The sequence below is a fragment of the Papio anubis genome, chromosome 3, assembly GCF_008728515.1.
Source record: "Papio anubis isolate 15944 chromosome 3, Panubis1.0, whole genome shotgun sequence".
In the NCBI taxonomy this organism is placed as follows: Eukaryota; Metazoa; Chordata; class Mammalia; order Primates; family Cercopithecidae; genus Papio; species Papio anubis.
This window is the reverse complement of record NC_044978.1, coordinates 77,856,407-77,928,495: the sequence shown is the minus strand read 5'-3', so window position 1 is coordinate 77,928,495 and position 72,089 is coordinate 77,856,407.

The following is a 72,089-nucleotide window of genomic DNA, read 5'->3' as shown; positions in this document are numbered from 1 at the left end:
GCTACACACACAGACTCTGGCAAGTTCTCCTGAACTACAGAACCGGCCTCTCGCTTTTGTTCAATTCTGCGTGTCATAAAGTATAGTGGCAATACTTGACTCCCTCGCAGCTGGTGCTCAATAAATAGTTGTTTAAATTGTAAAATAAATGAGACTGTTACAGCAGAGTGACTAGAGTTGATAATAATATATAAGAACTTAGAGTCTTGTGTCTCAAGGTAACAGTTACATATTAGTTGCCTAGGAGGGTTGTCATTTCAACCCACAAACCCTGAAGTTCTTCAGGAAGAACAGATTTTATATGGTTAGAACCTCAGCTTTTGACCAAAGTATTCATTGATGTGACTTTCCAGCGTAGTCACATAAAGGATCCTAAAATATCCTTCAAAACAATAAATGGCAAATAATTTGTATACTGAACAAATTACAAAACAAAAACAAAAACAAAGCCAGAAAGCCCTAGAGAGTTAGGCTGAAAGACAGTAAGCATCTTCTGTATCAGAGCTGAAATTTTGTTGAAAGAAGAGACCGCATGGGGTGTAATTCTCGTTTTCGATTTTTAGCTTAGAAGTGAAATTAGTATAACCAATTTAGGTGACTAAACTCCTAATGAAACCCTAATCTTTTTATGACCTAAAGAATATGAGGACAGTGTTTGGGGAATGAGAGTCACTAGAAAGTGAGAATGGACTTCCTCTCTTCCTATTTGAATACCCTATATTTTTTTCTTCTGCTTGATTGCCCTAGCCAGAACTTCCAATATGATGTTGAATAGGAGTAGGTGAGAGAGAGGGGCATCCCTAGTCTTGCTGGAGCCAAAGGAATGCTTTTATAAATCATTCTGCTATAAAGACACATGCACATATATGTTTATTGCAGCACTATTATTCACAATGTTATTCTAAAACCAACTCCAAAGTCGCCCATCAACAGAGACTGAATAAAGAAAATGCAACATATATACCATGGAATACCATGCACACATGTAAAAAAGATGACTTCAGGTCCTTTTGTAGGGACATGGATGAGAAGCTGAAATTACCACCTTTCTACAAAACTAATGCAGGCAGGAACAGAAAACGGAATTACACAAGCCCTCACCATAGTGTGTGGAGCTGAACGGCGATGAGAACACATGGACACAAGGAGGGGAATATCACACACCAGGGCCTATTGGGAGGTAGGGGGTTAGGGGAGGGATAGCATTAGGAAAAATATCTAATGTACATGATGTGGGCTGTTGGCAGTGCCACCAAGGTCTGCAGTATACCTTATATGTAACAACCCCTACCTCTGCACACATGTGTCCCAAAACTTAAAGTATAATTAAAAAGAAGAAAGAAGCCAGTATGAAAAGCTATCATATTTATCTTAGCTATATGACATTCTAGAAAAGGCAAGACAAAGAAAACAAATAGATCAGTTGTTACCAATGATTCAGGGGAAGAGAAAGATTGATAGGAAGGGGAAGACTGATGAGTAGGTGAGTAGCTTGAGGGATTTTAGGGCTGAAGCAGGCATTTGGCAGTCCCACATAACTGTATGAGACAAAGAATGAACCCTAATGTAAACTATGAACTTTAGTTATACTAAAGTATCACTATTGTTCATAGATTGTAACAAATGTTCCCCACAAATGCAAGATGTTAATAATAAGGGAACCTGTAGTATATGTTTCAGGACACAAAAGTCATGAAAGTGTGGGGAGTGGGGGGAGAGATATAGCATTCAGACTTTTGTTCAGTTTTTCTGTAAAATTAAAACTGTTCTAAGAAAAAAAAAGAAAGTGAGAGTGGAACCCTGGAAAGGAGAGATGTTCTATATACTGTATGTAAACTCTCCCTAAGTCTCTGGCTGACTCCTGAACCATGTATACTCAGAGCAGATTCCAAGGAGTCCAGCTAAAGTCTGAACTTAGTAATGGAAGGGACCTAGCCAGAGCTGTCAAGCAAAAGAAAGAAATAAAAGACATCCCAGTTGGAAAAGGGTAAGTCAAATTATCTGTGGAGGCTGAAAACATGACTGTTACACCTAGAAAACCCTAAAGACTCCTCTAGAAGACTCCCAGACTGATCAGTAAGTTCAGTAAAGTCTCAGGAGACAAAATCAGCACATGAAAATCAGTAGATCAGTAGCATTTCTATAATCCAATAGCTTTCAGGCTTAGAACCAAATTAAGAATTGTATCCCATTTACAATAGCCAAACAAACAAAGAAACCTAGGAATACTTTTAACCAAAAGGTGAAAGGGTTTTATAAGGAGAACTCTAAAACACTGCTGAAAGAAACTGTATCACAAATAAATGGCAAAACATCTGATAAGGTTTGGCTCTGTGTGCCCACCCAAATCTCACCTTGAATTGTAGTCTGAATAGTAATCCCCATGGTTGAGCGCTGGACCAGGTGGGAGGTAATTATATCATGGAAGCGGTTTCTCCCAGGTTGCACTTGTGATAGTGAGTTCTAATGATATCTGATGATTTTAAAAAGTGGTAGTTTTCCCTTCTTTCTCTCTCCACTGCCACCATGTAAGATGTGCCTGCTCCGCCCACCTCGCAATTTCATGCTTTAAAGCCTCTGAGGCCTCCCAGCCATGCAGAACTGTGAGTCAATTAAACCTCTTTCTTTATAAATTGCCCACTTAGGTATTCTTTATAGTAATGTAAAAATGGGCTAAATACAACATTCTATGCTCATAGATTGGAAAAATCAGTATTGTTAAAATGACCATATTACCCAAATCAATCTATGGGTTCAATGCAACGCCTATCAAATTAACATCATTTCTTCACTGAATTAGAGAAAACAATCCTAAAGTCCATATGGAACCCCAAAAAGCCCAAATAGGTAGAGGGCTCCTAAGCCAAAAGAATGAAGCTGGAAGCATCACATTGCCTGATTTCAAACTACACCATAAGGCTAAAGTAACTAAAACAGCATGGTACTGGCTCAAAAATAGACCCATAAATCAATGGTATGGAACAGAGAACCCAGAAATAAAGCCACATACCTACGGTCAACAGATCTTCAACAAAGTGAACAAAAATACACAATGTGGTAAAGGCACCTTATTTAATAAATAGTGCTGGGAAAATTGGCTAGCCATATGTGGAAGAATAATGCCTGGCCCCCTTTCTCTCATCATATACAAAAATTAACTCAAGATGGACTAAAGACCTAAACGTAAGACCTGAAATTATAAAAATCCTAGAAGAAAACCTAGAAAAACCTCTTCTGGACATCAGCCTAGGAAAAGAATTTGTGATGAAGACAGTGAAAGAAAATGCAACAAAACCCAAAATAGACAAATGAGACTTAACTAAACTAAAAAGTTTTTGCACAGCAAAAGAAATAATCAACAGGATAAACAGAAAACCTGCAGAAAGGGAAAAACTATTGACAAATTATACTTCTAACAATGGATTAATATCCAGAAGCTACAAGAAACTCAAACAACTCAACAGGAAAAATAATTAAAACTTTGACAAAGGACATGAATAGATATTTCTCAAAAGAACACATATAAGTGGCCAACAAACAAATGAAAAAATGCTCAACTAATCATCAGAGAAATGCAACAAAGTCCACTTCACACCAGCCACAGAGTGGCTTTTATTAAAAAGCCATGTTCACCAGACAGTAGTAGTAGATGTAGAGAAAAGGGAATACTCATACACTGTTGGTGGGAATGTAAATTAGCTTAACATCTATGGAAAACAGTATGGAGATATCTCAAAGAACTAAAAATATAACTACCATGTGACCCAGCAGTTCCACTACAATTCCACTACTGACTGTCTACCCAATATGGTGGATATGACTATCCACCATATTTGTATTTACAAAATACAAATACAAAAAAAATCTCTCTCTATATATATGTGTGTATATATATATTACTATGGAGCTATACTATATATTATAATATAAAATACTATATATACTTATAATTGTACCATACTATAATGATACCATACAATACCATAATTATACCATACTATACTTATACCATACCTATACTATAATTATACTATACTCATAAAAAAGAATGAAATTGTGTCCTTTGCAGCAACATGGATGGAGATAGAGTCTATCTTAAGTTAACTAACACAGAAGCAGAAAATAAAATATCACATGTTCTCACTTATCAGTGGGAGTTAAACAAATAGTACACATGGACATAAAGATGGAGAGCATAGACTCTGGAGACTGCAAATGTGGTGGCTGGGGGCATTGAAAAATTACCTACTTTGTACAATGTTCAATATTTGGGTGATGGGTACACAACATGCTCAACCCCTACTATTATGCTTGTAATACTCATGTAAAAATCAGTACTCTTAAATTTAAAATGAAATTTTAAAAGTAAAGTCTGAACTTAAATGAGATTTGAGCTGCTGCCTGAGATGGAATTTGCAGTAGGAGTTCAATCAGATTAATTGCTTGCTAAAAGAAAAACATCAATGCTCTTTGGAGGAATACAATAAAATCTATAGATTTCATAACTTAACTTTTACAACATTTGAAATACAACCCGAATTGCCCAACCGATGAAGAAACAAAAAAAATGTGACCCAGTCTCTAACAACCAAGATCGCTAAGATTGCTGAGTTGTTAATATTAGAATATAGATGGTAGGTAAATGGATATACAACTTATTTCACCTTTGCCATATATTTGTGAATAATCACACAAAAGTATGAAAAAAAGAGTCAGTGATGTTAGATCATATTTCTTACCTTCCTCTCCTTTTCATTCTCCCATTCCACTTTCTTCATAAGTAATAGCTTCATTTCTTCATAGGTTCTACTTTAAATATCTTTCTGGACATCACATTTTATAATCTTTAGCACCATATATAGAGCTTAGCATATAATAGACACTCAAAATATGTTTTTACTTAAATACTGAGTATTAAATTTAAGTTCCATTAGACTTTCCTATAGAACAACACAGTTATTTTCTGTCAGTGTCTTATGAATAAATATGGTTTAATGATTTTTTTTTTTTTTACCTCCATGAATGATTTGTAAACATGACTAGTGGCACCAAACACCCTGATTTTAACAAAAGCCTGTTTGTAGATGACCCATTCCTCTTTGGCTAAAACACTGACTCAGCTTTGAAAGCTAAGTCCCAACTTATGTACTTAAGTTCCTTTTATTAGCTCCACATACTACTACAGAAGCAAAGAGCACACGTGCTGTACATTTAATTTTGTGTCATTTAATGCACATTTTCTTACAAGTATAAGCTTGATCCTATGTCGAGAAAGGTACAACCTGAATTGATAACACTGATAAGATGCCACTACAGGTATTTGTTTTTATAAAATAGCCTTTTTTTAAATTAAATATTCAGCTAAATAATACATACGATGATTCTTTCATGTTGGAAGGTCTAGTTTATTCTTAACCCAAAATATTTTTAAATGGTGGCGTATTAGTCTGCTTTCATATTGCTGTGAATAACTGCCTGAGACTAGGTAATTTATAAAGGGAAGAGGTTTAATTGACTCACACAGTTCAGCATGCTTAGGGAGGCCTCAGGAAACTTACAATCGTGGCAGAAGGCAAAGGGGAAGCAAGGTACCTTCATCATAAGACAGCAGGAAGAAGTGTTGAGTGAAGGGGGCAGAGTCCCTTATAAAAGCATTAGATCTCATGAGAACTCACTCACTATCCTGAGAACAGCAAATGGGAGACTGCCCCCATGATTCAGTTACCTCCACCTGGTCTCTCCCTTGACATGTGGGGATTATTGGGATTGTAACTAAAGATGAGATTTTGGTGGAGAGACAAAGCCTCACCATATCAGGTGGGGAGGAGCTTATGAAAAATTTTAAAAAATCATTCACACACTGAGACTAATAATAAAATTAAAATTAATTTTGTAATATTCTTAATGAACTAATTCAATGACTAATACTCCCAATAATATTAGATAGGGGTGATCTTTGTCATCAGACTTTCAAAAGAGCAAATTCATTAGGAATTAAACCATGGCACGAAATTAATTTTAAATACCCTACATCCTGTCTAGAAAATTCACCTCACCAGTAGTAATTTAAATAAAATCCTGTTGTTTATTATAATTCCTTTCAGCAGTAGAGCAACCTTGACATACCCAATTTTGTAACTGACAATTTACTCTGGTTAGTAATTAGGTGAGTGGTTAGAACATTGTTTCCATATAATAGGATATTTTTCTTTAAGTGACCCCAGTATTATTGTTTTGGTCTAGTTTATAAATTAGCCTTTGTAATGTCCATAGGCAGAACTTTTTAAGAGATTATCTAGCCTCAGTAGATGTTTAATATGGTTTGAACGTTTGTTCTCTTCAAATCTCATGTTGAGACATAATCCTCAGTTTTGGAGGTGGGACTGGGTGAGAGGTGTTTGGATCATGGTGGAGATTGTTCATTAATGGCTTAGCACCATCCCCTTGGTGATGAGTGAATTCACATGAGATTTGGTTAAAAAGAGTGGCACCTGCCTCACTCTCTCTGGCTCCCTTTCATGCCATATGATTTGCCGGCTTCCCCTTTGCCTTCCGCCATGAATGTAAGCTTCCTGAGGCCCTTGTCGGAAGCAGATATTGGCACTATACTTTGTGTATAGGCTGCAGAATCATGAGCCAATTAAACCTCTTTTCTTTATAAGTTACCCAGCCTCAGGTGTTTCTTTATTGTAACACAAACACAAACCCATACAATATTCTAAGATTTTACAAAATAGCATTTTAAATTTCACTTTAATACTCACATCATTCATTACTCACCTGAAAGCAGGGTAGAGTGTTAATGGAGATTTGTATCACAGCTCCACTGTGGACCAGCTGACCAAGACCTTCAGCAATCACTTAACCTCTCGGCTTCTCTCTCTCCAGAGATATAAAATGGCAATAACTACCACATTGTGTCATTAATGATGAAATGACTGATGTAAAGCACTTAGAATGAAATCTGGCTTCCGATAAGTATTACATGTTAGTTAATGTAACTCTTGTTCATATACTCATAGCCTGGTATTTAACTTCTTCTTTCCTCTGCCAACCCCCATCCCCACACCCACTACCTGCAAAAAAAATCACCTTAGTCAACTTATTGAGTGGTAGACCTTATTAATAAACTAAAACTTTCAGTAAGGAATATATTAACATCTTTTTTTTCTGTAAAATTATAGTGGAATATAAGTTTTCCCATAGGATAAGATTTAGATACATATAATAACTTATGAGATATTCAGCAAATAAATTTAATTTTTTTCTCATGCCTTTACATTATATATAAAATAATTTACTTAGGACATATTTCAGACAGTATTTCAAATATTTACTTTGATTCAATATGTAAGATGGTAGAGGTATTTCTGAAAGGCAGTAGAAAATTGAAAAGCATTTAAATGCTCAGTTTTAGAGAGGAATTGCTAAAAATGTAAATGCAAGTTTCTTTCTGTATCTCCTAATCAGCGAATAAACTTAGCTAGAGGTTCAGTATGGTTTTACTTAGATCAAATCTATAACATCTATGTAGATTGAAATGTAGAATGCCAAACTTCTGGAAATAAGAGACATATTAGTTAAAAGTCCTGAACTTCAATTCAACAGTCAACAAACACTTTTAGGACTTTTCAGAGAGTATTGGTTTTCCCTACTGTGCTTACAGTTTCTGCGTGCACTGTGGTACTAAGCCCTGAGTAAAGATGACAGTCAACTAATGTAAGCTGTATTTTCTTTGCTTCTAATTTTCCTCGATATCTGCCTAAGAGTTAATGTTACATGGCACAAAGACTGCTGATATATTTTACAGGCAAACATGAGTTCCAGTCAAATTTAGGTAACTTTCTAGTTTTGGGTAAGTCATCATTTTCAAGTCTCAGTTTTCTCATTGGTGAAATAGAGATGCCTGTTTATGATTTTTTCCTCCTAGGACATTTGGGATAATGAAATTATGTGGTATATGTGAATGTTCTTGGTGAACAGTGTTGTTATTTGAACTATCTTGACAATGACAGAATCATCAAAACGAAGACAATGAAGGATTCATAGAGATAGTACTCAATCTTTTCTCCAATTGATCACTTTGCCACTGCCTCTTTACAGATACAATTATTTCTAGAGAAATAACATATAGTAGTTAAGTAATGATAAATATACAGGATGTTCAACGGGGTGACAAAACGACTATGAGTTCAGACCTTTCTCACATCTAAGCAAAATTGCTAACGGAAGTCAAAATGATCTTTGGAAAACTGCGCTGTCTAAGCTTTTGGATCCATCTCTTGCTGCCCTCCCACAAGTGCTCTGCCTCATGTTTATACCCAAATGAGCTGTGCTCTTTTTTACCTCCTATGCTTACACATACTGTTTGCTCTGCCCAAAACATTATTATTTTTTCTCTCATGTACCTGCTGATCTTCTACTCATCCTTCAAAACTGTGCATATTTACTTCATCCATCAAGCCATTCTGAACTTCTCCAGGTAGTTTTACACTTTTTATGTGTGTATCATAAGCCTATCATAGCTGGTACTTTTCACTCAGTTGGAATTGTAGCTTTGCATTCTTGTCCTTTACACTGGATTGTGAAGCTCTAGATGGCAGGGACAACATAGAAGTTAAAGTACGGGTTCTAACTTCACAGTGCATGAGTTAAAATTGTAGCCCTGCACCTACTAGCCTTATGAGCATGGGCAAGCAAAGAAATCACTCATATGTAAATTAGGGTAACAATAATATGTACTTAGATAACCAGTGTATTCAGTAGACTAGATGAGTAAAACTCTTAGAACAATGTCTGGCACACATCTCAAACTCAATTAATGTTAGATATTAAAATGAGACATATGTCTTTTTACTGAGACATAGAGCATTTCTAATAACAACTTGAGTGAATAAATACGTGTTTTATTCTTATGAGAGAATAAGAATATATCTCATAAGATATGTATCTTATGAGAGAAAATTCAGTTACTTTAAAAATATGACATCTTATTGTCATACTTGAAAAAATATTAAAATATATATTAAAATATAAAATTCAATGCATAGAAAACAATGTGATTTTTGTGAAAAAAGGCATATATTAGGAAAAATAAGTTCTGCCTAGATGCATAAATTCTTTGATTTGAGCAATAAACAAATAAAGTGGAACAGAAAATATAATTTATTTAGCTTTTCAACAGATTTAAAGATTCACACCAAAACCATAAAAAATAAACAAGGAAAAATAACTGAGTTCTGAGTTGCCATGTCATCAAGGTCAACATTTGGTCATGGGAATGATACTGTTCTTGGAATTAATTCATAAACCTAATGTAAATTTCTTTCCAAATCTCCAGTGTTTTTCTAACATTTTACAAATATTTATGAAGTTTATATAGAAAAATAGGTGCATTATAGGCAAAGCATTTTAAAAATAGATGAATGGATGACTTTCTCTGTTGTATCTTATCAATTAATTAAAAAGTGATGCCAAAACATGTAAAGTCACTAATATTGATAAATCGTCATTCCCAAGCACCAATGAAAAATATGGATTTTTAGATAAATGATCCTAGATTAATTGGTTAAAAGCATAGTGAGAAAAAGAAACATGTCTTGTAACATACCATAAAATAAATTGCAAGTTGATATAGAAGAAAATGTGAAGAAGAAATTTTTTTTAAGTAGGAGAATAATGGGCATGACTTTGTTTTGGATCACAGGGTGAGGAAGGTCTTTCTAGGCATAAAAGTGAAAGGAAAAAAACAATCTATAAGATTGATAGATTAAATACATGAAAATTAAAAACACCTGTAATGATAATATACCCAGTGGCCAAGAGCACTGATTTTGAGATAGGCACATCCGGGTTTAAAAAACCACTCTGCCATTTATTAGGTGTGACCTTGGACAAGGTACTTAACCCAAAATGCTCAATTTTCTTATTTGTAAAATAGTCATAGTGATCATAGTAACAACTATTATCATTGTTATTATAATAATACAGCAACTATCACATAAGGCTTTTTGTGAATAATAAATAAAATAATGTTCATTAAGCACTTAGCATAAACAGTGATAATACAAATGGAAAAACTATTTATAATATATATAATATACAAAGATTTAACATCATTAATATAAAAAGATTTCTTACACATTTACATTCAAAAGATGCATCAATAGAGGAAAGATGTGAACATGTAATTCACACAATAAACAATAGATGCCAGAACTAGAGCCAGAGATCAAGGTTGTCTTTAACTCTTAGGATCAAGAGGGATTCCTGGGTTTTGTATTTTTCAAATTGTCTACAATAAACAATTTACTTTTATATTGAGACAAAAAACCTACAGAATTATGTATTTTTTTTTTTTGTAATTTACAGCACAAGAAAAGTCTAAATGAATATGTTGACAAGTTTTTTTTTTAGTTTTGAGGATCTACTTTTTCTTTACGATGTATATTCCAGGGCTTGATCCCAGGTCTTGCATGCCTTCAGGAAATTAAGATGCCTTCAGAGAATTTCTACAGATTCCTAGAATGTTCTTACATGTCCTGGTTTTTGCTTATTACCTTTTGTCCCGAGACATTGCCTTTCTTGCAATATCTCTCACTACCTTGTAACTGCTCATCCTTGTCCTGCTTCAACCAACCCTGAGAACATTAAGAGAGAAAGAAATAGAAGGAAGGGTAGAGGAGGTGTTAAAATAATTAGGTGTCTAGTTGTTGATGAAGATATCAGCATACTATTCTCATTAGAGTATTAAAACAGACTCCTGCATGAAATACACATTATATTACAATGTACGAGTTTCATGTCCTAAAGCTCTATAGTGGGATATTTGTCATCAATGTAGTTTACTGACGTGAATCTGAGGAAGATTTTACAGACATATTTTAAAGGCAGACAGAATCAGATTAGGATATGATAATTGAAACTACTATTTGAAATAGATTGCTATCCCTTATTTGTCTGTGCCTCTGCCTTTTTTATTGCTGTCTTCCTATGACCTTTAACTGGGAGACATATATAAAGATTGCACGCTAATGTCTCAACTGATTTCTTTCATTGTTATTGGTAACTTTTATACATAAGGTTCTTATTGTCCCTGTTGAAGGGAGAGGTAAAATCAATTTCCTCTTCAACATATTGATAAACAACTCCAGATATAAGAGGTAGGGAGGAGAAACTAGATTTACCTTTGTGTGACCTACAAAGGAATGCTGGAAAAAATTAATTCCAGAATATTATGTCAACATTCCTTGAAGTTGTGGATATGATTTACATAGTAGGTCTTCTCCATCTACCCAGCTACTTTCATCTCGATACTGTAAATTGCTTTCATTTTCCCCCTCCGATCTGTGTGCTTGAGGTATTGTTGTGATAAATTATGGAGGTACAGAACTGAAAACGGTGTGTAGATTGTCTAAGAAATTGAGTGCAGTCAGCCTTAAAAGTGGTGGATGATGTGCTAAAGGAGCTACCTCACCCTGACCATGTCCCATATGTCGTCAATGAACAGCTGCTTTTAACTTTGCCTTTTGCCCAGAGCACAAGAGCTGCTGGATTTATTGAATTAATAACCACTCCATTATGTGTGTTTTGTTTTCCTGTGACCGTGAAATCTGGCTATAATATGAGGAAAGTGTAAGACAGGTCTCCTTAACAAACAAGGCAGTATCTATTTTGGGGGTCATTATTTAATACTTAATCTTTTGGGTAGAAAATAATAGGGAAATCCTTTCAAATCTGGAATAGAATGCTGCTAACAATATTGAGTTAAAAAGGCATTTTATGGGTTACACAGATAGATAGAAGCTGGCTTTCACTATGATTTGTAGTCTGAAGCACAGCTACTGACTGCAATGTGTTTGTGATTGAATAGGGTTTTTTTTTTTTTTTGAAACCTGTATTTTCTTTTTTAAAGTAGAATGTTATATATATATATATATATATTTACTGTAACAAACATCTAAATACTTTCTGCATGAAACGAGGGCAAAATCGAAGACTGTCTTCCTTTTACACCCTGGATCATTTCCTGAAGAGTTTTGAATTCAACACGAAACACAGGATTTTAGCAGGGGTGAAATGCAGCACATGTGGAAAAGGTTGTACCAACGACCCTTAAATTTTTTGAGCAAGAAGGTGAGAGATAAGTCTTCTATCAAGAAGTTTTAGTCTGGGCCATTTTGACTAACCTGGTTTCTTTTCTTCCTTTCTTTTCTCTCTCTCCTTTTGTTTCTTTCTTTCTTCCTCTTTCTCTCTCTCTCTCTCTCTCTCTTTCTTTCTTTCTTTCTTTCTTTCTTTCTTTCTTTCTTTCTTTCTTTCTTTCTTTCTTTCTTTCTTTCTTTTTCTTTCTTTCTTTCTTTCTTTCTTCTTTCTTTCTCTTTCTTTCCTTTCTTTCTTTTCTTTCTTTCTTTCTTTCTTTCTTTCTTTCTTTCTTTCTTTCTTTCTTTCTTTCTTTCTTTCTTTCTTTCTTTCTTTCTTTCTTTCTTTCTCCTTTTCTCTCTCCCTTTCTCTTTCTTTCTCTTTTTTCTTTCTTGCCAACTCACTATTCATTGCTCATGTTTCTGCCCTAAATTCTAACCCTCCCATCATGATTTCCTAGAAAAAAATGCAGAAGGTAAATGAATACCCTTTTATCAGTTGTGTTTTAAGCTGTTGGTTATTTCCCTGTTGCTCCCAGCAAGTGGCAGAAATAGTTGTCTTTCTGAAGACTTAGAAAATAATAGTTTTGAAATTTATTCTTGTTTCTTGAAAATAAAAGTAATAAAAACAATCAAGTTTATTGATAAAAAGGGCCTAAAAGATTGACTATTTAAAGGCTTCATTTTATATATGGGGGAAATAAGACTCAGAAAAGATTTTTAATTTGCCCAAGGTTATACAAATGATTGTAACCAATTTCTACGGATTCCCAGTTCAGTTTTATCTACCATGAAACTAAGGAGAAAGGCCTGGATTTTTAAATGAAACTCACTCTTCCCTTTGTTATTTGTTCTCAATACAGAATTATCCATAACTGTTAAACAATGAAATAAGACCTTTCTAGCATTCTCTTTTCAAGTCATATTTTCAAGCTGGAACTAAAAACGATAGTGTATTAAAAGTGAATGGTTATAACAATATTTTTCAAAATATTATAAGACTCTGAAATGTTTCTGAATCGTTTGAGTAAAGCTAAATTTTGTTTAGCATAGTATATTTTATTTTATTATGTTTCAAAAATTGGGTAACACAACGTAATTACTTAATAAATGCCTACTGTGAGTCAGGCACTGGCTCAGTGTCACCAATCTTCAAAACAACCCTCCATAACAGGAATCATAGGCCTCACTTTAGAAACTAGAAAAGTGAGAATTAAAGTTTTAGCAATTTTAAGTCATAAAAATAAGTGATTGTGCTGGGATTCCAATTCAGTTCTAGCTTAGTTCAAAACCCAAGCTCCTTCTGTTATATCAGGTTATTTACATATATGTAAATTGTGTAATAAATAAATTAGTACCCATACCCCAAATAAACAACAAAGCAGATAATCTACTGCATTTGCCTTTGAAATATGCTCAAAGAACATCTGAGTGAATAGCCTCCCTTCCCTTGCATGTCCCCACCCTCCACAAATACAGACAACACACAGGCACACACATATTATCTCAAGTTATTATGTGCAACAAGTCTTGAATGACTTGAAAATGGCCTTTATTACTGGTTAAAATTAGGAATATTGCTTTATTTCATAATTTTATTTATAATTTCTGAAACAATTTGAACCAATGATACTGTTTCTGAATTATACTTTAAATGAAAAATATGTATTCTAAACTATAAAAATTGGGTTCAACTAAAAAAATATTTACTGGCTTCCTGAATCAATATATTTATTAGTGATGACTTACAAAAAATATTAGAAAACAATTTTGGGAATTTGTAGGACAGACGTTGTGGTTCACGCCTATAATCCTAGCACTTTGGAAGGCCAGGGCAGGAGGATTGCTTGAGCCCAGGAGTTTGAAACCAACCTGGGCAACATAGAGAGACTCTGTCTCTAAAAAATAAATTTAAAAAAAAAAATCTGGGAATTTGTTTTGTTTATATGAAGATTGTTAGTTGGATTAGAGTGACATATTGGGTCATCATTTCTAAGTTTAATATAAGAAGGAAATAAATTATTTACTATGGGAAAGAGATATTTTTGGAGGAGTCTAGTTATTTGTAGATAGACTGATTATTTGTTTGCCTGGGGCAATGCTAGCTTAACTTGTTCAGGAATTCATAGCTCTTTGTCTCCCTCTCAAGTGGTTCTAGTTTGAGTGATATTATATGCCCACCCAATTGAAAGAGCACTGTAGCACCACATGTTTTAAAAAGGATTAACTAATTATGTTATAGGATGTTTTAACATCTCCAAGTGAAGGAAAAAGGCATAGTTTGTTTTCTGTGTATATTAATATTTTCATGTATCAATAACCTTGAAATTCCTTATATAATTATTTCCTTAAATTCCAAAGAATAGTGTTAATGTACTGTTTCTACAAACAATTTTACTCTAATTGTGTATAAGTTGCCTAGTGAAAATAGAACAGTAATAACCCTTCTATTGCCATCAATAAAATTAACTCTATTTGGTTTTGTTTTCAACTTTTTATCTATGAGAACAAAACTCATTGTTGAGTTTGAGATGGGACCCATAGGCCCATTTGTCAAAGAGACTTATTTTCTCACCAGCCTCTTACTTAAATAAGACAAATCTTTTTTTCCAACACTTCACAGCAACGCTCCAAAACAGAACACCCATCTCTAGACCATTACACACATTTTACACTAAAAATATCTCAGAGGACTATGATTCATTTTTAAAACTAGGTTGATTAACTTTAGAAAAATGAAATATATTGTTTTTCTACCACATGAATAAGATGAAGCCTCTACTTCTAAATTCATTTTCAGCTAAATCTATCCCCATATAAATGAGAAATGCTGACCTTGGGTGTCCTTTTTGTTGGAGCTGGAACAATAATTGCACATGCATATTGATACCTTACATTGAAGGACGGATTCTGAAGATCCATTTATTGTAGACACATCACTGGGATCTTTATTGAGCATGTGGTGGTGGTGAGGCAATCTTAAATTGATATAACAAATTAAAAGTGACCAGATTTCTGTTTCCCAGTTCAGCAACTAGTCCCTAACATACTATTGCACAGAGGAGGTAATGTGTTAGAGAGGAGAACGAAGATCAGTACACTAAAAACTTACAATCTGTTTATTAGAGAAATGTAAGTAAAAGTTTACTTTCTATTCAAACCCTCTGACCTTTGTCCTTAGCTAAGCTACACATAAAACATCCATATGGCCCTTAGAAACTCCTATCATACATCCTAGTAAGCTTGAAATATTTATTTATTTAAACTTACAAATAAATAAATTGAATGTGCTTATATAGACAATTGTGGTTATGTTTAACGACAGGGGTTTTATTTTTATTTAAGTGTGGCTTTAAATTAAATGAGCCCCTTGTTGAAGCTCTTGAGCTGCTATGTAAATGTACAGGACAGCAGACCAAGTCCTGCTTTACAATCCACACGGTGGCATGAAGGAGAGGATGTGAAAGTGTTTCTCTTGAGCTACATTCTAGAGAAGACAACTATTTAAATTTCATCTTTAAGATTTGTCATTGTATTCTAAATAAACAAATTGCCCTTACAGTGTAGACACAATGGCCATGTTCCCCATTCTTAAGTCAACAGACTGTGGCTGCATTCTGCAGTGGCTGAGTTTCCTGGGTGGTCTTTAAGAATTGCCCCAGGAGGTAGGCACTGTCATAGTCTAATCCGGATGTTACAAAGGTATGTAAAATGGCATGTCTTGCAAGTTTAGTTTATGTGTTGTCTGGTCCTTCAGGTGGAAACAGACATTCTTTAAAGCTTTTTTGGAACTTCTGTGGAATGAATGGGCTTGAAAACTATTAGCATTGATTTTCTTAATAAAAATGTTGAAATGAAAACCTGGAACTGATGTTGAAATATGAAAATATGTACAAGGAAATTAACAAACTTTTAGAATTAAAGTTCAGGTTTGAAATATGTATGTTGAATCTGTATGTGACTTTAATGTAAATTTTAAAAATTGTTTCTGCCTCATATAGTAATAGTTAATAAAATTAATTTAAATGTTTATTTTTTAAAATGTGGGGGACAATGAAAGGATATTTTCTGTATACCATGACATCACCAATTATCTTGTGCTATCAAGTCAGCAATATGTGAAATGGCGAGCTGATACTAATCTTTCTATGGAGAAGGGAAGAAATGCTGTGCAGAGATGCATCTAAGACAGGGTGCTTTGGGTCAAAATAGAACTTCCAGATGGAACTCCCTAAAGGGAACTGACAGCACCTAGAAATGTATATACTGATGTGACAATCCAGCACCTGTCCTGCTAACAGCCCTGAAGGAGCCAGATTCAGTTAGTCCAGTAAATCAAAGTGGCATCTCTCCTAAGAGGTAACTGAAAAGGAAGCAGTCCAAACCATGCATTCCAATCCTTACTGGGCCACCTAGAATTTAAAGCCAAAGCACTGACTTTTACTTAGAATGCATAAGGAAACTACCTCCCCAGCATGACCTTTTACTCATTTTAGAGAATTAAATAGAGATTACCAAAGGGTAACCTTCTCTCTTTTTCATGCACCTGCACACATCCCAAATCAAGAGTGCTGAAACTAAATGATCTTTGAAAGCAGAGAAACAGCGATGACCTTTTGTGAATAAGTCTTCCTGGAAAACATCTGGGAGGAAAGGTCTCGATGATGTTAGAATCAATGTCAAAAGGACTGATAATTTGATAAAACATTTAAAGATTCAAAATTTATTTCAAATGGAGTCCCAAACTCCCATAGAAAAAATATTGAAATTAAATGAAAAATAAAAAGTATTCTTGCCTTATCTATATGGATTGAGTGAAAAACCCATGCAGAGTAATTATTTGAGAGTTACTAAGATGAATATTCTAATAATTTCATTATAATGAGTTATCTTCAGTGAGAAATCCTGAGGAAGTGTGCTCCTTAGAATTATTCAAGTAAGAAATCCAGTGTAAATTGTTTTAATCCTTTCTAGTCAAATTAATATGGTGTGGATGTCTTGTGGATACAAACCCAGTTATCTTTCTTGTTGACACATATAAGAAAATTCTGGCTGGGCACACATGATTTATTCTTTATATCTGGAGCTGCGCTGTCATCATTCACCCTTTTTCAAGTCTAGTTTGGCAACTTTATCTCGTTTGCAGTTTGCATTTTTTGAAAATGAAAATATATTCTGCAGCTTTTGATGTGTTGATTGGTAGGAAGGTAAAGACAGCTGCACACAGTCCCTGGAGACAGGGCTCAGTGGCTAAATGAAGACCTCTAGTGCTTTCTTGTTAGCCAAGATAGATCTACATCCCGATGAACCACAACTAGTCAATAGCAGAGGCTCTCAGTGCATGTGATCAGAAGCCACAAATCAGTTTTCCCTGGGACTTAGTTATCGGCATATTGTGCCGTAGGCCATGCCCTGGTGCTGCTCATCTGACGGTAATTTTTCCCCCAGTGAAGTTTTTAAAGTCACAGGCTGAGACTGTAACTGTGCTCTCTTGGCAACAAGGCTGTCACTAGCCTGCCAGATATCAATTACCCATCAAATAAATTGCTACTTTAATGTACTCAGTCACTCACTGTTAAGGAGGTTTAATGCTACCAGGATTTTTCATTATGTTTTCCTCTCCAAAATGTATTTCTAAATGTCTCCTTCCTTAAGACCAACACATTTATACTATACTGATGTATGTGCATGAGTTGACCAGTTGCATTTCTAAGTCTCCATCACTTTTATCTAAAGTGTTGCAATAGCCTCCTCATTGATCTCAATATAACTGACTGCTTGCTATCTAATCCACCCTACACCCTTCTTCCAGAAGCATCTTTCTAAAAGACAAATCTAGTTATACTATTTCTCTTTTTAAAATTTCCCAATATCTTATCTTTTATCTATCATCTATCTATCTATCTATCTATCTATCTATCTATCTATCTATTACCTATGTATCTATTATCCATCTATCTATTATCTATGTCTATTATCTCTCTATTATCTATCATCTGTCTATTATCTATCTATTATCCATCTATTTATCTATTATCTATTATCTATCTCTCTATTATCTGTCTATGTATCTATTATCTATCTGTCTATCTACGTATCTGTCTATTATCTACCTCTCTATCATCTATCTATTATCTATCTATCTATCTATTATCTATCTGTCTGTCATCTATCCATCTATCTATTTATCTGTCTATCTATCTATCATCTATTTATATCTTTCTTTCTTTCTTCAGTGGGGCCCCTTAAAAATCCCCTTGTGTTGGGGCCTAGGGTACCCTAAAAATACTTTATTAGGGAGAGTTGCTTTATTCAGTCATTACCTTGTCCCCTGAAAGTAGTCAAGTCCCTCTTCTTTGTAAAATTACAGTTTAAACTTAGGCACCAAAGCTATGTTTGAAATACCCATATTGTTGGCTTGCTGCTGTGTTTAAAAGGATTAGTGGGCTATTTTTGTGAGGGAATCCTCATCCCTGGCCGGTGGGCCACTCCTGGTGTGCTCCGGGCAGACCGATCCCTAAACATAAGTTCTCCCTCTCAGTGAGTAGACCCTGCTGGGAGGGCCTCTTCTCTTCATAAGATTCTGATTATATACGATGCCCTCTAAGAAGAGGCTGCTGTTATTGCACATCCTAGGCCCAGATGCGATCAGTTCTCATCCTCTGCTGCTCTGATGAGAAGTAAGGTTCTCAGGACAGCGGCCTTCTCCTTCTCTATCCCTCTGAGTTATTCTCTGGCTCCCTATACTATGGTGTAAAGGTTTAGTGCTTCCCAATCTCTTGAAACAGCATTTATGAATGGCACATGGTGGCCTGGTCTCAAACTGCCCACTTCTCCTGTCCCTCTCCAGGGTACTCCAGCAGTACCAGACTGAAACCACTCACAGTTCTCTGAATGTCTGCCTCTTCAAGCCTGGGTCACTTTACGTACTATACCCTGTGGTTGCCTTCAGATAGATTCCTCCTCTTCTTTATCTGCCTGCTAAACTTATGTTCATTCTCTACGTCTCAATTTAAATATCCCCTCTTCTCTGATATTTACAGTAGCTGAGGGAAAATTATTCTTTTTTAAATAAGAGAGTCTTGAGCCTATTTGAAAAAGGAGGTAGTAGAATGGGAGAGATTGATAGTCTGGGATAATTGATGGATCCCAGTCCAGAAAGATATGGTACAGAGTAAGATCAAAAGCACAGAAGTAAAGCGTGTATGCCTGCTCTTACACAGCCTCTGAAGATTGTAACCAATTGTTTGTGTATAGCTTTCCCACTCCAATGGTGCAGTGGCCCAAGCCACCATTGTCTCTTGCTGTGAGCACTGTAATAACCTCCCAAGTGGTATCCTTATTTCCATCCTTGCTCTACTGTAGAATAATCTCAACATAGCAGCTAGAGGGAATCTTAAAATGCAGACCAGATCCTGTTGGTTTTCCGTTCAAAATCTCCCATTCTCCTTCATGTGGGAGATTTTCTTCATCTCTCTTCATGTTCCCATCAGAACACCAGTGGGCCATCTGATGCCCCCACGTGATGTGCCTTGCTCTATTTCCTCCGCTGAACATATCACCTTCTAACACAATATTTAAGTTAGTTCTTTATATTGTTTATTAATCCCTCCAACCCAATTGACGTATGAGCTCCACTAATGAAGTTTTGTCTGTATCTGCAATAATGGGGATACTTATTAAATCCCCAATAAATATTTATTGAATGACTGAGAAAATTTTCCCATGGATGCTCAACTATAAAAGCAGTGTTGAAATTCACAAGCTCATAAAATTTATACCATTCATGACTTTGGCAAAAATCTTGGGTATTTCTATTAAAAGTCGTTTTTAATAAAAAATTTTGACTACTTAACTAATCTTAGTAAATTTGGATAGTTCTTTAAGTTGATACTACAGTTTCTATTAGAATAATACCTTCAGATGATTATCCTCATATATCTCAGTTGATTGTTTCTAAGGGATTTTTTTCTTTTTCTACAAATGACCCTTACATTTGCTGTTATCCCGAATATACTAGAATGATTTTAAAGTGATGACTTTCTTATAAAACTTCATGAAAAAAGAAAAAAAAATTCACTAAGAGAAAATAAGTAAAATTAGAAAAAATTATAATTTATCTTTGGATAACTAAAATCAACGGAAACAACTTCCTATTTTTTACATATTAATATTTGTGTTTTGATTAGCTACCATGTATACAAACTACCATTGTAATTTTTGTTCAGAAAGTTGTCACCATTGATAATCAAAATTTTCTCTTTATGAACTGTATTTTATAAAAACATGTACTCCTAACTGAAGTTCTCATTTTTATTTTTAACTATAGAAAGCTTATTTCTTCATTGAGCCCATACCAGTATTAGATTTTTATTGCTATTAACACATATGAGCCAAGAGAACATTTTCATGCCAAAGACATTTATACTGTCTGTGCCCTGAAGAGCACAGCAGTGGCTGTTTGGACTTCGAACAACATATTAGTGAAGTCAAGTCACACATTTCTCGATGCCATTACGCAAACAGAGGAAGAATGAAAGCCAGAGCCTGTAAAAGTAATTCTTGGAAGGCTTCAGGAGTGTATAAAATGTGCTCTATAATTTTCAGCCTCCTGCAGTGCAAGTGATTAGCTAAAGAAACACTTTGAACCTGTTAGTTGTACATCTTTTAAACCATTTTAAATTATGGAAAAGATAGTCCTCAAGAAATTAATTAAAGTTTTGGACAATAATGCAATCAGGGATATCTATGTTTGCAGTCTTTTCTCTCTGCTTGCATATATCTTTCTCTGTCAAGTACATCAAACAGCTAATTAGCCTCATTTTAAGAGCTTCTCTGCTCACATCACTTAAAAGAATCTCCAGGCTGCCTTCTTAGAGAGTTCACACTTTCTGTGCATTGGCTTTCTGAATGTTTCTTAGTCTTTGAAGGAATCTATTCCCTACATATTGGAAGAACTTTAAAAGTAGATAGACTTTCTTTCCCACAAATCAGTTTTCTTTGTTTTCTCACTTATGATCAACATTTACAAATAATCTTGTAAAGGTTGATAAATCTATTTTACCTGGTATTTGCTTACTTTAGTTAAATACTCTTGGGCTTGCTGAAGACATCTGAAAAACATTAGAATGACTGCTTTTTATTAAGACATGTGGTGCCAAGAGAAAAAAAAATTATGAGAGACTAAAGTGTTGCTTTCATTTAGCATAAAGTGTTACTACCCTGACAAAAGTTTGATGTTTCAAATACCCATTTTAGAAGTAACTACAGGTCACATGATCTACAGATATCACATGTTAGCACATGTTAGAAGTTATAACCATAACTAGAGACAGAATTTCTGACTCACAGCTTCCATGAATCTGAACTATCACATGTCATCTCAAGTTGACTATAAAAATAACTCAAGACACCAGAGTGCTTCAATTAACAGCTGAAATATTGTGATATTTTAACACAGGTGATATAAAGAATCAGAGCCACAAATAGATACATAGCTGTGAGTTATAGCTACTTCCTTGCAAGTTTATTGTTCAGGGCAGATGTGGAGAATGTTTTCTCCCCTTATAATCCTACAGGGCTGGGTGTTGGGGGGATGGAGCGGTGGGGGTATTACACTTGCTTGGTTTCTTGATAATCTCAAGATATGTATGAATATGACCTGTGGCAAGAGAGGTGGGATTGACCTTTACACCGATAGGTCAAAAACACCCAAGTGTGTTTGAGATAGAGTAGGGAGTCTATGGTATCTTGTGGAGAACAAGGTGCTCAGAGAAGCCAAGGAGATGTTTGTGAAATAACAACAATAATAACATTAATACACCCATTGTAAACTTGGTATGCTTTAGACATAATTTTAAATGTTTTTAATATTTTTACTCATTAAAAATTCGAAACAACCTTTTAAGGTATTATCACCAACTTACCAATATAGACACTGAGGGTGGAGAGACTTTAAGTAACTTCCTCAAGGTCACACACCCACCACATGGTGGATTTAGGATTTCACCCATGAAGTCAGGCTCCAGAACTCTGCAGTCTTAAAATCCTTAAGAACAAAAGGAAGCAATAATGGAGATAAAATTGTGGAGATGGGGATGGAATAGGAAGTGAGGGAAGAAGTAAGAGAAGAAAAGAGGACTAAGTAGAGGTTAGACAAAAGTTATTTGTTTAGGTAACATCTAATAGCACAATTTTAATGGAAGGTCAAGATGTTTAAGGAGTAAAGGAAGGTATGGTGGGAAAAATATTTCCTTGAGTAGTGTGATATTTGACCTATGCTTTTGAAGTGAATCTGTGGATTGAAGATTTTTTTTTGCCTTAAGATTTCATTAAAACTGAACCCATAGCTTGTGTTAATACTTACTCAAGTATATTTTTATACCAAGCAAAAAAATTATTTCAACAAAAATAAATATTATGGTTTTAAAGGAGAGGGAATGAAAGCCAGGTTGATACATGAACTATCTAAATAAATTTCAAGAAAAACAAAAACACATGAACACTTACGTTTTTGCTTATATTTTACTGGAAGCATGTTCATTAAGTCTCTGTACATCAAAATTAGGCACTATGACTGGCCTCATGCAGGTATTCCTGAGAAGACCAGTAAGTAACAAGCAGTCTTCAATCTTTAGCAACAACACAAAACCAAAAATGTCTCCAAGTTCACCATTAAAATATGAGTGCAATAAGTTGAAGGCAAGTTTTTAAATTATTTTATAATTAGAATGTTGTAACAAAGATTGCATCATATCATGCTTGGGCAACTTATTTTTCAAAGGTAGGAAACACCTTTACAAACTAAACACTTTTTTTTTAACCTCACATTTTCAGTGTTTAATAATATCTTTTCGTCTGATTAAGTGCATTGATCTTGTTGGTGAGGATCTTTTTGGATCTGATGCTGCTGTACAGATATTTCTCTGTCTTCATGTCATTGACAAATTTGAACATATTTGTTTACATTACTAATATTGTCTAAATACTGATAACAATGTTGAATGGCACTGTGCCACAGGGCACTGTCACAAATCATATTTAACTCCTGGACATGGGAATATCTATTTATTTGCCAGCATATTTTTGGTAAATATATTCTGCCAAGCATTCTTTTCTTGAGCCAGCTATCTTTTTCCCCCTTTTGCAAAACAATATCATAAGATTTTGAGTCCTAGTTGCCTCTAACAGGAGGAATTGTACATGGCTCCATTTTAGCTTCTGGAAATGAAGAGTAGGAAGTCAACCATGTTACTTATTCATCCTTATTCTTCATTTTAGTAACTGTGTTTCTTTCTCATTCCTGTAACCAGACCTCATCTTAAATCCATTTGTTTCACTTGGCTTGCTATCTTTTCCTTCCATGTTTTACTGGCTGTCTTGAACCTGGCTGATTATATAGTTCTTTTGGTATAGTTCCCTGTCCTCGCAACTCCTCTCTGGAGCTGGAAAACTCTCTAACCAGAAACAGTGGGTGCATATATTCCCATAACTCTCTAATATTAACCTTCTGTTTGCCTTCTTTAGCCCTGTTCCTGGACAGTCTGTATAGTATCATCATTGTGGTTTTACTCATAGAATTTTCTAGCAACAACCTCACCCTCCAAAGATTAGGGATAGTTTATGTTCTATATTTCTTATGATATAGTGGCTGCTTAGATAATGTTTATTGAATGGATCAAATAAAATGTAATTTCTTCAAGTTTTCTATTTCTAGGTCTTCTTTGCCACCATGTTACTGTAGCACCTGTTACCATGTCAGGACACTCCTGGTCCCTGCCAGCTGTCACTTAACATCATATCTTCAGTCTCTGACTTTCACTCCTTACAAGTTGCTGAGTTTTTCTCAAACACATAATTCCCAACAGTGAGTGCATCTACTTCCCAGCTTCTTAGTTCCAGCCCCTCTTGACTTGGTTCCTTCATTATATTGTCTACTGAACTAAAAAATCTCATTTTGCCATAATAGTATTACTATTAGTTAACTTTTTTTTACTACAAATTCTGAACCAGGCACTATTCCAAATAAAAACTGCTCACCGAACTATTAAAAAAACTGGGGTCATATAAATTGTAATGAGCCTGATGAAAGTAATTTTGCTATAAAATGTTACTAGATCTGAATAATCATAAAGCCACATTATTTCACCAGGTAACCCCGTACATAGTGGGACATTTAGGAACTGTCATATTTATCATAGACCTTATTATAGCTCTTAAATTTCCTGTACAAAGACTCTGACACAAAGGATTAACTCTAAATGATGCAAAAGAAGACAAAAATGAATATGGTAGACTGCTCGTGTTTTTACAGACTTCTTTTGACTTCATGTCTAAGTTTAAACTTGTAAAGGAGTCCTCACATTTTATCTGCACATGATAAAACTTTCTGAATGTATCCAGAAAATATTTCTGAAGACAATGATATTCATTATCACTGCTTCATAATTACATTTTCTAAGTTCCTAATTGGAATTTGACATTACTTATAATCAATATGTAAGTATAATGCTTTAATATAAAATTGTAAAATGTCAGGTATAGTATTAATAGTATACTCAATGAAGGACACTGCAAAAATGTCATGATTGCCGAGTTCAATATGTGGGATCATCATAAAATAAGCAAGACTATAATTAGTATCAAAACAAAATTCCAAGTCAGATGGATATATTAATTTTATTTTTCAAGGTAAAGTACAGTAAGGAAGAATGATTAAAAGAGAGCTGTTTTAAAATTCCAAGGACACACTCATTATATACTGCAAATATTATAGCAGAATAGATTGACATCATCTTATATTTGCCTCAAATCTGTTATCTTTAGGTTAATAGATATCTATCATGATAGGAATTTGAAACCCTAGCATAAGACATTAAGCTGTTTGCAACTGGAACTCTTTAATCTAATTTGGAATGGTAGTTATTATTTTATTTCCACAATAACAGAAATAATTCTGAAAGATACACATACCCAGAATAATAATAATAATAACAATAATAATAATTTGGTAGGATGTCAGTCTTTCTTTGGTACTGCTAAATTCTTAAAATAAAAACTAACAATCATTTCACTTCTAGTCTGGAGGAAACACATTTATATTCAAATTATTTTGAATTGTAGACTGCTCTGGTAATTTACATAGGAGGGTCTTGGTGACAAGAATAAGAAATTCTCATCTGCCAGTTCAGTTATGCCACATCAGAAACATGAAAGAACTGACAACATACAAGTGTAACTAATAAACATATTAGTCAAATACTTAAAGCATATACCCCTATAATTAGAGATCAGTAATTATCAAGGACTTGAAATGCCATATACCCATAGTTCTTAGAATAAAATATACATGCAAATCCAGTTATTTAATCAACATATCATCTTCTGTTTTCATTTCTGGAGAAAACTATTTTGTAAAAAATAATAAGCTGCACTTGGTAGAGTACTGTGACCTCTATTTGAAAAACATTAGTTTCTTCCTTAGTATTTATTCCACTTTGAATTATTTTCTGTAACAGTATGTCCTAGTGATTTTTCCATCTCATAGTTTACAGAGTGGCTGATTTTTCTTTTCAAACTAGAAGTATTCCATTATAGAGAGGGAAAATTGTTATTTAACTTCTATATTGATGCCACTTAGGTTGTTTCCAATCTTTAACCATAAGATGAAATGCTTTAAAGAATAACTTATACATCCTTTTTTCATCTGTGCAAGTGTACTTGTCAATACATTTCCAGAACTGAGATAACTGAATCAAAAAATAAATTCAATTATTATTTTGATAAATATTTCCCAGTTGTATCTCTGTAGACATTTTTTTCCCAGGTAATACTTCCACCAGAAATGTATGAGCAATGCTTAAGAATCTCACCAGGAATGTTCCTCCAACTTTTGGAATTTTGCCAACTTGATAGGTAGAAGTGGTATCTTAGTATAGTAGCTTTAATCTAAATATCTTCTGTTATCAGTGAGGATGAATCCCTTTCATATGTTTAACAGCTATTTGTACTTCCTTTTAAATGTAAATTTCCTTTACATCTTGCAACACTTTAGGTTACATTTTCAATTGTACCCTTTTGAAATTTAATCTCCATTTGACCTTTTTACTTCTCAAAGACTGGACTTTGTTTTGACTTTGGTTCTGCCTCTCCATGCTGGCAACATATCTTAAGGCACCTTATGTACTTTTCCTGACAATGCTCACTCCCTGCACAAACTCTTCATGATCTCATCCACCCTGACCTTGTGATACTAGGGGCACAGGTAAGAGGTAGGAGTGGGTGTTGTTCAGGAACATTTCTGACTTGATGAACATGACCCTTGCTATAAATCCGTAGACTAATATGAAGTTCTCTGTGGAGCCTCAAAATACATTCAACTTAAAGTGATTTTTTGGACAATAGGATCAAACTGAGAAAAGTCTGAGTTCCATTTATAATCATTTCAAGGATTAGTTTTGCTTAATTAAAATGAAATCTTTGAAATGATGATGTTACTTGATTCCCATTTAAAGATTTTAGTTTCCACGTTAGGGTTTAATGACAAATATCTAGGTTTGACTCTCAGCTTCACCTCTTTCAGGCAGTGATCTCAGCCTCAGTTTCCTCAAGCAGTAAAATGGCAATTTAATAGTCTCAACCACAGAGGATTATTGAGTGTAAAATTAAATAACGCATGTAAATTGCTTAGGACAATACTTGCCTTATCCTAAGTAAATACTACGTGATAGATAATATACAATAGTAGCAATAACTAAGCAATAAATAATAAATGGCTCATAATAGACTTACTGGTAAAGGTAATAAAGTCACTTTGAACAAACTTCAAAATTTGTAAGATAGATTCAGATGATTTTTACATTTTCAACATTCCACACACATTGTTAAATCAAAGTTAATAATTGACTAATTAAGTTGTAATATGATAATGAAAAGTTTAACTAAAATTACCAGCTAATTTTCATTATTAAAAGAATAACATAAATCCAAAATATAAATTCAAAATTTTAATTATAAAAGCTATATGTTTTAAACATTATTAATATATACTAAGGCAATGTTATTTTGTTTGAAAAAATATATTCATGAGATTAACTTATAATTTTAAAGTTTTATTTATTTAAAAATTAGAAAGATAAAATAATTTATTGTTATTCATAGACTTTTTATATCACTGCCCATTACACACACACACACAGCAGAAAGAAACATTTCATGAAACAAATGTATCTTTTCCATTTGTGTTATGTCCTGATCTGTTCTATTCTTTTTATTTCAACTCATTTTATTTAGTGTTTTTTAAATGATAGTCATGCCCTATTAAACTGATTTCACGAATCACTAATGGCTTATAATCTGCAGTTTAATAAATATTGCCCAAAAGTATATATTCTAGAGAATGTTAAAAATAAGTTCTTCGCTAAACTAAATTTGAAAAATATTGGCTTTAATGAAATTAAATACATTGCCCTAGTGAAATATTTCTCAGTGTTTACTGTCGAAGTTATGAATTTCCAAAAAGTGGATAGACATAAAATACAACATTTTCTAATGGCATGAGATGGTGCAACTGAACCCTCTTTGCTTGTCTTTCCTTCTTTTCCTCTTTCCTTTCTTCCTTCTTCTCTTCCTCCCTTTATTTCGAGGAAACACCTTCTGGAGTAGTTCTTAAGAAATGGACTGCATATATTTTCACATTTCAAAAAAGTACTTACCATAGGTTACTTTTGGTTATAACAGATCTCATCTTTTTTATTTTTTAATTGGCTCAATTCACATATTTTTACACATAAACTTTGAATTTGTCAAAAAAATTGCTGTAACTCTAAAAGCTTCAACTGTTTTATCCTATTGCTTTTGTTTTAACTAGGTCTCTTTTATTATAAATTGTATATTACACATGTTCACATTATAAAATCACATTTACATCATAAATAGAGGCTTACTATTAAAACCCTTTATATAGATGCCAGCTATATTTACTGAGTCCTCTTGATGGAATTCTACACATTGAAGAAACATTTATGTTGCTTTAAATCAATAAGTAGTAACCACTTATTATTCAGCAACACCATTTTTTTTAAAAGATCAGAACTAATATATATTGAATTGCTAGTACACACCAAAGTCCTATTATTTACAAATATTTCATTGGTTAATTTTTGTTGCATAACAAACCACTGTAAAAACTAGTGATTTAAAATAACAATGATTTATTATTTCCCATAATTCTATGGGTTAGTAGGGCTCAGCCAGACAGTTCTTCTGTTGATCTTGCCTGCAATCATGTGGCAGCAATCATTTGATAGCTCAACTGTGGCCGAAGTATCTAAAATGACCTTGCTACATATCTGAGACCTTGACACTTCCTTTTAGCTGGATTTCTTTTTTTCATGTGGTCTCAAAATTCAAGACATCCTAGGTCAAGGCCTTAGAGACTTTTCAGTTGTGCCACATTGTATTGACCAGGACAAGTCAGACAGTCAGCCAGATTGAAGGACTGGGGAAATAGATTCTGCCTCTTGATAAAAAGGGCTGAAAATATCATGGCTTTGTTTTTCAATATAGCACAGATGAATTTTTTTTGTTGTTGTTTTATAAGGAGTTTCACTCTGTCACCCAAGCTGGAGTACAGTGGAATGATCACTGCAATCTCTGCCTCCCAGGTTCAAGCGATTCTCCTGCCTCAGCCTTGGATTACAGGTGCATGCCACCATGTCCAGCTCATTTTTGTATTTTTAGTTTTTAGTACAGACGGGGGTTTCACCAGATTGATCAGGCTGGTTTCAAACTCTTGACCTCAAGTGATCCGCCAGCCTTGGCCTCCCAATGTGCTGGGATTACAGGTGTGAACCGCTGTGCCCGGACTTCAATATGGCATAGATGATTTATATTAAAATCCTTACAAGAATATTATAAATTATGTTAGAAGATAACTGTTTTAGAGCAGAAACTTCAAAAGGAGTTGAAGTAAAAGTCATCTATTCTGGATGAGAAGGAAATGGTAGCTTATACAATACATAATATGGAGTAAACAATTGATAATAGTCTATGCTAGGCTTTACTCCAGTAATTTGTTCCATTTAAAAAATTGTTTAAGCAGAGTTATGACTCATTCTTGTGGGAGTAAATGCAGTGTAGTAGAAAAAGCAGATGTTATACAATTGTAGAACCTGGGTGTGAATTCTGGCTCTCCCAATTATTGGTTATGTGACCCATGGCTAGCATAACACAATCAAACTTTCTTTAAAAGTGTTTATGTTACTGGTTATAGTTTTCCATATGGGTCTGCAGCAACCTCAATTCTTGCCTCCTTTAAAGAAAGAATTCAACTGAGGGGCATAAGGCAGAAGGAGAGAGTGAGGTAAGTTTTACAGCAGGAGTGAAAGTTTATTAAAAAGCTTTAGAGCAGTAATCAAAGGAAGGAAAGTACACTTGGGAAAGGGCCAAGCAGGTGACTTGAGAGACCAATTTCACAGCTTGGCCTCTTGATTTGGGGTTTTATATGTTGGCATACTTCCGGGGTCTTGTGTTCCTTCTCCCCACTCCTGAGAACTTAATGGGAAGCTGCTGATCAGTTTCAGGTGTTTTCTATCTATTAGGAGTGTGTCTTTCTCTGGCACTGGCTGTGATAAATTATTACTTCAGAGAGACAGTTAACAATCGCCTGACCATCACCTGATCATCCAACACTCCTGGTGTGTGTGTAGTGGGAGCCCTTTCCTGCCCTGCTTATGCCTGACCAGCTACATACTGTAACTTTCAGGTAATGATAAATGAAATAATTTTGGAATCGTTTGGGCATTCAGTACAAAATAATAATAATAATTTGATAAATAATAATCTCCTTGGCCTTTTTTTCTACCTCTTTGGAATTTATTAGTATCTATTTAAACAAAACAAGGTAAAAACAAAATTCTAAACTGCATTTTACTTTCTCCCTAGCCTTTTCCACTTACTAACTAAAAGTACAATATTAGAAAAGATGACTATATGATACATTTTACTTTCTTTCGTTGATTTGAAGTGTCATCATAGAAGGAAAAGCGATAAATGTTTAATTTTCAAGATCAGAATAAAAGCATGATTTGAAAAACAATGACTCATAAATGATTTAAAGTGTGTGTGTGTATATGTGTTGGAGAATGGGAATTATATAATTGCATTATAAGTGCTTTGTACAATAGAAATACTAAATAGTAAAAAGAAAAAAAGCCTCATCGTTTGAAAGCCAACTTGTATTTGTAGCAAACCTCTAGAGGAAGCCTAAGAGATATGTCAACATTTGAAACCATTGGTCACAACGACACAACACCAGCACTCCAATTGGATGATATGGAGAGGACCACATTGGGACTTATATTTTGATATTACCTAATCAGAAAACAAAATAAAGCACCCAAATTTGGGGTAAACAAATAAGAAGGCTTTAGGGAGATGTCAGGGTGCCTCTAAGGTAGAAGACAGATGCCTCTTTTGAGGTACTGATTCAATATTTTTGTAAAGGAAAGCTTTAACGTATGATAGTCTTGTCTTTCCAAGCATTTTCTTCAATCTTCTGCTAGACCTCAGATCTGTAAAACCCAGAGGTTTTTGTGGAGTTTTTTTCTGTGTGTGTGTGTGGTCGGGGGTGGGAGGGGGGGAAGGGGTCCTACAAACAAAAATAAAGCAGTGAGTTTGTGTTGAGGGAGTCTAATAAATATTTTAATCAATATCAAAGAAACCATCTTCTTTCAGAACAGTGAGGCAGAAACAGTGGGGAGTGCAGAGGCAGTAACAGGTCCCTCTTCCAGATGGTGATGGGCAGCATCCCTCCGGTGATTGCTAGATGTGGTAACTGGGACAGTGCCAGGCCACTAGGAGGCAGAGAGGGAATAATAATGAGAAGGACACTACCCAAGAGACTGTCAGAAGTCAAATGAGCCTAGAAAGCAAAAACACTGCTCTGGTTACCTTAATTTATTATTTCACCTACCCTCCACGTCCAAGGTCAATATGGACAAGGCAACACCAATATTACCCTTTTTATGTCACAAAACACCTCTCAGAACATATTTTCATGTTTACTAAACTCAAAGATGTAGAAGTGTGTTAAACAATTACGAGGGATCTCAAAGGGACACCTCATTGCAGGTAGGCAATGAAGGTAATTTGATTTTTAAAAACATGAATAAGAGCTATAGTATCTGTTACATAGTTGCTTCCTTTTATTCTGGAAATAGCCACAGATGCAAAATTCTTATAGCCTTTTCTTCCATTTTCACTCTTAGCTGTTACAAAAACATGCTTTGCATTATACTTAGATAAATAATATTGATATCCTGTTATTAAATTTGTCTTATTCTTTTTGCTTTTTTGGACCTCTTTTGGAATACGTCTGTATGCATTGTGCCCAGTAATATTGAGAGTTGTACCTTCCATGATCCTTTGCCATTGCATGATGAAACGCTCTATTTATATTAAAATGAAGGTAGTCCTAGGGGAGACATAGAGCAGAATGAAACAACAAACAGAGCTTTAGAGACTGAATATGTGAAGTGACAGTGATGGCAGAATGGTAGCTCTAGTTACTGAGTGGCCCAGAGGACTTCAGAAAGACTTATAGCTCTAGCCACAGTGCCTTGAACTTGGCAGATCCCATAGGTTTAAGTACTCATAGTACAGCAGCTAATCAAATAATTTCTCCTCTTGCACATCTTGACTTGGTATGTCATTGTAATAATATGTAGCTGGTTGAGGGTCAGGGGATTTTTTTTTTTCCTCTTCTGTTAACCAAATGAAGCATTTTATCAAATGATCAAATTTCTTCATAGCAGTATTGAGATTACAGTGATCTGTTTACTCCAGGTAATGAGAGGATAAGCCACGAAAATCACATTAACTTTAATGTGATATTACACCAGCCTTGAAAAGAAAGAAAAGAGGAGCAAATTAACTGAGATACTAAAGTTCTTTCCTTTAAGCCTAATTTTTATGGTAATGGAATGGAGGAGACTAAGAGGAAGTGAACACAGGGTTTCCTTGGGATCCTTGGGGCCGTTCAACCATTTGTCCAAACTGAGGAACAGTCAATGAATAATGTGGGAGAAAGGCCTGTGTTTTCCCTGTAGCTTTGTTACTCTTTGGATACATAGTTGCATGAAAGTGATTTTACATCTTTTGGATGCAAATTCATTATCTAAATACCATATTGGATTAAGTGATCTTTTAAGTTTCCTTGCAAAACTAAAACCTATTATCCTTACTGGAATTTGCATTGAGCAAAAATTTTAAAAAAATATTTATTGCAAGAGCTCAAAATTAATCATTCCCAAACTGATTGTTTTATTAAGATTGTTTTATCTTCAAGTGAAGCATCATTACATGAGCTAGAACATATTTCCAGACTAGAAGTTCATGGCCTCAGTTGTCTATGTATTGGACAGAATTTCTGAGAATTTTGGACCAGGACATGAGCTCTCCAACAGTTAATCTTTTATTCAGGTATAGTTTCTTCTCTGGCTCCTCATTTATTTTTTGTAAGAGATGGAAAATCCTCTACCAGATCAACTGTCAGTTAAAATGTGTAAGTCCGTATTTAACTAAAAGTATAGATAATCTACATTCTGAGTGTTTGCCAAAGAGTGTAATTTCAAACTCTTTGCGTTCCAATATCTATCAAAAGATCTGCAGACAGAAACAATATATAGAAAAGATTGCTTGAAAGATGAAATCCATCCATTATTCCAGACACTTTAAAATCTACCCCTGGATTTGGTCAAATCAGAAGACAGCTGCATACCTGGATGGTATTGTATTGACCCCTATGGGACTGCCTTTACTAAAATGTTGTTTTAGAGTGATGCCAACAATATTATGAAACTTGTCATGTGTCTACTCTAAAAGTGTGGTTGAAGATGTAAGCCAGTATATTACATGGTACTGGTTTTACGAGGACCATGGGGAGATATTTCTGTCGGATATTAGTAACAGCAATAATTTTGTTGTCCTAACAACTGTTCTGATTTTATCTTATATACCTTGTAAATTGTGTAACTGACCAGGATTCTATTTTCCCACCAACTGTTAAAAAATCTTAGGGACAGATTTCCAGCCTACCAATAGCAAGTTTTTATGATATGAAATTTTTTTAGAGGTCTCATTTCTGGCTGCTCTATCTTATGACCCTACCAATATTTTCTTTTCACTTTATTTCCCCTGCTTTTAATTCAAGTTGTCTCTTCATTTTATTTTTTTCTTTTAATCTGACAAATTATTTCTGTACCTAGGTGAGGTATGTATTTGCTTATTTATATATTATTTTTTCTCTGCCTTGTTTCAAAAAGATTTAAAAGAGTTTAACAAAATTTATGCAATTATACTTAAAATATATAAACCAGTAAATTGGAAAACAAGGTGAAAATTAAGGTACATCTACTTGATTTCTATCTTAGTCTCTTTGGGTTGCTATAACAAAATACCTTAAACTGGGTAATTTATAAACAGCGGGAATTTAGTGATCACACTTCTGGAGGCTGGAAAGTCCCAGATCAAGGCATAAGAAGATTCCCTCTCTGATGAGGGACCATTTATCATAGATGGCACCGTGTATCCTCACATGGTGCAAAAAAAGGGGCAACAGCCTCCCTCAAGCCTCTTTTATAAGGGCACAAATCCCATTGGAATAGCTGTATTCATCAACCATGTGCCTCCATTTGGAGACCTCTTTATTAGGGGCCTTCAGCTAAGGTCTTCCTCAGGCATCTCTACTGAGACCTACTTTTAGAAGGAGGGTGGTACCTTGAAGACAATTTTCCCCACTCTCACTCAGTACTTTTCTACCCCTAGTTTCTCCTCTGCTTTACTCCCCTACCCAACCCAGGCCCGTAAAATGCAGGTGCCTTTTGGGGGGACTCTCTCTACAGGTATTTTACATTAAATGCAACATTGGAGAAGCCAGTACATTTACCTATTTATTTAGCCTCTTATTACTATCACAGAAAGTAATTAAAGGTTTGACTATTACTTTAATTTTAGCTTGTTGTCTTAATTGGCTACCCTGAGCTCAGCTCTATCCAGCTGAACTCAGCTCTCAACAAACCCTTGATTTCATGTTTGGTCCCAAGAATTATTTCACTTTGAGAATTTTTGCTAACTGGAGAGACTGGGACTGAGAGTCTGTTTTATATTCTAGCTCAGGAAACCCTGGCCTTGTATATCTTTCTCTAATTATTCTTGCAGACTAAACAACTCTTTCTTCAGCTCATCTCTCTTTTCTTGTACCTTATCGTATTCAACTAAGACAGGCCCCTTCGCACTTTCAAAATTCTGTGTAAAGATGTCCTAACTGTAAAATGAAAAATAAGCCACAAGTTTATTACATACATTACCCATCTTTCAAATTACTGCAGGTGACAGTTTTTTTTTTTTTTTTTTTTTTTGAGACAGAGTCTTGCTCTGTGCCCCAGGCTGGAGTGCAGTGGCGCGATCTCGGCTCACTGCAAGCTCCGCCCCCCCGGGTTCACGCCATTCTCCTGCCTCAGCCTCCCAAGTAGCTGGGACTACAGGCGCCCACCACCTCGCCCGGCTAATTTTCTTGTATTTTTAGTAGAGACGGGGTTTCACCGTGTTAGCCAGGATGGTCTCGATCTCCTGACCTCGTGATCCGCCCGTCTCGGCCTCCCAAAGTGCTGGGATTACAGGCTTGAGCCACCGCGCCCGGCCAGGTGACAGTTTTGCAATTGTTCTTTGCTATATACCACATGTCACTCATTCTCCAGCCTCTGAAATTCCCCTTCCGTCTTTCTACCTAACACCAGCTGCTCAGTTTCAAAGCCAGTGCTACGTATTTAAAGTTCTGTAAGACAGTCTCCTACTTCCAGTACAAATTTAGCTCTCAGTTAAATATGGCTGCCTAATACACTGTACCAAAACTTAGCAGCTTAAGTAATTAGAGTTTATTATTTCTTTGGATTCTGTGGGTTGCTGAGTAGTTTCTTTTGTGCTCGCTCATGTGACTGCATTTAGCTACAGGTTGATTTCATGGGAAGGTTCAAGATGGCCTTGCTCATTGTATTAGTCTGTTCTCATGCTGCTGATAAAGACATATCAGAGACTGGTAATTTATAGTGGAAAGACGTTTAATTGACTCACAGTTCCACATGGCTAGGGAGGACTCACAATTATGGCAGAAGGCAAGGAAGAGCAAAGTCACTTCTTACATGGTATTGGGCAAGAGAGCTTATTCAGGGGAGCTCCCATTTATAAAACAATCAGATCTCATGAGATTTATTCACTACCACAAGAACAGTATGGGGTAAACAACCCCCATGATTCAATTATTTCCACCTGGCCCCACCCTTGACATATGGGGATTATTACAATTCAAGGTGAGATTTGGGTGGGGACACAGCCAGACTATATCACTCATGTTCAGCAGTTGGGGCTATAAATCTGGGATGCCCCAGTTCTCCTTCATATGGCCTTTTGTCTTCCAGTAGGCTAACCTGACCTCCTTCATGGAAATTTCAGGGCAATTCCCCAGAAAAAGAAAGTAAAAACTTCAAGAACTCTTGAGGTTGAGCCTTTGGAATTTATACAATGTCTTCATTGTTGTGACTTACTAGGATGCAGTTCACAAGACCAACCCAGATTCAAGTGGCAGGGAAATGAAGCCCACCTTGTTAAGAAGAGCTGCAAAATATTTGTGACCACATTTAACATGCCATATTCATGACCATATTTAACACACAATATTTCTCACAAAAGTAGGGGGATTTTTATCCTGACCAGGTATGTGCCCCGAAGAACTTGCTTCCTATGTGGCAATAGCTACCCTATCAAAAGTTGCTACAGTCTGCTTCTCCTGGTTCAGTTCTTGAAATCCTGCTTCCATCACTGTGTTTTGAACCTTAGCTCTGGTCTTTTTTTGCACAGGATTCCCACTATCTTTTTATTTTGCCTCTCTATGTAGTACCTTCTTGTTGATGGCTTATTATTTTGTCTGTCTCATTGACAGTTTTCTTATGGAATGCTGAATCTTCAACTGCATGCATTGATGTCCACAGACCAGTGAGTTTCTATGCTAGTCTAATATCTTGAAAATCCTGTCTATACATTACAACCCATTCCCAGATTTGTCAGAGTTGAGTCACTCACTGCCTGGTCTTTCAAGAATGTGCCCTGATAACTCATGATTTACAATGTTTTTAGTTCTCGGTTCTGACAACTGAGAAGAAAACAAAGCCTTAATTTTAACAGAGCATAACTTACATTATATTGTAAATGATAACCATTTTTCTGGGCAATAACTTGAAGAAAGATCTATTAAAATATGTATATTTTAATACGTTGTGAAAAGAAGATTTCATGTAAAGGGGTGGCATAGACTTTAAAGAAAAACACCAAAATCTAGGAAAATCAGAAAACAAATTTGGCATGAATAGAAACTAATGTTATAAAAGACAATAAATAATACAGTGTGAAGGACACTCATTTTGTAGTTTTCTTTAAACAGTACTTAAATTTTGAAACATAATCTTTCCAAATTCATGCTATCAAAAGGAAACAAACTATCGATATTAATTCATCAATATTTTATGCCTCTACAAAAATTATAATGAATAAACTGAGAGGATTCATGGAGGTGAGAGAACCTAGGTAAAATTAATTGCTTCCATCATAGTATAAATAGAAAAGGGCTCCATATAAGCAGTGAGACTTCTGAGTGAGGAAAAAGTCATTTTATTAGAGCTGAAAACATCTGAAGAAAGAGTTAGCATGGCTTATCCTGGCCTAGATTAAGCCCAAAGCAAATCTTCCAACTGTTGTTGAATTACAAGTTTAAAAATCTTCAGGAAGTTTCCCTTAAGTACATATCTTAAAAAATTTTGAGTTTTTATAAAAAAGTTAGAAGTTAAGAAACTACTTTCCCATAGTATAATTTAAGGACAAATACTAAATTTAATATTTAAATAAACATTGTAGTGTTTTGATGGAGACATACTGATGAATTAAGCCTACTTACTCACATTTTTAGTTATTCAGCATGAATGTAAAATTCTAAGTATTAATATACAGTAGTGTCTATGATGATTATGTTCCTTTCAAAATGCTCTCATAATATTATACTAATTACACAAATCCATTTACAGAAAAACTTAGCAAATAAATTATTGATGTGTTATTTGCTTGATATTATATATTTTAGAGCTAATAAAATTCACTTTAATTTTGTTTATTTAAGATATATACTTTCCCCTTGCTTCACATGTGATATTAACTTGAAAATTATTTACATAAGTTTTACTTTCAGATACATATCAATGTCTTCTTCATTTCCCTATCACATACACATTTATTTTATTTTACTTTACATAGAAACATAATCAACCTACCATTATACATTTGGGTTTTTTAGAGGTTTTTCAGCAGATTATGACAGTATTACCTCACACTCAACACATTTGGAGGATTGAATATCAGGCTGGGACTTTTAAATGCTTATTATTACTGTGGTTATCTGATACAACAGTGAATAAGAGTGTCGGATTACTTTTTGCTCCATGTTTATGATCTTCCATTGAACCTGCAATGCTTAGAATTACCACATTCAGCCGAGCATCTCTAAATAGACATATAACTAAATGAAACATAACTATTTGTTAAGCAAAAAAGAAAAAAGAAAAGTCCCACTAACAAGCAATATCCAACTTTAGCATTTTCGTATGGTAATCCCATTCCTTATAATGCAGGTCTCCTCTATGACCTTGAATTGGGGTGTAAAAAGTGGTTAGAGATTCCTTTTGAAATTGCTACCTCCAGAAGGATGGGAAAAACTGAATTTTTTTTCCATTATCTCTTCCTCTCCTTTATATGCATGTCAGCAAAAACTTATAGTAGATTAGGACTACTAGTTTTCATTATTTATGCTACAACTTTATATCTGGAAAGAATTTTTCTATAAACTGTTTTCAGGATTTTGTTGATTATGTTGACAAAATATCATGTAATTTAAAAGTAATTGAAATCTATACATGAGAGAGAGAATGAGGGAGGGTGGGAGGGAGGTAGATCAATTCATAACAAATAGGTAGATCGACAGGTATTTTTCAGGATAGTAGAACATTATAAAGATAAGACTTAGAAATTCAATACTGGAAGTGTCATAACAAAAAATGTTCAGGAAAAGTTTCACATTCAGTCAGTTTTACCCTTAGTCATTTTTTTTTTTCCTTCACAGAGCAGGAAATTATGTTCTTTCTGTAGTCCTAGAAACTATGCATAAAATTGCAGGTCCAAGAAAGTGTCAATTGCTAGCTCCCGTCCCACTAACTCACCTATAAACTCTGGGAACCCTCTTAACCTCATCTGTAAAATGGGGCGAATAACCTTGACCTGTTTTATTAGCTGTTGGGTGGTTTGGCAGTAAATGTTTGAAAAGCACTTTAAAAACACAAATGAAAAATGAAAAAAAAAAAAAAGAAGATCATTTAGGTGGCAGCAGAAATGCACACAGTTTTTGAAGTGAACCAAGTTAAACAAGTGTGCACCTGAGACCCCTGAGTAAGAGACATGTGGTGGGTGATTCATGTTCTGTCTGTCTTCAGTGGTAACTGCTTGTTGTTGAAGCACTAGGTAAGACAACATCAACAGAAAAAGGCTCTTTGAATATTACCAGAGAACTGTAATTTCATTATTAGCAGATCAAAGAAAAAAATTAGCACTGTAAACATTATTGAAAAATATAAATGCAAAGAGAGCTAAGGTGGAAAGGGAGAGATCTCAGAGACAAAAACCCTGTATTTTTCCATGTAAATCAGAGGGTTTGAGAGTTGCTTGAATGTCAGAATGAAGAGTATGAGCATGGTTCATTAAGAAGGAAACAATGCAAGAAAAAATACACCTGGCATGGCGCCCTTTACTCAAATGAAGAATGGCTAATTGAAGTAAGTGTATTCACTGAGGGTAGAGATAGGCAGATGCCCTTTAGCATGCCTTGTAATTTTCTGTTGAAAGTTGGGCATGGTGTAACAGGAAAAAGGAACGGAGGTAGACAGACCTTTAGTGTAAGGCTGATGGTTATCTGGTTAAAATTTAGGCTGTGTTTACTATTTGCTGTCATCATGGTGTCATAAGCTAAAATTTCCTCTGATGTCCTTGTTTTGTCTCTTTTGTTGTCCTTGGGTTTCCCTAGAGACTCCTTAACTAGAGACTGAGGCTTATAGTTCTTTTAACTTTAATCATTTATAATTCTACAGGAGTTCTATTGACGTGGTGGTAAGGTGTAGGGGAGGGGAAACAGTCTATCATTCTCTGATTAGATATCAGTCTTCGTTTTCACCCAGTACCTAAGATGGGTATTTCATTTGCTTCACATTGAAGGCTAGAAGGAGCTGCAATTGGGTATTTCCTTTTCCTCCAGGGTGCTAGTTATTTTTCGGTATCAGCTTGACTAGATTGAGGGATTCATAGACAGCGAGTAAAACGTTATTTCTGGATGTGTCTGTGAGGGTGTTTCTGGAAGAGATTAGCATTTGATTCAGTAGATGAGTAGAGAAGATCCACTCTCATCAATGTGAATGGCCATACAATCCCTTGAGAGCTCAAATAGAACAAAAAGGCAGAGGAAGGGTAAATTTTCTCTCTCCTATAGCTGGGACATCCACCTTCTCCTGCTCTTGGACATCAGAACCCAGACTGGCAGGCCTTTGGACTTCAGAACTTATACCAGTAGCCCATCTTCCCCAGGTTCTCAGAGTTACAAGTCTGCTTCTCAGGCCTTTGGGCTCAAACTGAATTATATAACCAGTTTCCTTGATGGTGCAGCTTGCAGACAGCATATTGTGGGGCTTCTTGACCTCCATAATTGTGTGAACCAATTCTTATAATAAATCCCCTGGAGAACCCTGACTAATACATCAGATCATCTAGTCTTTGGTAAAAAGACTCCAGTTAGTTAGGCTCTGGTAAAATAGTTTCTCTTGAGTGTCAACTTTCTTAAGAAGAACAGGAAGTTCTGAACCTATTTCAAAATGGTTACTTTTCCCCTCTCCCTGCTATAATTAGGAGGGGAATTGTCTCTGATATTTAGACTGTAAGGTCTTGTATTAACTTTCCTCAATTTGTAAACTTACAGTTTGGTAAAGCAGAAATAATTCTATAAACATTTATGATATTTTTAAAGTTTCTTTTTGATAATAATTCTCTTAACTATTAGATGGAAAGTCCAATCCGTGACCCTCTCGAAAGAGAGAGGGTCATATGAGTCACAAATTACACTTTAATGAGAGAGGCGAGGATACTCTAAATAGCTTAGCCATTCTATTCTATAAAAATGCTCCGTGATTTAGGAGAGGGTTACATCCCAATAAATGCATTGCAAGGTAAAAATATTATAAGTTGAAATGTAGACATGATGAGATGCAAAATCACAAAAAACAGTAACCCAAGAATGTGGCACACAATGGGTGTAGACTATTGCTTGTTTACTCTCATGATGATGTGGCTGGCTGGGAGCTTCACCTTTCTACCACTGCCCAGCATCTTCAGAGAGTGTTGTATTGCATATTGCTATCCCACGAAAAGATGAAAATTCAAAGTAGGGATCCTACTGAATGCATATCATTTTTGCACCATCATAAAGTCAAAAAATCCTAAATCAAACCATCATTAAGTTCGGGACTGTCTGTAGATCATCTAAATGGTATTCATGATTTAGTTTTGGATAACAAAGGACAATTTTAAATAGTCTTTCTTCAATTAAAAAGTAGAACCATTTCAAGATATTAGAGATTGATATTTTAGTTTTAGAAATTTGAAGAATTATTCTTCCAAGTCTCTGTCTGTAAAAATATAAAATAGAGAGAGATCAACTTTAATTAAGCTCTTGTCTATATAATTCCCTTACAGATAAAAAAAATCACAGGAGTTTTTAGTTGTTGGTTGTTGAATACATTATGTAAAGTAGAATCCTTTGCTTTTTTAATTAGATTATTTTATGATGTTACACAATTTGGAATTAGTGAAGACCAAAAGTTATTTAAATTATAACTTAGGGAAATCGGTTCTCTGTGTAAGCATTAAAAAAAAGAACTAATAATAAGGTAGAAATCTTGTTTAAAGATAAATGTTAAAGGAAACACATTTGCTTTAAGGCAATAGTGAATCCAATTATAATCTGACAGTTCTTTCATAGTAAGAACAATGTATTAAAATATTTGGACCTCCAAACATCATGTATAATACATTTAAATTAGTTTTTAGTAGGTAATGAAAATATGCAGCTGTTTAAATTATAGAATTTTTCAGGGTCCAGACTATGTGTTTAGCATTTCTTTCTTATTACTGTCTTTTCAGTAGATTATTAGCACAAATAGTTATTACTAAATTTATTCTTCTTTTTCTAACAAAATAAGTAAGTCTCAAATCATCAGATACATACAATCTTGCATTATGTAAATTATAACAAGAGGATAAGTGTTAATTTTTTCCAAATTATGCATCAATAAGGCATGCAATATGTGCTCAGCAGTTCTGCAAATAAAAGTATACAACCATGGCAAATTAGAAGGCTGTAGCAGCAACGCGGGGGCTAGGGGAAGGGTGAGAGATGTGTTCCTAGTGAGGGTGTTTACTCCAGTTTAATTCATTTCAATTGTGAATGGCGTATGCAGAAGCAGAGTAGTATCTGACTTCCAAAAATTATAAGCTGCATGTTGACAGCTGCCTGCTTTGCATTTGTCACTCGAGCTCTTTTTTCTACCGCTATGAATTAGACATTATAGAGCTATACAAAAAGAGAGCTGATTCTTTAAAAGCACCACAGTTAAGAAAATATCTACATCTTGCTTTTGTAAACATGCATTTTGCCTTTGCTTTTTGCACCATATTTAACAAAGGTCTATGATGTCTCAAAATTTTTTCTCTTAATATTGAAAAGTTAATTAGAAGTGGAGAAATGGGATGAAGCGTTTCTAATAACAAGTCAAATTCATTTGAACAGTAAAAATAATTGCTGTAAGAAATTAAGGTGCAAGCACATGCCTGCTGTAATTGGTGCGTACTTATTAGGAGCTCTTCTTTTGCAACTTCTCTCGGTATTTGGGGACCATGATAATGTGAATACTTAAGGGAAAAGTGTGATTAGGGATGGTGTCGTTCATTCAGTAAACATTTCTTAGTGTTTGATGTGACTGAACTGAGCGTCACATATGATTTTACACTTTTATCCTTTCAGGCAACTGACAGGTCTCTAATCTCCATCTCAGAACCTTCACTCAGCTTGAACTTTGGCTCATAAAGGTCATTTTTGAACCACTTGGGACAAAGAGCCACGTCCATGAAATCCCACAGAGTCGATAGATGCAATAATAGCTTTAGGCACATTTTCTTAAGACCCAAGGGGAAAGACAATTTCAATAAATGTAAAACTATGCCATCTTCAATCCACACGCTATCTTAGAAAATCTCTTAGGAATAAATCTTCTGTTTTCCTCCAGGCAAGAACCTCCTTAACAATAATGATGCAAGATCTTATTAAGAGTATAAGATACTAACCATGCCAAAACAAAACGCAACAAACACACACACACACACACACACACACACACACACACACACACACAATCAGCCTCAAACACAAAAAGAACATTCATAATTTGATATATTGTACTTATCTTGCAATAGCTTGTAAATCATGTTCTGAATATTTAGACCTTAAATTGTGAAAAGGGCTACAAATGTATGAAAATGGAGCAAGTTAATAATTGGAAAATGACTTATTATAAGGTAGAAATCCTTATATTATAAGGTATATCATCCAATTATGGAATGATTTAAATGTAGTTTCTTTTTTTCTTTCAAATCTTAGTCTCCAGCTTGTCTTAAAAAAGACGAAAAGCAAAAAACTCACAGGTTAGATATGTCAGGATAATTAACAGAAAGATCCTCAGCAGCAGATGTCTGAGATAAGTAGTAAAGGGCATTCTCTTCCCTTGACAGGCCATCAAAGGGAAAAACAACGACTATTTAAATAAAAGAATTGAAAACTACATGGGTTTATGCTGCAATTTAAATAACAAATATATTTTAAAATCATGCTTTTATCTAGAGGACAATTAAAAGACTTCATGACAATTTTAATATTAATTTTCTTTGCTTGCCACAAATTTTAGCATTGTCTTTGATTTTTCTCTTTCCTTGATAAATTTCATGATGTAAAGGAATGCTTCTTGAAAGTAATGTATCCCCTCCAGCAAACTATTTTACTCAATTTGCCTCAGAGAATTCTGCTGGCAAAAAAATAAGAAAAAAAAATGCTCCAGAGAAACGTCAAATTCAACAGCTTAAAAATATTTCTAAAAATAATCTTTTCAAATAAAATTGTTCAATAGGTCAAAATGAATCTGAAACTCAAATTTTTATTTTAATGTTATTTAAATCTTACCTCAATATTTTAATTGTGTGCCTTTCCCCTCTTTTTCATTTATTTCAAATAGCGTGAATGCAACCAATAATAAATCCATCCTTCAAAACAGATCATGTTAGGAAAGCTTTCCTTATTTCCTTATAAAAGGTCTCCTGAATTGTAACTGGTGCCAACAGAGAAATTCTTCTAAAGGTAGTTTACCCTTAACCAGAAAGTGATGGAGGCCAGTGCAAATAACATTCACCTGATTCTGTAAAACTCATAATAAGAAATAATGAAGCGTCTGGCAGACAGGGAAAGGTCAAAGAAGAAACATTTTGAAATGGAAAGTATATCAGTCCCTTTGGCAAAGACTTACAGGTTGGCAAAGGCTGTTGTTGCTTGAGGAAACCCTTGTCTCTCATTTTCAGAGTAAGAATATATATTCTTCCATGCATTCACTGTTGCCTTCCGAGTGGAATTAGTTCTTAGGACCAATAGTAAAGCATGTTCTTGGTTCCTTTTCCCTCAGAAGTAGTTTAGAGTAGTGGTTCTCAAACTTTGCTGTTTATTAGACCCAGCAAGTACCTTAGACCATTTGTGCTGCTATAACAAAATATGTAAGAGTGAGTAGTTTATAAAGAACATAAATTTATTTTCTCATATTTCTGGAGGCTGAGAAGTCCAAGATCAAGGCATTGGCAAGTTTGGTTCTCTGGGGAAAACTCCTCTCTGCTTCCAAGGTGGCCTCTTCAGGAATTCTGTATCCTCACATGCCTGAAGGTAGGTGGAAAAGTTCACAAAACATGGGATGAAGCCTCTTTTATAAGGACTTTAATCTCATTCACAAGGGGGAGAAGCCCTGATAGCCTAATCACCTCTTAAAATGCCAACTCTTAATACTATAAAATTGGCCATTAAGTTTCAACACCTGAATTTTCGAGGGGACACATTCAAACCATTGCACCAGAACAGCTATTAAAACATCCCCATGCCAATTAAATCAGAATCTCTGGGGCTGAGACCCAGGCACCAATAGCATCTAGAGCACCCCAGATGATTCCACTGTGTAGCCAAATATTAGAACCAATGATTTAGGGCATTTATAAAACACAAGTGAATACAAATCTGTATAGACCTGCAAAAATAAGGCATCCATATTCCTGTACTCGTTTTAATACAAGCATAGGGAATAATGTAAGGAGAATACAAAATCCTTCTCTGAAAGAATAGAGTGACATGGATTTTATGACGGTAAACATTGGGATTAGAGATGCAAATGCATTTTTTTTAATTCAGAGCATGTGACTTTATTTCTTATAGCAGGGATTTGGATAGAAATGAAATTCACATAGTTGTAGTTTCTTGAATATTCACTTTTTGGGAGATTGTCTCCATTCTGGCAAGTTAGAATGTTGGATGCTGGGAAGAGCAAACTTAAATGACGTAGAATCTAATCCCTCAATTTGCTGCTACTGACTCTGGGTTTGTGGCTTTAGGAAGAATACAACCAGATCTGTGATACATCTAGCATTTTAAAATTAACCTGTGCACTTGTGGGTTTAAGTGTACAAACTTATTTATTTATTATTTATTTATTTATTTATTTATTTATTTTTGCTTTTCTGGAAGTTTTCAACTCCTAGTACCTAATACATTGAGCATGTAAGTACTTTTACACCCTCATCAGATATAAGACTGTAAACTTCAAATGAGTGATTCTGATTGGCTTTTACCCACAGTATTAATACCTAAAGAAAGACAATTTTAGAATTTATTAGTAATATGAAATTTACATAAAAGAACGGTAAGATGAAAATTCTGATAGTAGCAGGCATACTGTCTTTTCATGGTTAGTACTTAAATGCTTTAAATTCAAACTACTCACCTCAGTGGTTTTCTTAAAAAGCAGAATAGTTACTATTAACTTACTCTGCATCTATATTCCAACATTGTTTTATGCATTCAGAAATGCATTAATTTTATGGGGGATTTCTTTGAAATTTTTATTCTATGTTTTATTACTATACGTTAAAATATTCAAAGGACAACTTCAAACTGTACAAAATTACATTGTGATAATTATACTCTATCTCTATATAAATATACTAAGAATAATTGAATTGCACAGTTGAAAGAGGTGAATTTTATCAATTATATCTCAATAAAACTTAATAAAAGCAAAGAGAAAAAAAGACAGCTTAGATAATATAGTGAGAAACCATTTAAATATTAAATGATTCCTTTTGTAATCTATATTCTAGCCAAGCTATTTGATAAACACAACTAGTTCTTTACATCTTTGGTCCTTGATCCCATTATAATGAATGCTGTCTACCTCCATTGTACCCTTTGAATTCCTATCCATTCTTGAAGGCCCACCTAATGTCCCACTGTTTAAACAAATAGAGTCTGGAAAGTTTCATAAAAGAGATGAGGCTTTTTTATAAATATTCAATGATTTTTCAAGAAACTGGGGTTGAGGGAGAGGGATAGAGAGAGTGAATATACAAGTTTATATTTGGAATATGTTTGCCAATATTGTAGCAAATAAAATACAAAATTCAATACAGAATTTTTATGCTGCCAAAAAGGGTAATGAATTTGTTTATAAAACCCGGTCCAATACACGTTTGTTGTGTGACTATAATGTTGACTGATATCATTGGGGAATGAATTTTTCAGATACTTGAAATTTGCCTCTAACTAGAGTGTCATTTAAAAATTATTATTAATAGGAAACATGAAGAATATGATTATTTAGTTTCCCCTGGAAACCTTCAGTTTTATTCTTCAGCACTTGAGAGGCAAAAAGCCAATGTTGACAGATTATGACAAAAGTGGAGGGATGTAAAAGTAGAAACAGAAGAAATGGAATCAATGATTGATAAAATAAACAAGAAATAAGGGCATGACCACAAGTTTGGAAATTCTGTATGTGTCACTCCAGACATAGATTTTCTTCTCAATGTTATTCAAGACCAGTGGGTCACAAAAAAATTTGTATAATAGTCTCAAAGTCTATAATGATCCAGGTCTATATCTTGTCAGGGGTAAATCTCCTACACATATTAATGTCATCTTAGAGCATCACTGAACTACAATATAGTGCAAACAAAGTACTAAAAAGAGCATTGAAAACTGCAAAATGCTGTGCAAATTATGCCATGTGATTTCCATAATAACATTTACCAAGGTTTCATTCTACTCTGAAGAATAAAGTTTATTAAAACCTAAAATGTATAGTATATTTTAGGAACATTGTTATCAAAAATAGTTAAAATTTTAACAAAATATCTATGCTCAAGAGACATGAATCAATGAATTTGTACCAGGTTTTCTTGCATATTTTTTTTCTCTAAGAAATCAGAGAAACGAGATTTGGTATAGGCAAGCAATCATCAGTCTTTCTGAAATCACACACTAGATGCTACTAGATATACTAAGTACCACTAGAATTAGAAGGAATAGGACCAGACATAAAGACTGGACATACTTCTTATCAGGCCACAGATAGTATCTTGCCAAATCTTTTCAGGGTATAGTATACCAGATCTAAATCTAGTACTCAAGTAATAGTCTTCAGGTTTCTTGTAAGTGACTAGGAGCAGATCACGAAGGGGGTAAATTGACCTACACATTATTTTGGAAGAATTATCTAAAATTCTTATAATCTATTCTCTCTTTTAATGGGATAATTTATAGCTGCCCATAAGAAGGAAATAGAACCAAATTGGATGTCAGGAAACTAGCATTCTAGACCCATAGCTACCACTATTTAGTTGTGTGATCTTATCACTTAAGAGGTACCATCCCTGCATCAAAAATAGTATTTGTTTAATGTAAGATAGCACATAAGTAAGAGATTCTGAAAGTATAAATTCCTCAAACCAAGATTTAAAGTGAAAGGGAATATAAAGACTATATAATAAAATACATTCATTTCTCTCTCAACATATTTCACCTTAAAAGTTATTTAAAGTAGTTGATAACTTAAAATAATTGAAACAGAAGAAAGTGTAAAGAATTCAGAGCTAAGTGCAGCTCAAAGAAGCATTCATTCATTCAGACCAAGTGGGGGATAAAAGTTAATCATTTATGTATTCATTCAGTGATTATTATTGGATGAAAACTCTGCTCTAGGTACTCTACTGGGCCTTGGGACTAAATAGTGAGCAAAAGTAGAGTCTCTGTCCTCAGAAGGGTTTAAAAACTAGAGGGAGACATAAATACATATTACTCAACAACTCACATGAACAAATGTAAAATGAAACAGGAGCAAGTATTTACAAAATTAACTGTATGAAATCTTATGGAGCTTAAGCTTTTCAGAGAAATCAAGAAATCAAGAAATTAAGCTTTCAGAGAAATCAAGAAAGCTTTCTCTTTAATAAGTGACAGGAGTTTAGGTATGAAGATTAACTGAGTTCAATAAAGAAGGAAGGAAATAGTGTGCCAGTCTGAGAGAACAACGTAGACAAAAACACTGTGACAGAAGAAAACATGGTGCACACACAAAGCAGTGAATGTCAGTATAGTTGAAGGAAAAAGGAGGGAGATGGAAATGGTGCAAATTAAAGCAGGAGAAGGATGGTAAATCCAGAACGTGCAAGTCTTTACATACCATTAGTGTGACTCCCTATGAGCAATGGGAAACTACTGGGGAGGTTTTTTTGTTTTGTTTTGTTTTGTTTTGTTTTGTTTTGTTTTGTTTGGTGGTGGTGGTGTTTTTGTTGTTGCTGTTGAGACAGGGTCTCATGTCACCCAGGCTGAATGCAGTAGCACAATCATGGTTCACTGCAGTCTCGACTTCCCAGGCTCAAGAGATCCTCCTGCCTCAGCCTCTCAAGTAGTTAGGACTACAGGTGCATGTCTGGCTAACTTTTGATTTTTTGTAGAAATAGCATTTCACTATGTTTCCCAGGCTGGTCCTGAACTCCTGAGCTCAAGCAATCATCCTGCCTTGGCTCTCAAAGTGCTGGTATTACAGGTATTGCTGGTATTACACTGAACCTGGCCTGCAACTACTGGAGAATTCTAAGTAGAAAGATGATATGAGCCAATTTGCTTCCAGCATAAATTGTTCTGGGTTTTTTTTTTTTCTTTTTTTTCTTTGGAGAAAGTGTGGGATTGCTACCAAAATAGATGGAGGTAGACAAGTTACTAGTATATAAAAGAAGGGACAAAAGATGATGACCACTTGACCTAAAGTGGTTATGGGGACCACAGACATAGAAGGATTTAAGCAATATTTAGTATTTGACAGACTGTATTGGTGGACTAAGGGAGTAGAAGGAAAAGGAGGTGTCAGAAAACAGTCTTAGTTTTTTTGGCTGGTATAACTAGACTGTGAGGTCATTAATTGGTTGGAGAAATGAGGCAATGAGAAGATCATGAATTTAGTCTTGGTTTTATTGAATTTGTGGTGCTTTTGATATAGCCAAGAAGAGATGTTGACCTGTCAGAAATATATGAGCCAGAAATTCAGAGGACCTTGGCTTGGAGTTAAAATTTATGAATTATCTCTGTATAGTTCCCACCTGGGAAGAGAGTTATAGAATGAGAGATAAAGATGGTTTAGGTCCTAGGCTCAAGTCATTTAACGTGCAATAGACAAACAAAGACAGGTGAGTCTGGCAAGAAAGGATAGCCAGAGGGCTAAATACATAAGATTATGTCTCAAAAGCCAAGGAAATAGCATATGTTAAGCAGGAGGACATGCTCAACTATGTGGAATGCTGCTGAAAGTTGAAGTGCAAGGAGGACTAAAAAAATATGAAGACCACTTACTGCTTCTATAAGATAATTTGAAACCAGAATGAAGTGGGCTAAACATGGAGCTAGAGATTAAAATTTGGAAACAGACCCAGAGTAGCCAGTTTGAAGAGAAGAACAAAGCTGGAGGATTCATACTACCTAATGTCAGTCCTTACCATAAAACTACAGTAATCAAGACAGTGTGGTATTAGCAAGAGAACAGACAAATAGATTGATGGAACAGAATAGGCAGTTAAGAAATAGACCCACACAAATATAGATCTTTGACAAAGGAACAAAGACAATATAATAAATGAAAGATTGTCTTTTCAACATGTTGTATTGGAACAAATTGACCTCCACATACAAATAAAATGAATCTAGATACAGACCCTACACACTTTACGAAAATTAACTTAAAGTGAATCACTGACCTAAATGTCAAATGCAAAACTATACAATTCCTAGAAAATGACATAAAAAAGTCTAGATGATATTGGGTTTGGTGGTGACTTTTCAGATGCAGCATCAAATGTAAAGATCTATTAAAGAAAGAATTGGTAAGCTGGACTTTATGGAAATTAAAAAATTTTGTTCTGCAAGAGATACTGTCAAGATAAGGAAATGGAAAACCACAGACTTGGAGAAAATATTTGTAAAAGACACATCTGATAAAGGAGTGTTATCAAAAATATGTAAAGAACTCTGAAAACTTTAAGAACACAAACAACCTAATTGAAAAATAGGCAAATTAACAGAGACTTCATCAAAGATAACATACAGATGGCAAATGAGCATATGAAAAGATGCTCTACTTCATGTGTCATCAGGGGAATGCAAATTTAAAAAAAAATGAGATATCACTACACATCTATTAGAATGGCCAAAATGCAAAACACTGACAACACCAAGTGCAGGCAGGGATGTGGAGCAATGGGAACTCTCATTCATTGCTAGAGGGAATGCAAAGTGATAGAGCCAACTTGGAAGACAGTTTAGCAGTTTCTTACAGAACTAAACATACTTTTACCATATATCCAGCAATTACACCCCCTGATATTTTCTCCAAATGAGTTGAATACTTATTTGCACAACAAAACTTTCACACAGGTATTTATAGCAGCTTTATTCGTAATTGCCAAAACTTGGAAATAAAAAATATATTATTCAGTGAGTGAATGAATGAATAACTTGTGGTATATGCAATGGTATAAATGTAGTGCTAAAAAAAAATAGCAACGAAGTCATAGAAACAGATGAAGAGCCTCAAGTGCATATTTTTAAGTAGAATAAGCCAATTTGAAAAGGTTGTATACTATATGTTCTAACTATATGATATTCTGGAAAAGACAAAAACTGGAGACAGGGAAAGGATTAGTGGTTTCCAGGGGTTATGATGGAAAAGGGAGATATAGGAAGAGTCCAGAGAACTTTTAGGGCAGTGAAACAATTTTATATGATACTATAATTGGAAATACACATCATTACACATCTGTCAAAACCCATAGCATGCACAACATCAACAGTAAACCCTTATGTAAACTATAGATTAGGGGAGATAATGACATGGCAATTTGGTTCAGCAGTGATAACAAACGTACTACTCTGGAGGATGTTAATATAGAGACTGTATTTGGTATCAGAGGGTATATGGGAACTCTCTATACTTCCTGCTCAATTTTGCTGTGAATTTAAAACTGCTCTGAACAATAAAGTCTATTTCATTGCAGCTCAGGACATGGCAGCGGACTGTGGCTCCCATTTTAAATTTTAGCTCCAGATCGACTGCCAGAACAAATCACCAATTCTGAAAGGACCCACAGACCCTCTGAGGGAAGCAGACTGACACTGAAGGACCCAGGAGACCCCCCAAAACTGTGAGTGCCCTAACTGTGGGAGTAGGAAAGGCAGACCCTCCTCTCCCAAACACACCCCCCCCCCCCCTCCCCGGAGAAGCTGAAGGTCTGTTTGCAGGAGAAGTTTCTGACTTTACCTGGAGGTGAGTCAATTTGGAGAACTGAGTGAAATACAGGGGTAGAGGAAGCACCAGATAGGCCCTGGGAGTTTGCCAGGTCCCCTTGCAGCCCATTCCTCCCTGACACCACAGGATCCATCCGGAGAGGAGCAGGGGGTAAAACTACACAGGGAGAAGCAAATCTCTAGCTGAACTTTGCAACAATTTGAATGGGGTGAGAAGCCTCCCGGCCAGAACTTGGGGGAGGGCACAAATCTGGTGTGCAGTTTCCAGTGGGGAAGAACCAAGCCCTTTTCTTTCCCAGCTGGGATGCAGATACCCTGGGGCAGGTTTTCAAGCCTATATTGCTCCCCACCTGGAAACAGTCTGGGGGCTGTTGGTGGGGGCAAGGTGGGAGTGACACTAGCCCTTCGGTTTTCGTGGAAGCTGGATGAGACCTGTGACTGCTGGCTTTTCCCCACTTCCCTGACAACCTGCATGACTAAGCAGAGGCAGCCATAATCCTCCTACTGACACAACTCCAGTGACCTGGAATCTCACCCTATCCGCCTCAGAAGCTGCAGCAAGACCCACTCAAGGAGAGTCTGAGCTCAGACACACCTAGCCCCTTCCCAATCTGATGGTCCTTCCCTATCCACCCTGGTAGCAGAAGACAAAGGACATATACTCTTGGGAGTTCTAGGGCCCCTCCTACCACCGGTTCCCATAATACCATAATACCATAATACCCCATAATACCATAGCTGATTTTCTCTGGAAAGCACCACCTCCTGGGAGGAGGCCAACCAGCACAAAAATAGAACGTTAAACCACCAAAACTAAGAACCCTCACAGAGTCCGTTGCACTCCCCCCCAACCCAGCCACCTCCACCAGAACAGGCACTGGTATCCACTGGTATCCAAGGCTGAGAGACCCATAGATGGTTCATATCACAGGACTCTGTGCAGACAACCCCCATTACCAGCCCAGAGCTGGGTAGACTTGCTAGGTGTCTAGACCCAGAAGAGAGACAACAGTCACTATAGTTCCACTCACAGGAAGCCACATCCATAGGAAAAGGGGCAGGGTACTGCATCAAGGGACCACCACATGGGACAAAGAATCTGAACAACCTTCAGCCCTAGACCTTCCCTCCGACAGAGACTACCGAAATGAGAAGGAACCAGAAAACCAACCCTAGTCACATGACAAAACAAGGCTCTTCAGCACCGCCCTAAAAATCACACTAGTTCACCAGCAGTGGATCCAAACCAAGAAGAAATCCCTGATTTACCTGAAAGAATTCAGGAGGTTAGCTATATAGCTAACCAGGAAGGTATTAGGAAAGGTGAAGTACAAGGCAAGGAAATCCAAAAAATGATACGAGAATAGCCAGCAGGGTAAACAACAACCCACAGAGTGGGAGAAAATCTTCACAACCTATACCACTGACAAAGGACTAATATCCAGAATCTACATCAAACTCAAATCAGTGAGAAAAAAATGATCCCATCAAAAAGTGGGTTAAGGCCACAAATAGACAGTTCTCAAAAGCAGATATACAAATGGCCAACAAACACATGAAAAAATGCTCAACATCACTAATGATCAGGGAAATGCAAATCAAAACTACAACATGATACCACCTCACTCCTGCAAGAATGGCCATAACCCCAGGCGTGGTAGCTCACACCTGTAATCCCACCACTTTGGGAGGCCAAGGCAGGCGGATCACCTGAGCTCAGGAGTTCGAGAGCAGCCTGGCCAACATGGTGAAACCCCATCTCTACTAAAAATATAAAAATTAGCCAGGCATGGTGGCGGGCACCTGTAGTCCCAGCTACTTGGGAGGTTGAGGCAGGAGAATCGCTTGAACCCGGGAGGCAGAGGTTGCAGTGAACCGAGATTGCACCACTGCACTCCAACCTGGGTGATGAGAGTGAAACTCCGTCTCAAAAAAAAAAAAAAAAAAAATCGCCGTAATCAAAAAATCAAACAACAGTAGATGCTGGCGTGGATGCGGTGAACAGGAAACACTTCTACACTGCTGGTGGGAATGTAAACTAGTAGAGCTGCTGTGGAAAACAGTGTAGAGATGCCTTAAAGAACTAAAAGTAGATCTACCACTGTATCCAGCAGTCCTACTACTGGGCATCTCCCAGAAGAGAAGAAGTCATTATTCAGAAAAGATACTTGCACATGCATATTTATAGCAGCACAATTCACAGTTGCAAAATTGTGGAACCAACCCAAATGCCCATCAATCAACAAGTGGATAAAGAAACTGTGAGATATATACATATATCTACACACACACATATATATATGCACCACATATATCTTAAATGGAATATACATATTAAATGGAATATAATATATATTACTTTATATATTAAATGGAATATATATGTGATGGAATACTATGCAGCCATAAAAAAGAATGAATTAACAGCACTTGCGTTGACCTGGATGAGATTGGAGACTATTATTCTAAGTGAGGTAGCTTAGGAATGGAAAACCAAACATTGTGTGTTCTCACTGATATGTGGGAGTTAAGCTATGAAGATGTAAAAGCATAAGAATGATGCAATGGACTTTCCAGAATTGGCAGGGAAGAGTGGGAGGGGGCTGAGGGATAGAAGACTACATGTATGGTGCAGTGTATACTGCTCAGGTGATGAGTGCACCTAAATCTCAGAAATCACCACTGAATAACTTACTCATGTAACCAAATACCACCTGTATCCCAATAATTTATGGAAAAATGGTGATAATAATAAATAATAAATAAAAATTATAAAGAGTGAGTAAAGGCAACTCTTTCTAGAAATTCGTCAATGAAAAGGAGATTATAAGGAAAACCATAGATATGGACCAAGAAATATCTTTTGATTTCTAAAAGCATTGATTGGTGTAAGATTTTAAGATCCAGATTGCTTTTAAGGCTTTCCTGGAAATTTCGTATAAATCAGGAAGAAATTAAAGTAAAGTGATGATTTCAAAGTTATGTAAGGCCACTGGAGAATATTCACAAATATGATAATTTAAGTTTCAAAAATAAGTTAATCTTATATTTTGCATGGCCACATCTACTGAATAACTGATGATTAACATCTGTAAGCCAATCCTCTAAAACAGGGGTCCCCAATCCCCAAGCCACAGACCTGGTACCACTCCATGAACTGGGTCACATAGCAGGAGGTGAGCAGTGGGTAACCGAGTGAAGCTTCATCTGTATTTCCAGCTTCTCCCCATCACTCACATTACTGCCTGAGCTCCGGCTCCTGTCAGATCAGCAGTGGCATTGGATTCTTATAGGAGAGGGAACCCTATTGTAAACTGCACATGTGAGGGATCTAGATTGCATGCTCCTTATGAGAATCCAATGCCTGATGAACTGTCACTGTCTCCCCTAGATGGGACTGTCTAGTTGCAGAAAAACAAGATCAGGGTTCCCACTGATTCTATATGATGGTGAGTTGTGTGATTATTTCATTATATATTATACTTACAATGTAATAATAATAGAAAGAAAGTGCACAATAAATGTGATGCATTTGGATTATCCCCAAACCATCTTCCCCTACCTTCACCACCCTGCCATCCGTGGAAAAATTATCTTCCACAAAACTGATTCCTGGTGTCAAAAAGGTTGGGGACATCTGCTCTAAAATGAAAGGATTCATTTTGATAAAATTATTTTAGATGTACTGAATATTTTCTTGACTTCTTAAATGGAATGTACCACGGCTTCTATGTTCTATGTCTCCATCTGTTCTGTTTTTTTATATTTTTTAAACTTCATGATTCTTCTTTTAAAATTGTTCCTCCCTCCCTCATTGCTATGAAGAATTATTTTCATTATAAAGAGTGAGTCATTTTTCTAATTTTCTTTTACAAGATACTATGCACTTGTAGATGTTAGCATGCTATGTAACTTAAAGGAAAGATGGTAGGAAAGAAAAAGAGACTGAAACTTTTTCTCATGAATGATATTCATGTGTATTGCTTTTTGGTATCTTCTGTATTCTACTTGAAAATTGGGCATGTGTTCCATTGCGTTTGTATTTTCAATGATTATTATAGTGTCTGGCACATGAAAGATCCTAAAAATACTTGCTGAGGAATTGTCATGAATAAAAGGCTAATTTTTTTGTCTTGGTTAGATAAGGTATTCCTTGTTTTCTCCTATCTATATAATTAAAGCACAAGTCCTTTTTTGTTTCCAAGAAAAAAAATATGCCAATTATACACTTAATTAGATAACATGAGGAAATTCCTTGACACCTATGTCTTAATCCACAGGTAGGGTAGGCTTTAAGAGAATGATAGAACGTAAACTTCACGAGGGTAGAGATGTTTTTCTTTGTTGTTTTCCTAGTGTAGCCTTACTCTACCATTTGTTCTTGTTTGCTACACAGTTAGTGATGCATAAAATGGATGTTGGATAGGCAATCGAAATGCTCACTTATCTTCCTCATAAGGTTGTTGTAAAGATGGAAGGAAATCATGCATACAGAGAGCCTATGTAAGTGTCTTTGTATAGCAAGCACTGTATACATGTTGATGATTATTATTGATATTCCCATCAGCAAATTTATACTTTTATCATTTTTTAAATATATAAACAGTGGAGCAAAAAACAAACCCAAACTGGACTTCATGTTACATGATTTCAACTTGTAATACTTTGTTTTACATCTATCAAGGAGTATAGTTGAGAGAACTGAAGAAACGGAGACATCTTGAAGACCTTGCTATTACAAGGGAAGTGAATAAAGATAAAGCATCAATGATGGGTGTACAGGAAGGAGAGTTTTGGATTTATGGAACTCTGATTTTTCTAAACAGATGTCCTCATCATGAAAGTTATTGTAGTCTCCACTTAACCAGATGGGATACCAAACTCCCTGTTGTGTTCAGAACTGGCAGGGCTCATTAAGTTGGCTTTAAACTGGGTATTAAGGGAGGATCTTTTGCTTAGCTCAAATAATCTCAACATGCACAATGGAGAGAAAAGGGAGTTCTACAAGCAGAGATAAAATATAAGATAAGTGATAAGTAATATTAACATACTGGACTTAATTGTCTATAAGTAACTACAAAGTAAATGGGAAATTAAAAAGATTAACTGGAAATGTTTCTAAGTGATGGAGAATATGACCTAATGAGCACAACAAAAATAGAAAGGTAACATTTCCTTATGTGGAATGTCAAAACTTATAGTTGAAATATACTCCATAGAGAAGACTGAAAGGAAATTAAACTTGAGGACAAAGCACTGTAGCATGTGAGATCCAAAAAACAAAATAAAAATGCCTTGTCATTCAATAATGGTAATAGCAGGAAACGGCTTTTGATTAGAGATACAAAGATGAGAATAAAAGCCTGTGATTGGTATATGCTTAAATATAAATAATGGGAATGTCAATTCTTTCATGTTTAAAATACCTGGATCAGGGGGTGTTTCAGACATTTTAGTGTGAATATATAGTGGAAGGTCACTACTTATTTAGATATCAAATGAGGAATGTCAGTTGATAGACACAGAGCGATGAAATATTTATTGAGTTTGGTGTTGGTAATCATGAAGGTTATTTTTTAATTTGGAAATTTAAAAAATTCATAAAGATGCTAGACTTATTTTATGAAAGAAGATCTATTTTAGTTTATTGGACTTATTTTACTGAATGAGTTTTACAAGGGCATGTATAGTAAACAAATTAATGAAGAAACAATGGGTGATTAGATATTACCTACATGATCTCTGATAAGGAATAAACTAATTTATTAGCCTAGGTTTAATTTCTAGATATTGTGAGAAGTAGCAGATCTAGTAATATTTAAGATTGGTATAAAATATCAAACATTAATAATGGCTATTTAATATAAGTACAGGTTTCAAATTTCTCTATTTGTGATTGTAAATTAAGTAGATTATTAGTCTCCCTAAAATTCATTTTCCTAACCTATATATATATATAACCTATATGTGTGTATATATATATAGCACCTATATATATATATTTTTTATATATATAAATTTTAGAATGTTTCTGAAGAGGAAATTGAATTGATCCCTGGAAGTCTTGAATCATTTGGCTCATCAATATGTACCCAAAGGCTACCATGGTACCTATGGTGTATATATACACATATACACACACACACACACATATACACACACCATATATGGTATATATGATATATATATCATACATATGGTGTATATATGATATATATATCATACATATGGTGTATACATGGTATATATATCATACATATGGTGTATACATGGTATATATATCATACATATGGTGTATATATGGTATATATATGGTATATATGTACACACACATAATGGGGATAATATTACTTACCTGGTTTTTTGTTGTTGTTGTTGTTATATAAGATAATGCTTTTATAACTTTGGTATAGTTTTTGGCACATTATGGGAACTAAATGCCAAAAAAAGTTTAATATCACAATTACCAAAATTAATTAAACCAAACTTTATCTGGAAATTTGTAATTATAAAGAGAAAAATAAAACAATAGTAGTTTGCATCTAAGCATACTGTTTGTCTTCGCCAATCTTAATTCATTAAAGAAGATAGTCATTGGGAATGGTATTAACTGCACCAAAGAAAAAGGGGAACTGAAGTTGAAGGAAGTTAAACTATTTGTCCCAAACCACGGATTAGTGAGAATTGTTCTGAAACAATATTTGGAAGTTTCTAAAGTAGTAAGTTTGTAAACTTCTATGTCTTTTACAGATATTAAAAAATCTTCTTTAAAAATATATTTAGGAGTTGAAGAGAAAGGAATTATACCCTCTCAAGAGAGAGAAAAAAATATTTTAAACACTTAAATGTATACGTTCCTTAACTCGTAAACTGAGAATGAAAGATTTTCATTTTCTTTAGCTTTGTCAAGATAAGGGTCTTAATTGATTAACAATAGTTATGGTAATGTGTGCCTGACCATCTTCTTATTTTAACTGTAGGCAAGGGTACCCTAGGAATACAATCTAGGAATGCTGTACACAGCAAAAGTATTAAAATTATAGCTTCTGGCTTTGGCCCCAAAGATAAACTAAATTGACTTGTTTCCTAACTCTTTTCTGTATTCAAGCTATAATTTACCGAGTGCCTGTGATAGCCAGGTACCTTGGTAGCGTTTGGGTACGTTTGATGAGCCCAATTGTTCAAGACCTCCAGGGATCAATTCTATTCCCTCTTTAGAGACATTCTAAAGTTACTCTCTCAAATGTGGTCCTTTCTCCAATATTCTTCTCCCTTTCTTTTCTACCAGATCTAAACATCCCCAACTCATATCTTCTATATAGGCACAAATATAAGAAAGTTACCTTGCAAAATCCTAGGCATAAAATTGTTCCATTTTATTATTTCTTCAAATGTACCCAAGTTATAATCTAACTTCTTAGCTTGACACACAAGTCTTTCCGGAAACTTTCCCGTTACCTCTCCAATCTAATACTCCTCTCCTCCACACATTACTCTTTCATTGTAATGACACTGAACTTCTCACTACTCAATTGACATGTGATGCATGTTCATACAATTAAGCTTTTGCTCTTATTTCCTGCCTTCATAATATGACAGTTTCCTACTGTCTATAATGCATTCCTGAAATATTTATAAAATATGAAATTCGAATAACTGGTTTCAATTTGAAATTAAAATTGGCTTCTTTGTCACTCCGAATGATTTCCAACTTTGCCTGTCTTAGAACAATTATATGATAATAGGCTTCTTATCCTGGCACTTTTACTTTTTCCATTTTAAAACTTATTTTTATAAGAAAGTAAAGGTAATTTACAATTAAATAGCAAAATAATTTATCAAACACTGTTGAACAGATAATAAGATTACCCAAATGGAATGGTTGAGTGGCCTGCTGACCACTGATAGACTTGGTGGTTCATTAAGTGGTTCTTTTGGATACTTAATGGCAATCTCAGGTTATCAGAATACAATGAACAAAAAGTCAAATTGATGCAAAAGTTGAAAGAATTAAAATCGAGCACAGCCTCCATTGATAAAAACAACATTCATTTATATCATGTATTAGAGATTTTGGCAAGGACGTCATACATCTATGTAGTCTACTCAACAATGAGGTAGTTAACCATAAGGGTACATTTTAAAGAGGAGTAAGCTGATAGTGACCTAAGTCACACAGTTATTTAGTGGCACAGTGAGGATGAAAATCCTGATCTTTTTTGTTCAAAGACAGTTTGGAACTATATCCTTCCTAAGTGGTGGTGGTGGTGTTTTTCTCCTGTGCCTATTTAGCCAGTTATCATAGTTGCCGTATTATTTAGTTTTTGTTAGTTACTAGACAAGCACTAGAGTCTAGACTCTTCCAGAGTAGCATCTGAATCTAAAGACATTTGATATCCCCAAAGCCTTGCAGAGTTCCTACACTTGGAACTCCAGTAGCGATTGTTGAATATAAAAATGAATGGGTGAAGGAATTAAATACCTATACATATGCATAAAATATGGATTATTATATATAGAGCCAGAAGGCTGTTTTGGTTCTTCATATACATGTACATATACATATTCATATACATATATTTTATAAATACATATATTTTCCTTATCTATATGTATGTATGTATTTATTTATTTATTTATTGCTTTTTTGGAGACAAGGTCTCTGTTGCCCAGGCTGAAGACCGGTGGCATGGTCATAGCTCACTGTAACCTAGAACTCCTGGGCTTAAGTGATTCTCTGGCTTCAGCCTCCTGAATTGCTGGGATTACAGGCATGAGCCATTGCACTTGGCATGTTCTGTTTTTTCACTTACAGACATTTCATGTAGAACTAACTTGGAATACTTTTCTATTATCTTTCTGTAAGAAATATAAACCTAATTCTGCAGGTAATATGGGACTTAAATAGGGAAGCATCTGTCCTCTTGTTTCACAAAAAGCAATAATTTATAAAAAGGAATGGGATGATGAGAAGATATGGTTAGATTGTCAGACTAAAGGTGCCTCTTATCTCAGCATTCTCTCTGTTACTAATGGTACCAGGGAATATTTTGAGAAAGCAGAGATTTTCCTCTCTGAATTGTTAATTTCAAAGGGCTTAGAATAACATTTCCAAATTCCATTTCAAAATCTATTCTATATACCTAACCTTTGAATTTCTAAAGCCCTCTTAAAACCCATGAGTATTTAGCATCTGTAATCACACCACAAAATACAGATTCGCTGTTTACCTCCCAATATTTCATGTACTTGTGTTACGATCACAGTAAGCCAAGCCCTTCTAAGGTTCCCCCTTTTCTTGCTATTCAGGAATATGTTACTCAAGTTAGTTTTTATCTTTTTCATTTCCTCCATGTGTTTAAAGCCATATGTGAGATTTCTAATTACATGTATTCAATTTCTATCATTTTAATTATCTTTTTTTTTTTTTTTTTTGAGATGGAGTCTTGTTCTGTCACCAGGTTGGAATGCAATGATGTGATCTCCATTCACTGCAACCCTCTCCTCCCTGGTTCAGGTGATTCTCCTGCCTTGGCCTCCCAAGTAGCTGGGACTAAAGGTGCACGCCACCACGCCCAACTAATTTTTGTATTTTTAGTAGTGACGGGGTTTCACCATGTTGGCCAGGATGGTCTTGACCTCGTGATCCGCCCACTTTGGCCTCCCAAAGTGCTGGGATTACAGGCATGAGCCACTGTGCCTAGTCCGATTATCTCTCTCTCTCTCTCTTTTTTTTTTTTTTATTCCCTGTGTTCCTTGAGGAGCAGTGGCAAAAGGTTCATAAAGTATTCTAGGCCATTGGTTTTTAAATGTTTTTTATGTTCATTTTGAGGCTTGAATATATCTATCCATATTATGATTTACTTAGTATTGTTCCTTGAATTACAGTAGGGCCTGTGGTATAAAAAGGACAAAATAGGGGTATGGTTTTTTGCTTTGTTTGTATAACAAAGTAGCAACAACTTATAGAATGCACCTGCCTTTCTTGGACAAATCGGGACAGTAGAAGACCCATAGGAAATCTTTCCTACTTGACAGCTACTGTTGCCATGCTCACTAATGTCTCTTTTGGACACATTGCTGCCACAAAATTGTGCTAAAGCAAGCATGACTTTGGATTATTTTTATTCTGGGCATGTCAGTCATCAGACCCTTGTAATCATTTCTGAAGTTTTGGTCAAGCACAACACAAGGATTGCCACTGTTAACAACTTTATGAACATTTTTCTTTAAGTTCTAGCCAAATCTAGATGCAATTATTTTTGTGTCCTTCAAACAATAAAAAGTATTTTATGTAGAGCTATTTTTATAGATAAAAACATACTGGTCAAAGGAACAAAATAGATAGTCCACAAACATATGTAAAATTGCATGCAATTTTAGAGGGTGATGAAGATGACGCATCAAAATTTGGAAAGACGTATTGACTATTTAATAAATAACATTGAGACAACAGGCTATTACTTAAAAATAAATTTATAGCCATAATTCTAATAAAAACCAAATTTAATGTTAATTAGATTAATATTTAAGTGCATAAAATGCAGCCATAGAATATGAGAAGAAAATAGACTTCATTACAATGGAAGAAGAGTGGCTAAGCATGGCACGTACAGCCTTAGTCATAAAGAAAAACATTAATAAATTTGCCTAAATAAAATTTAACTATTAATTTTAGTGAGACATAAATATCACGAACTATAAACTAATTATAGCACATGTAATAGAAAAGGGTTAATAATCTTACCCTTAGGGTGCTTTTACCTAATTAATTAGTGAAAAAATAAGCAAAAAACAGAAAAAGGAATATCATAAAAGAAAAAATATAAACAGAAAAATTTTAAAGTTAAACTTTATTAGTATTCAAAATATGCAAATAGATGTATCACCAAGACATCATCTTTTAGTATTAAATTCAGAATAATATATTCATAAGAAAAAATTAAATTTTTGTATATGTAAAGTAGAGATCAAGGGTTTTTTTCTTATGACTGTCCTACGGCTTCAGCATGATTTATTGAAAAGGCAAAACCAAAAACGTATCCTTTTTCTCTAAATGGTGTTGATGTCTTTGCAACAAATCAAGTGAATATATATGTGCCAGTCTATGTTTTGGTTCTTTGTTCTATTTCCTTGGTCTATTTGTCTGTCTTTATGACAATATCATACTTCCATAATTACTATAGGTTTATGACAACTCTTAAAGTGTTACAGTTTGTTCTTGAAGATTGTCTTGTCTGTTTCAAGTCCTTTGCATTTCCAAATAAATTTTAAAATCAGGTTATCTCTTTTAACAAAAATGCCTATTATTTTGATTTTGATTTTATTGAATCTAAATCAATAAATCTAGATTAATTTTGGAAAATAAATATATTAAAATAATAGAACCTTCCAATCCCTGAAAATGGTATAATTCTTCACTTTTTAAAATCATCTTTATCAAAACAGTATTTTCCAATTTTTAGTGTAAAGGCTTCCAAATTCTTCTTTAGATTTATCTGTATTTGACATTTTTGAGACTTTTGCAATTGGTATTGTCTTTTTAATTTCAATTTTAAATTCCTTCTTGTTAGTATATAAAAATTCTATTGATTTTTCTGTATTGACCTTATATCCAGACCTTGCTGAAAAACACATATTATTATAATATGCTTATAAATTATTTCACTCTATATAATTATGTACTTTTAGTTGAAATTAATAAATTTTACCATCAAAAGACAGCACTAAAATAATGAACAGGTAAGCCATAAACTGAGAATATATATATGATATATGTATGTGATATATATGTAACATATATAACTGAGAATATATAGAATATATATATGTGCTCTAGGATCACACAGCTAGTAATTGTCAGAGTTAACAACCGAAGCCAGATTTGTCTGAGCTGGAGATTTTAACTAGCATGATATAATTTTGAGATGAAATGATATTCATATATATATATCACAAAGGTCCTATATCCATATTATATAAAGAACTCTTACAAGTCAATAAGAAAATGACAACCCAAACAAAATGGGCAAAAAATTTGACTAAGGAATTCATAAAAAGCTTTTAAAAGTGGATGATAAGCGTATTTTCAAAAGTGCTATAAAATTACTCACCAGAGAAATGCAAATTAGAACCACTATGAGATATAGAACCATGAAAATGGTAAAACAACTAAAGGACTGATGATATCAAATGTCGATGAAGATATAGAACAGCTAAGACTCTCAAACATTGCTGATGAGACTCTCAAACATTGCTCTCATACATTGTTTTAAACATTTGGAAAACTGCATCTATCAAAGTAAAATATATGCCCACCCTAATGGAACAGCAATTTTACTCATGGATGAATTCCCAGAAGAAATGAGGGCATAGGTCCACCAAGTGAATATATAAACATTTACATTGTTGACAGCAGCTTTATTCATAACACCCCTACATTGGGAACAACACAAATGTGCAAACATGGGAATATACAAAGAAATTGAGGTATGTTCATACAGTAGAGTATTATGCAACATTAGAAAAGAAGAAACAAGAGGCTACTGATACACAGCTGGCTGGATCTCCAAAACATTGTGTTGAGCAAAAGACAAAATACACAAAAGTGAACATGCTGCATGATTCTATTTATTTTAAGGTCAAGATGAGGCAAAAATTAGTCTCCTAGGTTAGAAGTCAGATAGAATTTAACTCTGATATGGGAGGTTATTAACTAGGAAGAGGCAAGAAACATCCTTCTGGAGGGTTGGAGGTGTTCTCTATATCGATCCAGGTGATGGTTATATAGAGGTATACATACATAAAAATTCATCATGCCATACTGCTAGCATTTTGCAATTTACATTGTATAGATTGCACCTTAATTTAGAAAATTGATAATATGGAAATGGAAATTTTATATAATGCTGATTTAAATGCTTACTATAATGTTGGTATCATTTTTCAAAATATAATAAAACATTTTTAATGCCTCTACTATCTGATCCAGGAAATTTTGTTCCAAGTAACTGATTCTAAGGAAAAAATCTGACAAATGGCAAAAATGCGTGTATAAAATAATGGCATTTCTTATGATAGTGATGAAACCAAGACAGAAAAACCCTAAATGTCTAAGATTTGGAAACCGGAAAATTATGGTTTATGTGCACTAGCCAACAAATGAACCCCTAGCTAGGCATTTACAATGATGACAGAAGGAATTTTTTTAATTAATATTTTTGGAGTGAATATTAATTGCCGTGTATTTGTACCCCATTTGCCAAGTATTTATATATCAAGATGGCTTATTCTATTTAATGTTTATTAGAAACTGATAGGTAAGCATTATTAATGCTCCCTCTTTTTTTTTTAACAGATGAAAAAAATGGAGGCTTAGTAGCTTGCTCTAGGATCACACAGCTAGTAACTGGCAGAGTTAACAACTGAACCCAGATTTGCGTGAATCCAGAGCTGGAATTTTTAACTAGTGTGATGTAATTTTGACATGAAATGGTGTTCATAATCTGTGGTTAAATGAATAAATAACTAGCCAAACTGTAAGTCTCAGAGTATGATTTTATATTTGTAAAAAATATGTACACATGGACACACACGTGTGCTTGTAAAGCAAAATCCTATGATAAAACTCCTGTGATTGGCAGTTGATTACCAGACCCTCTGCTCCCCTGTTCAGATAACTAGCTATGCAGGATTTATTCCGTCTTTTAATTAATCACACAATAAAATTTATGTTTATATAACTGATCATTTTATATTTCATTTGTAGCATATGGCCAGGTTTTACTGTGTGTGTGTGTGTGTGTGTGTGTATATATGAATGATATGTAATAAACATGTATATGTTAACATATATATAGCAACAGCTTCTTGTTTCTTCTTTTAAACATATATATGTTAATAAATAAATATATTGTATGCATATATATATGATATGTAATAAATAAATCTGCTTGGCAAAGCATATGCCAGCTGCTGACTCTGCTTCTTTCTTGGTGTTGGGATTATTGATAATTTAAAATATACACTTGTTCAGCTGATTTACATTTTTTACTTGTTCCAAACTGGATGTATAAAATTGATGCAATTAACAAAAAAGGCCCACTGGAGAGATGAAAATGTGTTTTAATACAAGACTAGCCTGTCTTTTAATTCATGCTCTATCATCACCTGACTGAATTAATTGGGCTTTACGCTGAACATTAAATGTTAATGTTTATTGAAAACATAATTTGTACTAGATACCTTATAAATGCCTCTGAATATATTTTTCCAGTGAATCCTTTCCACAACCCTTTGAGATGAATACTATTATTATCCCTATTGTATGTCTGAGGAAACTGAAGTACAGAGAGGTTAAGTACATTGCACAAGTCTACACAGTATGATCTGAGCTCAAAGAGTCTGACTCTGGGGACATGCTCTAGACCCCTAAGCTGAACCTCCCCTGTAAGTATAACACTAGGGGCCTCATCTCCTCAACTACAAAATGTAGGGCCAAAATAGTTCATTTTAAAGGCACCTACACATTCAAACATTCTGTGATCTTTAATCTTATGAATATTTTTACCAAAAATATATGTTTTCTGCAATCAGTTATTTTTTGAGCACCTACTATGTGCCAAACTCAGTAGGAGTTTTTTCTTTGTTTTACTCAATATCAATTTTATTTTCCACTTGAATGGAGTGACCTGTGTGCCTTGGATATGAAATGAGGACATATCAATCTGTGTATATGTGGCAGTTGAGCCCAAACAAAGTGTTTTGATTATGTAATAAATTATAACTTGAAAAGAGGGTCTGACAGTTATTTTTGTACCTTTCCTGACACATAATCTAATTCGTAAGTCAGTGGTTTAATATAATTTTCTTAGTTGCTAGCTTGATTCGGAATAGGCTTCAAGCATAAAATCACACAAAGCTTTTGTTTTGCAAAGCTCTTTCACAAATCACCCTGGTTTCATGCCCTAATTAATCAGTGTTCATGGGGGAATGAGAGGTTATTTGCTTTTCAGCTTCTGCAGATATACTAATAGCATAGCAGGAGAATTCTGAAATAACATGGGTTATTTCTCATATTTGAAGCAGTTTCCCATGGATTCTTATATAATTATCTAGAAAATGTGAACCATTGTCTTTAATGGAATTATATCTCATGCTGACAGGAACTCCCAAGATTGCAAAAATCTACCCATTACTAGGTCTTTTGAGCATAATATTATTCCAATATGTTAAATTGAACGTATCATTGTATTTAGAAATCCCTCAATAGTCCCTGACCCTTATAATTCAGAGAAAAATGTAACCATTTCTTTTTCTCAATTAAATCACTTTTAAAACATGCAATAAAGCATTTCTCATTGACAGTAATAAAAATAGTGTACGATTTTCCAATTTAGTAGAATAGTTTAACAGGATATTGAAATCCAGTAAGGTTTGGCTAACAATCAAGTCTAAAGAGAAGCATTACTTATTTCCTTATGTGTTATCATTAGCCCCATAAAATTGGCTTATTGAGCAGAGTTTCACATCAAAATTTTACAACATCACCTCTGGTACACTGGGGCCTTATGTGTAAAGGATATGTCCATTCATTATCCAGAATTTCTTTTTAAAGGTGGGGCAGTGGTAGGATTGAAGCCGTTGTTTTTTTCTACTGGGAGACAATTTTTATTGCAACAGGTTCTCTGGGTCAAAATAACTGCTATTGCTATGAAATTGCTTTAGAACAGAAAATCTATGACAGAGATGATAAAGTAAATATACTTTATATCATTTCATTTTAAAATATGAAAACATAACAGATTTTTATATTTTAGGATCCTGGATGCTTTCGCTTCTAGGTTTTGAGAACAGTTCTGTTTATCAATGTAAAATTATTTACATAATTACAGATCAAACCAATCAGTTACTACCTTGTAAGGCTAAAGGTTATGTCTAGCATAAGCAAGTAGCTCAGATGCTGTTCTGCTGTTAATACCTATTCACTCTAGGGCTGCCGCCCTATTCCCAGGGCTGATTGCCCTCTGTCCTGTAGCTTCAAGTAATGTAAATTGTATCTTGTCCCTGGGTAATCGAGATCAGTGTTGTCTTGTCTGTCCACTCCCTGCCGATGCCCTCTCTGTGCTGCGATAATGGTTTTGGTGGGCAATCAAGGAGGATGCCTTCTTGACTCATCTCTCATAATAGATTGTCCTCCTCAGGCAAAATTGAATAACCCCCGACATGGCCTGGAGGCAAGCAATGAGAATTCAATAAGTCTGCAGGGTCAATGTCCTGTCATTTTTGGCAAGCAAGTAATTATTCTGCACTAACATTCAGTAATAGGAGAAGGAAACTGCTGTAGACACCTTCATCTTGATGCCCAGAAAAGTCACCTTAACAGGATTTTTCCTCTAATCAGCAATAATTCTTTCTCCTCTTCTGATGTGATTTCGTCCACTTTTTCATGTGAGCTGCGTGTGTGGATTTTCTAGACCTTTTTTTTTTCCCCCCAAACCTGCAGTATCTGTGGGAAAGTTTAACAACTTCACTGCCTGTTTAATATTTTCCACTTTTATGGGTTGCAGTTGTGCTGTCTATTTGCTTTTACTGATTTGTGAAAGATTTATTATAAACCAAATACAGCTGTTCTTCTCTTTCATAAACTCGAACTAGTTTGGCAAACCTGTTTTCCACTAGGAAAATACATTCAACATTATTTCCCTTACTAGTTTTCCTACCGTAAGCATTCAGCTGTGCTTAGTGGTGCAGGGTAGGTGCCAACGTGGTTGTGGACTCACTTAAAGAAATGAGAATGCATTCAAAAATAAACAGGCAGAAGAGAAGAAATTACTTTTCTTTTTTTGGCCTTCTGGTGGGATTCAGTGTTATCATGCACAAATCCCAAGAGGGCAGAATTATAATATCCTCCCCGCCAAAAAAAAAACCATCTGCAAATGCGAGCCACTGAAGTGTTCCGCTTTTGCATTTACATTTATGACTAACACACATGTAATTTAACTACGTAACCTTTAGTTGAAACTAATATTATGATTAACCTTTTAATATTCTTAAAATATGGCTGCCATGTACCATGACTCCCTTCACCATATATATGCACACATATTCTTGTATTTATATTTAAAGAAACATATTCACTTAATCAGTTTCTACCATTCAGATTTAGATCTCTGACTTATGACCTTTATTTAAAGAAATGCTGAATTACCAGTTTTGAAGACAGCGAAGTTTAGTACCATTTTAGTTATTTCTATAGCCACCTCTTAAAAAGCGACCTTTTAAAAATGAAAACAACAAAAACAAAAACAATTAGAAAACAAAAGTGATTTCTAAACCCAATCTAAGTTGCTTTTCTCTCCATTGCTCTCGTGTAGAAACTATTGCTTTATTCATTGGAAGGTACCTTTATCTTCTCTCTCCTGAGATCAGTGTGCACAGCAAATAATGAAGAGCCTCGTATAAGAGCAGAATAAGCACTTTCCATGACTGATTGACGATTGATTATTGCTGGGATGTCTCCCCACGGTCACTCATCACTATGCTTTTCTGACAACCAAGCTCTATTTCCGACATGAAAAAGGTGTTTTGATCTGCATCAATTTGGCTTGTTAACTGTGACAAAACTCAAACTGATACCGATCATGTTCGGTTGTCGATGTTGATTTGGATCTCAGATGTAGAAACAGTTCATAATAATATTAATACTCTTTATTTTTATTTGAGAATACCATAATATTGAGATATATAATAATACTGTTCTTGAAACATTTCTTATTATCTTCAGACATTTAGGATTTTGTTCATATAACAAGTTTTGGGCACTATTTTATCTTATCTTTGCTTCTCTCAATTTATTTTAAACAGTCTGCTTTAGTATTTCTAACCATTTTTTATATGACTATAGCCAAACCTTTCACCATATAACATTGGAGAGAAAACAATAGTTGCTTCTCTTGCAAACTACTGCAAAATAAAATTTATTTAGAAGAATTGTTTTGCATTAAATAGAGTATACGTGTCCTAGAAGTAAAGCACAGCAGAGAGAATATATTTTAAAGACTGTCTTAAGGAAGAGAAAACACTGGGAAATCCCTGTTCTTTTTTTCCCCCTAAGTACTTTGGGTTCAAAGAGTGAAATACATTCTTGCCAATTAATTACCGTCCCCCACATTTTAATACCGAGATTTATTTAAAATTAATAAAATCCTGAACATTTATCAAAATTCTTATTATAAAATAATATTTGCTACTAAGAAGCTAGTCTAGTAACTTGTATTTAAGTGTATTTAACTATCATTTGTTTTGCACTGAGAAATTATAGTTAGAAAATGGAAATTTTATTTTTCAAATTAAATTTAGTTTCAAACTTAACACTGAAGTAATAATATTTCTTCCTTTTGCATTCTCATTTCCCCTTTCTTCCAAGAGCTTTTAAGACCTGTATTTACCCTCATGCCACGGAGCAAGTACAATAAATCCAGTGAGCCATTTTCATTGTGTTTCTTGATGTAGTCCTTGAAAATGACCACGAGACCTTAGCTACTACTCCTTTCTTAAAGTGAGAATAAAGTTGTCTAGTAAAAACTACAGCATATTTTGAGGCTTGTATCATTAATTCTTTTCTCCCCTTCCCATACTATTTTAAATTTCTTGTTTCAAATAATCAAGCATTGAATTGCATTTGCTAAAATATATTGAATTTTTTTTTCCTTTAGTTTGTCATACTGAAGCTACTCCAAAAATTAATATTTTAATCTAAGTGATTATACGAATTTCTTTCTGATGTTATGGCTGTTTTTTGAGTTTACGAGGTACTAAAATGTATAAATAAAAACTAATACCTAAATATCTCCCTATCACTCAAGAGGAAAAATCTGGGCAAACACAGATATTTTCATTGACATCTGAGAAGTTGCCTAATTAGGAGGTCTCCTCACTCCACCTCTTCACAAGTGTGCTGTTATGTCAGTGAAACCAGTGATCTCAGTGTTGCTCTGGATTCATTCTTGGGATGAGTGCAGAAAAAACACTGCACACTACTATTTCCAAGTTTTGAGAAGACTTTCTTTCTCTCTGTGATGAGCTGCTCTCTGATCTGTCTTTTCTTGGCATGCCTCTAAAACAGCACCCGCAGTTTCAGTGGGCCACACCTCCCAGGGCGCTGGCACTTTGGGCCACATGCTGGCCCAGGCCCTGTTAGCAGAGGTGGACTCGCCCCAGTCTCATCCTTCACCTTTGGCTCCAATGTGTCTGTGAACTGCAAAGAGAAAGAAGCTGGGGAGACTTGATGTGGGGAAAAAGGAGACCAGAGAATTTGAAAGTGAGAAAAAAGGAAGCTGTATATTTAGAATCTCAACCTGCCTTGTCCTGCCTCAAAATGTTTTTCAATGATCGTGTGCTTACTAGCTAGTGAGTAGGTTATGATCATGTCATGATGTGCATATAGCTTTCTTTTTCTCAGACTTTTTGTTTGTTTGTTTTATATTATTTTCTGTTTGTTTCATCTCACTTTCCAAGCTTACCTTATATAAAGTCTCAATAAAGAATGATAGAGCTTTTAATCAGAAACATTGCCACAGAGGCAAAGGTAAGGGCCTTCAGGAGACCCTGCTAGAGAGGATGCCATGACCTTACACTGGTTTAAAATAGAGAGGTGGACAACTCAAACACTGGAGCCAGATTGCCTGGGATCAAACCCTGACTCTGTCACTTACTTGCTATGTTTTCTTATACCCCTTGTATAATATCTCTGTGCCTCTATTTGCTCACCTGTGAAGTGAGGATATTAATAAAACTCAACTTGTAAAATTGTTGAGAGGATTGCATAACTTAAAATAGTTGATACTGTTAGAACAATGTTGCTACTGTCATATGTAAGTCTCACATATGTTATTATTTGGGTAGAAGCTGACACTTTACCAAGTGATTTCACAAATATTTTCCTTTCGACTGTTTTAAGTTCATAGATCTAGTTTGGGAGGTAAAACTAAGAAAGTGAATGACTTGACCAAAAGCACATGATGTACAAACCCTGAAGAACCTAATACAGGTCTGCTTTTAAGTCCGTTTTTTCCCCTTGGACAATATTTGTCTGTTTTTGGAGATTGATTATGTTTGCTATGATGGCATTAGAAGTGAAAGAAATGAAAGGCTAAATGTAGAGTGGATAATGTGAAGAGAGAAGAAATAACATTCACTAGGTGTTGATAAGGGAAAAATGTGAACTTTACAGTTTCAGAATATACTTGTTATGATTAATAAGTACATTAATAAGTGATTAATCAGGAAATATCTATGCATCTATTGTTAGAGATTGTGGATATGAAAACAGACAATATAATGTAAATTAAATTCAGAGAGTTCAGTGGAGAAGAGGGACAAGTAAACCTATTGCAGCATAGTGTAACAGAGGTATTATAAAAGCACAAAGTAGTGGCTCCTGACCTAGCCTGGAGGATGTGAGGAAATCAGGGAAGATTACATAGAGGATTTGTGGCAGAGTAGCTAATAATCTGGTTCATAGTTTTAAAAGATCATTGTGATTTTGTGTTAAAACTATAGTGTACAGAGCAAGACTGGAAGCAGAAAAACCAAGTTGGGGGTTATTGTAATAGTTCTGGCAAGATATATAATGGAAGGTTGGCTATGTCTATGAATGGAGGAAGAGACCTGGTATAAAAGCCTGAAATAAGTGGGTGAGCATTTTATCATGCGTGTAAATTAAGAATTTGGGCATGCACACAGGTTCTGTATGATGACAGAGAAGGAAAGGGTAGATAAAAAATGCTGAGAAAATTGAAAGAATGATCTCACCAACTGATGTTTCGCTA